At 45.1% G+C, this 72,089-nt stretch overlaps 2 protein-coding genes, 1 long non-coding RNA gene and 1 pseudogene across 3 annotated transcripts; 2 read left to right on the plus strand and 2 right to left on the minus strand.

Annotated features, from left to right (window-relative positions):
* Positions 1 to 8,670, plus strand: part of LOC123180510 (disease resistance protein RGA2-like) — an 8,759-nt pseudogene extending 89 nt beyond the window's left edge.
* Positions 8,671 to 12,809: 4,139 nt separating this feature from the next.
* Positions 12,810 to 16,002, minus strand: LOC123180509 (pyridoxal phosphate homeostasis protein). The gene is made up of 7 exons (XM_044592576.1): positions 15,642 to 16,002; positions 14,827 to 14,893; positions 14,274 to 14,320; positions 13,874 to 13,961; positions 13,504 to 13,637; positions 13,329 to 13,427; positions 12,810 to 13,233 (listed from the first exon to the last, which is right to left on the minus strand). The coding sequence occupies exons 1-7, from the start codon at positions 15,861 to 15,863 to the stop codon at positions 13,159 to 13,161; spliced, it is 732 nt and encodes a 243-aa protein (XP_044448511.1). The 5' UTR covers positions 15,864 to 16,002; the 3' UTR covers positions 12,810 to 13,158.
* Positions 16,003 to 18,652: 2,650 nt separating this feature from the next.
* Positions 18,653 to 21,337, minus strand: LOC123180507 (uncharacterized). Its single transcript, XM_044592575.1, has 2 exons — positions 21,061 to 21,337; positions 18,653 to 20,400 (listed from the first exon to the last, which is right to left on the minus strand). Exon 2 carries the CDS (start codon positions 19,567 to 19,569, stop codon positions 18,739 to 18,741), a length of 831 nt encoding a protein of 276 aa, XP_044448510.1. The 5' UTR covers positions 19,570 to 20,400; positions 21,061 to 21,337; the 3' UTR covers positions 18,653 to 18,738.
* Positions 21,338 to 21,361: 24 nt separating this feature from the next.
* Positions 21,362 to 23,018, plus strand: LOC123180511 (uncharacterized). Its single transcript, XR_006491085.1, has 3 exons — positions 21,362 to 21,777; positions 21,984 to 22,057; positions 22,785 to 23,018. It is a non-coding gene; the product is annotated as an uncharacterized lncRNA (long non-coding RNA).
* The last annotated feature ends 49,071 nt before the right edge of the window (positions 23,019 to 72,089 follow it).

Genomic DNA, 72,089 nt, shown 5'->3' on the forward strand with positions numbered 1-72,089 from the left:
CCATCCATAGCTAGTTTCATCACCTAAAAGAAATCTATAGCTAGTTAGGCATCCTCCAGGAGAAAAGAAAAAACAGAAGAAAAAAAAGTAGTTAGCCAGTCTCCGCCGATGGAGTCCGCCACCATCAGCGGGGCACGGTGGGTGCTGGGCAGGGCGCTGAGCTCGCTCTCCGACGGCCTGGTGGAGGCCTGGGTGGCCAGCTCGGGCCTCGGCCCCAACGTCGAGGCGCTCAAGACGGAGCTCCTCTACGCGCAGGCCATGCTCGACAACGCCCGCGACAGGGAGATCCGCAGCCACGCGCTCGTTCTGCTGCTGCAGAGGCTGCGCGCCCTGGCGTACGGCGCCGACGACGTGCTCGACGAGCTCGACTACTTCCGCATCCAGGACGAGCTCGACGGCACCTTCGAGACCGCCGACCACGACGACCGCGGGTGCGTCCATAACCTTGTCCGCGATGCTCGGCATACGGCCAAAGCTGCCGCCAAGCTGCTTGGGTGTGGCTCGTGCTCATCTGCTGCTGCAGGTGACACTTACAAACCTGATGAGTCATGCATGTGCGTGCGCCGGCTCGCTTCCCGTACTCGTACCACCGTGCACGACTTCGGTAATCGACTCCTCTGCTCTTCTTCTCTATCTGTTCATGAAGATGATGATAGTGACGATAGTGATGATAGCAAGCATGCCCCTAGAGTACCAAAGCTGAAATTTGATAGGGTGGACGTCTCTGTCAGAATGAAATGCATCGCGGACGAACTAAAGCCCCTGTGTGCTAAGGTCTCCACCATTCTTGGCCTAGAACTGTCGGGCTCTGTCAGTACCGAGCTACGATTACTGCGTTCTAGTGGTATTGGCAATGTTGCCTCTACAGGTAGACCCATAACCACCTCACAAGCTTTAGAGCCTACGTTGTATGGGAGGGAACCCCAGAAGAACACAATTATTGAGCATATTACAAACGATGAATACATTCATAAAAAACTCACGGTCATCCCTATAGTGGGTCCTGGGGGCATAGGAAAGACAACTCTAACTCAATACATATATAACAACAAAGAAGTGCAAGACCATTTCAAAATTCGAGTTTGGGTATGTGTATCTCTTGACTTTAGTGTGCATAAGTTGACACAAGAGATTGTGAGCTCCATCCCTAAAGCCGAAGACGAAAAAGAGAAAGCAGATAGTGAGGTGCATAACTTGGACCAACTTCAGAAATTAATTGAAAAAGACTCAAAAATAGAAGATTTTTACTTGTTTTGGATGATATATGGAAATATGGTAATGAAGACGACTGGAAAAGATTTTTAGTTCCCTTTCAGAAAGAGCAAGGAAACGGTGACACAATTCTGGTCACAACTAGATTCCTTGAGGTAGCTGAAATGGTAAAGCAAAGAGATAAACCAGTACATCTAGAAGGTTTGGAACCGAAAGAATATTGGACCCTTTTTCTAGCATGTGTTTTTGGTGACACTAATCAACGAAATAATGATGACAACTTAATTGAAATCGGGGAAAAAATTGTGGAAAAATTGAAGGGTTCTCCTCTTGCAGCAAAAACCGTGGGTAGATTGCTGAGAAATAACATATCTGTAGATCACTGGACAAGAGTTCTTGAAAGCAAAGAATGGGAATCACAGACCAATGAGCACGATATTATGCCTGCATTGAAAGTTAGCTATGACTACCTACCTTTTCACCTGCAACAATGCTTTTCCCCATGTGCATTATTTCCGGAAGATTACAAGTTTGATAGTGAGGAGCTGATTCACTTTTGGATAGGACTTGACATTATACATCCAGATAATAGAATCAAAAGAATTGAAGATATTGGGCGGAACAACTTGAATGACTTAGTTAATTATGGATTTTTCAAAATAGGAACAGGTGATTCAGGTAAACACTATGTTATTCATGACCTGCTGCATGATTTAGCATTGAAGGTTTCCTCACAAGAGTGTCTACATATATCTTCCTCTAGCCCAAGAGCTGTAGAAATTGCACCATCTGTTTACCACTTGTCCATTAGTATGAGTGATCCATCCAATAGTGAGGATGGAATTGTCAAAGAAAATTTTATGAAAGAACTGAATAAAACAAGAAAGATACTGAAAACTGAGAACCTACGCACTTTGATGTTGTTTGGAGATTACAATGCAAGCTTTGTTCGCATATTCAGTGATCTATTCAAAGATGCAAAATCTTTGCGTGTTGTCTATTTGTCAACAATGTTCTACCATGTGGAATTTCTATTGCACAACTTTTCGGATCTTGTCCATCTCCGCTACCTACGGCTTGTGTCAAAGTATTATAGTAAAAAACAGGTACCAAAGAGTATACCAAGATTTTATCAGTTAAGGGTGCTAGACATAAGTGACTGGGAGGGTGTTCATAGTTTGCACGAAGAAATGGGTAACCTTGTAAAATTGCGCCATTTCCTTGTCCCATCGTATGAATTCCATTCGAATATTTGTAATGTGGGAAAACTAGAGAACTTACAAGAGCTAAAGAGATTTAAAATTAAGCAAGAAAGTAATGGGTTTGAATTAATGGAGCTGGGGAAACTAGAAGAGATAGGAGGATCACTTCACATTTGCAATCTTGAAAATGCACTAGCAAATGAAGCGCATGAGGCAAAACTCTTACGCAAAAACTGCTTGCAGCGATTAACACTCAGTTGGAAGAAAGGCCGGTCAAATACGAGTCCTGACGAAGAAGATCAATTACTTGAGAGGCTACGGCCACATAGCAATCTTCATGAGCTATGCATTGATGGGCATGGAGGCTCTACTTGCCCTACATGGCTGGGCAAAAATCTGTTGACCAAAGGTCTGGAGGCTCTCTGCCTAGACAGCGTAGCTTGGAAACACCTTCCACCCCTTGGAGAGTTATATGTGATTGGTCAATCTGTAGAAGAGCGTGAGTCTGGAGAAGAGTTTTCCAGTTGCATCACAGGCCCATGCTTTCGTAACTTAAAAAGGCTAGAACTAATTGGGTTGCCAAGATTAAGAAGATGGGTAGCAAATGAAGTTTGCCCTTGGTACTTCTCACTTATAGAGGTACTCATTGTGAAGGATTGCCCTGAACTAACTGAGTTACCATTTTCATCTTATACTAGTTGTTACCCCTTGGAAACAGATTCATGTGTGACTTGGTTTCCTAGGCTAAATGAGCTTAAAATTGAGGATTGCCGAAACCTGTTGTCACTGCCTCCTATTCCTTATAGTGACGCTTTGTGCTCTGTTACACTGACACGTGTGGGAAGAGGTCTGGAGGAGTTACGTTATTCAAGCAAAACATATCACTCTTTGAGCATAGAAGGAAATGGTGATATGCATAGCTTAGATGAAACGGTTTTGGCATTCCATAATTTAACCCAACTACAAATACTGTGTATCAAAAATTGCCCACCTCTGGCTGAAAAACACCTTCAAATGCTAACCATGTTGGAGACCCTGGAAATAAATGGTTCTAGCAATTTATTCCTGCCGTTAGCAAGAAGTGACACCATATGGCAGCTTCCAGTTACCAGTTTAAAATTATGGAGGTGCAATTTTAGTGGGAAGGAAGTGACATGCCTACTCACTCATCTCCCTGAGCTCTTGGCTTGAATATATGGGGAAGTGAGAAGATAACACGGTTGAATGTGGAGGCCGAGCATCAACAAACGGCAACATCGCATTCACTGCCATCTTCTTCAGCTGCTATTGAATTGCAGGATACACATGGAACAGATGAGCAACTAGAAAGAGTGCAGGAGGTGGAGGAAGAGGGAGTAGCATCATTAGAGGAGGTTGTTGTAGAACAAGAAGAAGACGATGATGGGCTGCTGCTCCTACCGGCCCATCTCTCCCGCTCTCTCAGGGAGTTGATCTTGAAGGGCTGTCGAGAGCTTATTCTGGCTGCCAAGAACCACGAGACAGGAGTAGGAGGTCTGCAAGCCATGCACTCCCTCAAGAAAATAATAATAGAAGGTTGCCCCAAGTTCCTGTCCGATCTCTCTTCCTGTTGCCCTTTCCCATCCTCCCTGCAACGCCTCTTCCTTGAAGATCCTATGGGAAACATGGACACGCTAGTGCTTCTCTCGAACCTCGCCTCTGTCGAGAACTTATGCATTAATTGTTTGGGTGAGGATTTAAGATGTGAGGGCCTGTTGCATCTTCTTACACAGGGCCAGCTCACCGCATTACAAGTCCGCGGCACCCCCAAATTCTTTGCTGATTGGGATCCCGCACGGGAGCTGCAGGGCGAGCAGCTGCTTCCTTTCCCAAAACTGCAGGAACTCGAGACGGATGAAGTGGCAGGAGTCCTTACCGCGCCCATCTGCCGCCTCCTCTCTTCCTCCCTCACCAAATTATCTTTTGAACACAACAAAGAGGTGGAGTGCTTCACCAAGGAGCAAGAGGAGGCCCTTTCCCTCCTCAGGTCCCTCCAGGACCTCCAATTCCAGTGGTGTCCTAAGCTGCGGCGCCTCCCAGCAGGGCTAAACAAGCTCACCAACCTCAAGAAATTATTGATCTGGAGACCTGGAGCCATCCTGTCGCTGCCAAAGAATGGCCTCCCTGGCTCGCTGCAAGAGTTAGTTGTCGACGATTGCATCAAGCTGCGGTGTCTCCCAGCAGGGCTACACAAGCTCACCAACCTCAAGAGATTACAGAGCAGGCTGTGTCCAGCCATCAGGTCGCTGCCCGAGAATGGCCTCCCCGACTCGCTGCAAGAGTTAGATGTCAGATGTCTCCTCAACAAAAAGCTAACACAGGAATGAAGGCGGTTAATGGGGACCATCCCATTGATCAGGCTATAGACTAATCCAAGGTAACAGGCACTTCCTTGCTTTTCATGAAGACCACACACACAAGCCACTTTTATTTGTTAACAGTATGTGATTCTATTCGATCTACTGCGCAGGGTTTCTTGGGAGTTGTACATTCTTCTAGCCTTGTAGGATTCTCTCCATCCATGCATACTTTACATACGAGAAGGTCTCCGGGTGGTATCTTCTTCCTGTTCCAATATGGTAAGTACTCCCTCCGTCCAAAAAAACTTGTCATCAAAATGGATAAAAAAAGATGTATTTAGAACTAAAATACATCTAGATACATCTCCTTTTATTTATTTTGATGACAAGTATTTCCGGACGGAGGGAGTACAGCCCAACATGGAACTTTATCCCCACAAATAAATATTTAGGAAATCATGTAATCCTCAGTTTGTGGAATTACAGTGTTTGTTTGTCTTGTTGTATTCACCATTTATTTTTCCCTTTTTGTGCAGGTGATTTTTTTTGCTTGTTCTCTTAGCCTCTAGACTAGATACTTCGCATTTACTCTTCCTTCATGACTTCTGAAGACTTGGTGCTCTAGTTGTCAGGCTCGCATGCCAATTGCTGCTGATGTTACTGTAAGGTTCACACTCCTGCTTAGTATGTTACTGAACTGACCCTAATTTTGCTATGCTAGGACACTGCATGATTTTTAGCTTTCACATTTCATTTTTCATTTATATTTTCGAATCTTACTGATTTTCCTTTGCAGAAAATGCCATGCGGACTTGGTTATACTTTGTACTCCAACAGATGTGAATGCTAGTCTTGTTACCGGCTTTCCGCTTAGTAAGTTACGGAACTGACAAAAACTCCCATCACTATTAGTTGAATTTTATGATCCTAACATAATATATTCTCAGGTTTGGTTCATGCTTATCTAGCACTCCACAAGAAGCAACAAAGGTTATGGACCAGTCTGCAATGGATCTCAAGTTTGTTGACGCCTGCAAGGTAAGCTTTCTGCAAAGCACGTCTCTCATGATTTTATTTTGTATGCATTCCCTCAATAGTAGTGCCCTTTGGCAAGCTATTACTTTATTTTTCCTTATTTGCAGGCAAGCAAGCTGTAGGAATATGCCATTTGTCTTGAACCTGAGATTGTAAGAGCTGCATTGGCATTGGGTGATTGTCAGTTGGTGAATGCCAGAACAAGGATGCAATTTACTTGGAAGATATCTACCAAGATAATTCGCCACGCAGCAAATTAGCTCAACTATTTGCAGCAACGAAGCGAAGAAGCAATAAAAAGGCTTCCATTTCGCAAAAGAAGTGCTTTCCAACTATCAGCTGCCCTAAGGTAATCGCTCTTTCCGTCTTGTTGATCTGAAACAGGAGATGATTCTAGGAGAAAGTGTTAAAATAAAATTTAATGCTATTTCCTGGAGTCAGGTCTGGGTATCATGTACAAAATGCAAATTACTAAATCGCCAGAGATACTCATACTAAAATGCATATTATTTTGTACCAATGCAGGTTAGGAAATAACTGAAGAACAGAATGCGGAGATGAAGTTAGTAAAAGAATGCTGGGTCAAGGAATGGTACAACATTTTCTCACTTTATTCAAATGTGAGTTTACATTGGATCGTGCATATAATTTATTTGGTCACATTCTAGCCCTCACAGTTTCATTGCTTCGATGATATTTGGTGACCTAGGTTGCTATTTTTTTCAATGTCTCCTGATCAAAACCCCAAGAGTTGAGTGAAGTAAGTTGGTGTTACCTAGATTGATTTAGACTATTATTTTGTCCCACCAGAGCCATACATATAACAAAACTGAACCATCATTTGTGCAATCTAAATATTTGGTGAGCTTTGTTAACTCTGTATCCATCTAGTCAGAAGCTCTTGAAAGCCAGTCATTCTCCTTCTTTCCTTCCATTGCTACCCTCTCTGACACTTTTCATTGCAGTTCGTACAGTGCAATCTTGCATACTTTGTCTGTGTATCCGTTCACCTTGTATAAGCCACTTCTTCCTGATGTGTCATACTGCTCATTCACACAATTCTTTCGGAGAAAATAGTAATGGAAAAAAGGAAAAAAGAGTATTGGCAATATAGAGCCCAAAGAGAGAAAAAAAAAGGAAAAGAAGTGCTGGCAATCACGAGGAAAAAAATAAGAAAAAAGGAGTGCTGGCAATCAAAATTTAAGGGGCTCTGTTTTTCCATCGAGTGGGAGGAGTCAATTAGAGCATACTTCCATATCCTTCTGCAGTCATCAGCTGATGCCCGCTCTCGACGAGGTATCCATATCCGATAATAGTTCTAGAGCTCACCTTGTGCCGCTCAGAACATTCTCTTCCTTTTGATCAGCTGATGTCCACTCTCCATGTGGTATACAGATCACCTTCTGTTACTCGGATAATTCTTTTTACCTTTTCACGTCTTCTCAGCTATAACATCATTCTTCCTATGACTGGCATGACAAGGCTTCACTGTACTAGTTTCGGATACTTATTTAACTTTGCAATAACTGAAATTTAGATTTGCTTACTCCATTTACCCCACCAAACCACACATAAGCCTCCACATATGCATATAGTAGTATATTTTAGTGGTAGGGAGATCATGGCCAACGGCCAGTGAGGAGCCATAGACGTGTGATTGAGAGAGATTCTAGACCATGATGAGTAACTCCATACTGAAAAGCTCACTCTTGGGACAACTTTTAGCACTTGTGCTTAATAAAGGAGATCAAAGCCGGACAGCAACCTAGGTTTACCTTGTTCATAGTGCTGAAGTCAAGCAATCTACTGACTTTATTGTTAAACAAACTAAAGAGAAAAGTATGTTTTTGGTCCCTCAAGTTCCCACAAAGTATAGACTTGGTCCCTCAAGATTTTTTGGTATACATTTGGTCCCTCAAGTCTCAAAACCGGATAAGTTTGGTCCGAAACCAGATTTTGAGCACGTTGACCGGTTTTGACCGCCACAAAACCGCCTGATGAACAGTAATTTAAAAAGATCGAATATGCTTACATGCGCAAGATGGGAACAAAATTTCGGGCTCTTTCAGCACTCGAGGAGCTCGTGGCAAAAAAACAAAAATATCTGCCTAATGAATAATAAATTAAAAATATCAAAACAAAATCAAAAATTCTGAAATTTTTTGGGGTCCAATATGCTTACGTGCGCAAGGTGCGACCAAAATTTTGTCATGAAATGACATCGGACGGGCTCTAGTAAAATTTTGTCATTTTTTGAAGTTTTTTTTTTAATATAGTATTCATCGAGCGGTTTTGTGGCGGTCAAACCCGGTCAACGTGCTCAAAATCTGGTTTAGGATCAAACTTATCCGGTTTTGAGAATTGAGGGACCAAATGTATATCAAAAAATCTTAAGGGACCAAGTCTATACTTTGTGGAAACTTGAGGGACCAAAAACATACTTTTCTCCAAACTAAATGATGCACGGCTGTAAGGGCATTAGGATGCGACCATGTAAATTTGTGCATTATCTGTTGTAAGCTTGCAGATTTACAAAGCTCGAGAACAACCAAAGACTACCTTCCGTCGCCTGCTCCGCTTCGTCAAATCAGTTGCATCTTATGGAAAGTGTTAAAGTTTCACTTCACGATAGAGGAAGCCATACATCCAGAATCGTGGGAGAAGAATAATCGAACCATATTGATGAGAATTCCTCTTGCACCACCAGCTGGCAGCAGGTTAACCTGGGGCTTTGATTTAATGAGCTTGTTCTCTACTGCCAAGTCAGCAGCAGGCCCTGTAGTTTTAGTCGGTAATTTTTTTTTTAGAAAAGGAGGAATACCCCCGGCCTCTGCATCTGGACGATGCATACGGCCAATTTATTAATTATTAACACAAGACCTTACAAAGTCGTACAACAGCAAGACCAAAGCCATCATCTTCGCAACTTCTGTCGCTACTCCTATCTAACTGATGAAAGGGCGCTGATGGTCTGAGCCTAATAAACAGACCTCGCAGCCAAACCTAACATCTAAGACCTGAGGTCCCAACCAGGACGCCTGCCGGGTATGGGCACCCACCAGTCCGACGTGCTCCTCAACCAGGACGCCTGCCGGGTATGAGGCCGCCACAGCCACCTGCCACATATCCATCTTCAGAGCTGTACTGTTGCATCGGCCTTGCCCGGTCTCGCTGCTGCCGACGCCACCACGACGCCAGACAGCGTCGACCTCCTGCGCGTGTCTGTCACCACACATCTGACGCCAAGCCTCCGCTGCTCCATGCCGCCAAGAGCCGCCGCCAAGAATATATAGAAAGAAACACCGCTCCACCAAAAGGGAGGCAACACATCCCCACCCCTCACCTGCAGACCCTTCCATCCGATCCCAATGTCCTTGGCGTCGCCTCCAGGAAGGTTACGGGGCGCCGCCGACGCCCGATCCGCATCGGATCTTGGGCTTTCACCCGGACATGGGTCAGAGTGGAGAGATGGTGCCCTCAGCAGCGCCCCCAAGGAGGAAAGCGGCGCCAAAAAGCGGCGTCGCCACTGCCGGCCAGCCAAGGCGGCCAAGGTTTCCCCCGGACACCGATCTGCTCCACCAGAACACACCGGAGGTGGATCCGGCAAGATCCAAACCAAACCGGGGACTGGGAAGGGATGCATGGAAGGGAAGGGGGCAATACCTCCAGATCTGACACGCCTGCGGCTCGCCGTCCTCACGGCCGAACCCTCAGGCACGCTGCACGCCACGCCAGCAGGGGTCGCCGCCCTGGATCCGATGGCCTCCGTGAAGAAGAAGCACCGAAGACCCTGCCGCCACCTTCCCCGGCGCCCGCGCGGGCTTTCCCGACGGTCGTCTCCGGTGGCGGCGAGGGGGGTGGGGGAGGTGGGGGGAGGCGGCGGGGGGGAACCCTAGACTCCCCCGAGTCGCCCTAGGGGCGACGCGAGGGACGGGAGGGACGTGATTCAGCTAATAGCGGTTTTCTTTTTGCTAGTCTTAGTCGGTAATTTGAGTTATACAATCTTTCATCTTGTGTTGATTAGAGACCCGTCAAACTGCTATTTGTAATCGAACAGAGAATTTCACTATTTATCACATCTGTCTTCATAACCATAATGTGTTGCTAGTCTTGCTTAGATGATTTAGTGTTATTTTTTCCCCTCGTGACGAGACAAAAATCTGCCCAAGCAGCACCAACGGCGGCTGAGGGAGAATATCGACTCTCGTCAATAGTTTCGTTTCTAAGCATGGAAGATTTCACCTTGCAGTGGACCCGAGGAACACCTTCTCCATCCGGAGCCCTGGCCGTTGACATGGTTCAGTGATTACAGGGTTGGGGCTTCAGGGAGTGTGGCACTCAAGAGATCGAAGAGACCCCATGCTCCTGCCCTGCCTGTGATGACCTTGTAACACGTGGAATTTTTAACCTTGTATCAAGATTTCATTACCAAGGTGATGCCCTGCGTCATGGACACCTTACGGCTTGACATCTTACGAAAGGGTAGGAATGGGATAGTAGAAATTGGCAGATTAGCCGTGAGCAACAGCTTTTCTCCAAGTGTATGAAATTCTCCGTTCATGATTTGCTAGACGAATTGCTACGCTAAAGCAAGCACGAGCACGGGTTGAGTAAAAGATACGTCAAACAGATGCAAGGTCGAGCACTGCATTTGCTAATAATAGAACTACTGTTGTTCTTTCCCTGCTCCGCCACCTCCCGCGCCCACGCCAAGCCGGCAACCGCTGCCTCCTGAGCCGAGCCTTCAACTCGAGCATCAGCGAGGATCAGGCCGAGCTCCCCCCGCCACGGTGTCCAAAAGCCTTTTTTCTACAATAATGTGAAAATAATTTTTTTGTTTTTTTGCGAGTAAACTCTTGCATTACTCAAATTACACTGTCTGAACAATCAGCTTTGGCAAGCTTTAAAGAATCTATCGGCTCAGAACCAATCCAGGTCATTGTTCTGCCCTCTAATCTAGCAAATTTAGCTAAGCTATCGACAACCTTATTTTGAATGTAATTTCTATGAGTAACACAGGAATCACGAAGAGACATAAGGTGCCTAATCTCTAACTATAGAAGAATAAATCGATCTATCAAGATCCGAAGCTTGAATCAGCTTGACAGCGACGACAGAGTCCATTCAACTATAATTGGCAAGTCACTCCTCTGCATGGCAAAAGACAGTCCTTCCATGCAAGCACAAAGTTCAACTTCAAGTGCTTCCTGGCAAGAGAGGAGTTGTCTACACGTTGAGTAAATAATGTGACCTCTATCATCTCGCAGCACCATACCAGCTCCAGCCGTGCCATCCTCTGCAAATGACCCATCGGTATTCAGTTTCACCCATCATGGCGTTAGCGGACACCACACTAGAGGGGGAGCTGCATCCTTTATCAGATGTGGGATTTTCAAAGTTGTATCATATGTCACTAGCAATTTCTCTTTAATCGGATCAGAGGTGAGATCGATCTTCGGGCCTATCAAGGATTCAAATAACTTACCAAAAACCTTTTAGAAGCTTCCTTAGGAGGTGCAGGTTTATGGTGCACTACTTCATTGCGAATGTGCCCAATTCTCCAGAAGGTCATGAGAACCATGCAACGTCCAATTTCAGGCAGCGGATCAAGCATGTGCAGCAGCCATTATTTCCCACTGCTCCGAATGGAGGCAAGATCAGGGAGGTTCCGTACATCCGACATAGTTGCCCACAAGTCAAGAGCATAAGTACAACGACAAAGGGGGTGGAAATTGTCCTCGGCCTCCATGGCACAAATTGGGCATCTATCATCTATCACCAATCCCCTACTGTGCTTCTTTTGACGAGTTGGCAAGGCATTCGTCGCAGTTTTCCACGCAAAGTTTCGGACTGAGGGTGGGACATTGCTCGACCAGATCACTTTCCAACAAGGACATGACCCCTCCGGGCTCCGGCCTAGTACTTGATCCGGTGACAGTGTCCCTATGAGCCTCATCGAAAGCAAGTTGATATGCACTCTTCACTGTAAACAGTCCATCTTTCCCATGCCCCCATGCTAGCGTGTCATCCTCCAGTTGTGGTGAGGCTCGAATTTTCATAATCTCAGTAACATCAGCCGGAACAAAATATTCCTCTAGCAGTCTAGTATTCCAAGACCCGTTGTCATTCAGCAGATCAGACACAAACCTGATACGACATCTTCCCTGCAAGGTAATGGGCTTGTACGAATACGGACGGGGAATCCAATTATCCCTCCAGATTCGAATGCTTCTGTTGTTCCCAACTCTCCATACCAAGCCATTCTTCAAGAGCTCCAGCCCGGAGCTAATCGCCTGCCAAGATGATGATGCATTCCCGGTAAACATTGTATCTTCGAGCTTTCCCTCGGGGTAGTACCTCAACCCCGCAATCTCACCCATGGGCGGCCGCGCCCATGGGCACCCGACCCTAATGGGTAGGGTATGGGTCATTATATTAACCGATGGGTAAGCCCGATGGGTAACCCGATTAGTCATGGGTATGGTATGGGCACAAGGTTCTACCCGTGGGTCGCCCGATGGGTCACCAGATTAATACTATTGATTAAAATATTTTTATTTTATTTTATATGATGTGTAGACGTTTTGCTGAAGATGTGCTAATTAATTTAGTTAGAACAACCCAACACGCCAATGAACTTTCCGTTTACCTTTTGATGACCCCCAATAGAAACTCCGCAAACAGAGAAGGGTCGTTTAAACACACCCATAATGTATGTGGGTAATGCTTGCGCTACAGAAATAATGAGTCTCTCTACCAGGCTGGGCGAGGTGTCCATCTCCCCACTGTATAAGACGTTTTGTCAGGTACTGCTGTAAATTAATATAGTTGAAATTGATATTTCAGGGTCCGCTAGTTCACAGCAACCTAATACCCAGAATTTTCTTGGGGGGCACCCAATAAGCTGTTTTTGGGGGGCAAGTATACGGAATGTGATAGAGATGCTCTGAAGTGGCTTGGTACCTTTTCCTGGAACTACCAAATTCAAAGGTATGTGATGCCTTACCAAAATATGAGTTAAAAAAAAGTTAATATAATGATGGAAATAAAAGGATATGTTCATTACTTATAGGATACCAAGAAACATTACAAACAATACAATATCAGGATTTCTGACTGATCGCTGACATCGACTAACATAAGGGATTTTAATGTGGACATATAGGGAAGCTACTGATGAATCAGGTAGAAACAATAATAGAAGTTGGAACTCTAGTGCTCTCTGAATGTTTTATAACAGCAGGAGACACAGTGACAAAACAATATCCTTATTTATTTATGGCACATGTGTAGAACATCAAAGGGTAAATATCGGTGGAAATAGATACATATTTACCACCAATACTTCAGCTGTTAGATGCACGGTCTCACAGTAAAACCCTGTAATTGTCCTAGTTCTTCTTTGGGTATTCTCTAGCACCAAATATGGTTGATCCAACTCTGACATTTGTGCTGCCCATTTCAATCTGCATAAACGCACACAAAATAAAAGTACACATCATTAGGCATTATCATTCAGTTTGTACATCTCTGAGTTATCTTCTTGTAACGTGTTCCTTACCGCCTGCTCAAAATCAGCAGACATGCCCATTGACAGCTCACACTGCTCTTCTGGTATTCCGAGTTCATCACATACTTCCTTCCGGCAACTAGTCAATGCCTAAGCATTCAGCAAGGAGCATAAATTAGCCCTATCAAGCATATCAGTCCAATTAAATTTGTGCTTCAGAATATACCTTGAAATTCTCAGGAGTTGAGGAGTAATCAAGCATTCCAATTGTCATCAAACCAGAAAATACAAGATTTGGGCAGCTCAACTTGACATGTTTTGCTAATCCCACACACCCTGAGGGATCTACTCCAAATTTTGCTGCAAAATAGTAACAGGGTCTGAGGACCACATATCTTCAATCTAGCAATGCTCAGACAGGTATAATATGCCGTCATCTAGCAAAGCTCATTACTAATGAACACCTAACAGTAGCTACAAACAATGTGCTGCATACCAGTGTTTAGAACTAAAGACCACAGGTTCTCACATTGGGAAATTGTGTATCAAACCAACGTGTTCACAACTGTATTAAAGAAGAGAACTAGAGTACCCACATTCTTCTCCACTTGTGTTAACTTGGACCAAGACCTTAAGAGGCCTTCTCCCCAAATCAGCTACCACCCGATCAAGACGATTTGCGATCTGAAAAAAGAAACAAATATTAGAATCAACCTGTTACAGATGCACAGGTGAGAACCTGGTCTTGCAACAAGATGAATGGAGAGAGACAAGCTTTGCATTTTTCTTGAGAAAACAACCCAGAAAGATGCCAACACATTTCCAAGGCCTAGTGGCACAATAAAATATTATTATGCAAAATACGATAAGAATAAAGCTAAGCCTGGAAACATACTTTTTCTTGACTAGGCAAAAATATACCCTTAAGAAGACAACATAAACTAGAACAAAACTGCAGTCGAATAAACCACGAGACAACATAAATTGTTCATATACCTTCTCGTCGTCTACGCTCTCAACCATGTCAAGACTTGGTACACCAGCTGTAGGTTAAGAAGAAGAAGAATAAAATTAGCTCAATAGTGAGCAATAAAGCAGAGAAGATATCAGGTATGAACTTGTGTACAGAGGTGAACACATATATATTAAGTAAAAGAGGAATGTCTCTAATTTTTTATAGATGAAACATGAGCTCTGTCATTCATTAAAAGAGAAACAGTTTACAGACAGAGCTCGCACACCGCAATACAAAACCAAACCAGCCAATTATTCTAGAATAAAGTAACTAGTACTTAACCGTCTCTTGAGCCAAGACACCAGACTCAAGCATTTGTCAACACCAAGCCACATTGTGTAAATACTCCTAATTTATTGCATATGTTTGCTATCTAAAACCTTATTTAGGGCAAATCATACAGGGCAAGATAAAAATAAGTGTAGTGTGAGTAATATATAACTATTTAGGAGCGGCAAACCTAAGCAACTGAAAATCGAAAGTTGAGAAGACTTGTGTCTGCCAGAATATCCAAACAAGAATGAAGACACTAACCTAGCAGGGCTTTGGCTTTGTTGCTCTGCAGGTTCCCAATGAAGTGCCACTCAATATCCTCCGGAAGCTGCAACAAGAAGAACACTTGCTCAGACAACTAAATGACTGAAAAGAATTAGATCACTGATTTTACGGACTATGAAACATAGTTCAAGCCCTGCACCATGAAAGTATAGCAATTTAACTGTTTGGAACATTTCCGAAATCATTAAGAGTGGAAAATTGTCAATTGCTGGGAAAATATGGCCAAATCTTCGAATATTGGTTGGTTATATGAAGTAATGTCTGATGTTCCACCTCTACACAGGATATGTTTGTACCCTCTGGTGCGAACCAAGATTCCTGCGTAACATCGAGAGAGGATAGCAAACAAAGCGAACATGGACATTCAGATGGTCTTCATATATTTAGGGCCTATTTGAATCACAGGAATTTTGTAGGATTTCAACCCTTATAAATTCTCCTATAAAGATGGTTATTTTATTTTTTTAGAAGAACAGGGAGGCCTCTCCCCGGTTCCATTAACCAGAATGACCAATAGAATATCTACATTCAGTTTCACCTGTTGGTAAAAATTCCTATTGCTCGTCAATTCCAATATTTTCTGGCATGGCATAATTCATCTGCGGTATACAAGGCGTACGAATAATGAGCACCTATTGACCCCCCAGCCCAAATGCTAACTGTACATGGGTGATAACTCTGGAATGAGATCACTTAGCGACTTGTTCTCCATTCACGTTCCAAATCAGAAGTTCATTCACGCAGCCAGAAAGGGGGATAAAAATTTCGAGCCTCTTGGCTGGGGGTACAACCTGGGGGGCCTTGTCGATGAGCTCCTGGACGTAGTTCTCGCCGAAGCAGCGGTGGCCGGCGTCGTACACACCGCGGATGACGCCCACGGGCTTCGTCTTGCTCACCGCCACCACGCGCACCGACTCCGGCGCGCGGCCCGCCCGCGCCGCCGCCTGCTGCGCGCGCGACAGCACCGAACGGAGCGCCGCGGCCGCGCCCTCCACCGCCGCTACGGACGCCATCGCCGGCGCCGCTGATCCGCTGCCCTCCTCCGTGGCCGCTGCCGCCGTCGCCGTGGTTGGTGGGAGCCGCCTATATGTGTTACAGTCGTGTGTGGCTCCTCGTGTGGTTAACTTTTTTTCCCCCTGATCTATTTTCCGAGGAAATGAGAGCTCGATGTTGGAATTCTAGACGGTTCGCGGAATTGTAAAGCGACTTCATCATTTGGTTGAAGCTGAGGGATCTTTTACAACAACAATGTTTGCGTATTTGTTTGTTCTCCGATCCGAAACTTGAAATTGTGCTACTACTGGAATTTGATCAAAATTGGATAAGTTGGCAGTTTAGCCGTATTCTCAAGCACATACGTATTTTGTAAGTGCTCTAGTCTGTAAAGAAATATTTTGGAGTACATGTTTATAACAAAGGAAACTGAAGATTTTTCATTCCTTTTCTTTTGAAATTAATATTTACCAATTAATATATAAGTGCCTCGTAATTGTCCACTATTGCATGTATCACTGGATTGTCCGTAAGAAAATGGTGTAGCTCTAGGTGCTACGCAGATGCTGGGCAGTTAATTTTAATTAGTTTATTTATTTATATTCCCTTCGAAAAAAATATAAGAGCGTTTAGATCACTAAATACCAATTTGTACTAAGAATGATACGGTTTGAGATGCGAAGGGGAGAGAAATTCTACCAGTTGTTCATGTTTTGACCAGAATATTCATTCCACAAATTCTACGGAGTATAAACCAACAACCAACCGGGGCGGGAGCCCTTTTCTTCTAAAAAAACAACAACCACAGTTCCAAAACTCAAAATTTATGATTAATTGTACTCCCTTCGTTTGTTTTTATAAGACGTTTTGGACAACTGGCTTTGAACTGTATTAGGCAATGTCTGAATTGTCTAAAACATCTTATAAAAGTGAACAGAGGAGGAAGTACAAGGAATCAGTTGTGTGCAAAATCCCCAAAAAGCTACAGTTCAATTATTTTTGGCTGCTGCAGTATTAGATTGTCGTACGAGCTCTTTTTGGATTGTTATTCTGCAAGCCTAGAATCTGCTACACAATCCTGAAAAGAACTGGCCCTATAACTAAAAGAACAAGCACAATATATCGAACGGACAAAAGGTGTTCATCTACAATAAAATGGTGTTTTAAGCCGCAAAACACACCATAACATCCTGCTAATCTTTCACAAATACACTAAAAATACACAACCATTTGTAACATTTCATTCTGATATTCAAAATTAATATGATGCCTCTTAGACAAGATGTTGCGGTCAGAATATACATGGAAATACCGAATACTTGGTTTAGAAGATAAATTGGTAATTTTGTTTGAGATCATGTTACATAATTTTGCCATGATTAACCATCTTCTTTGTATCGTGCCAGAGAACCACAATAGAAAGTTCTATGTGAGAATCATTGCTGAGGTCCCACTTACAGAGGATCGTGGAACGCCAAAACTGGGTACCCAGCACTCATGATCTTTGGCATATTCTTCAGGAGTTCAGGACATTTACGTAACTGCGATAATTTGTACAATCTGAAAACAAATGATCTATGCAATGGTTGTCTAGAGATGTGCTGGTGAGAACTAAAATAAATTACGCACATCTATAAAAAAAATGTGTGAATCAAATGTGCAAAATAAATTGCAATTGTCCAGCAAAGTTTTTTGAAAAACAGAACTAAACATAAAAGGATGGCGTAAGATTCTCTGTAAAACATACTCCCTCTGTAACTTAAGTTAGAGAGGTTGTAGATATTAGGCATGCAATGCTACCTCCAAATAAAATGGAGAAACGTGAATGAGGCCTACATGTGTGCCAGAATTCCATTACATACCACCATTGCAACAAATAATCTGCACGAATCGGTCAACTTGTGTGGCAAATAACATTGCATATGTTTGACTTTTATTGTACAAGGAAAAGTACAAAACACATAAGTTTCTTCCAGTAAAGAAGAAACTTATTAAGACATGAATTATGATTAACTTGCACTTCTTTCAGAAAGTGATAAAATATAAAATTTTCCAAAGGGGAAAAATATTATCTTTAGATAGAGTGATACCTTCCATTCCAAACAACGTGGAGACGCGCACTGATCATGCTTACTCATGTGCAACATACGAACATGAGCTCATGTTAACCCAGGGTGAAAACTAGTTAGATATTCCCACAGGAAAAAACAAAAGCAAGAAACTCACACATCAATTTAGCAGAAGAAAAATAACTATTTACAAATCATGTGAGCCTCAGTCTTGCAAAAGGCACTAGAGATAATAGTGGACCAATTATTGCGCATAACATACATGACTATATGATTAGATAGATTTATGTTGGCTTTCTTAAAAGTAATAAAAGATAATTTATTCCAAAATATAAGTTTTTTCCAAAAGTCAAACTTTTATATGTTTGATCAAGTTCTTAGAAGAAAATATCGATATCCCAAATTAGTATCATTAGATCCATCATGAAATATTTTCTCGTATTTTATTTATTTGGTATTGTTGATGTTGATTTTTTTTCTATATAAACTTGGTCATACATATACATGTACACATTATACTTTTGAAAGGAGGAATAATAAGAAATCACAAATACCCCAGAATAATATCATATCAATGTCGTAATTGCAAATCATCACGGTTATTGAGCACACCCAGGCATGCTTGATAGATGACATGCCAACTTGGCCAGTTCTCGGCGAGGCTGTCCACGTGCATTTGCAAGTCTAACCGGCAGAGTAATAGTATGATCGATCTCCAGGTACACAAATGGCAGATGGTATGGAGAGATGGTGATAGTTTATTTTCTTTGGGACTAAAGTGGACATACATAAATCTGAATCCCACAGTCAATTTATGCCCAGGTGATTACTTGGGATTAACATAAGACTCGACAGTAAGGACAGTCTGTGCAATGGTGCAGAAAAGCACAATAACACCAGCGAACGCAGCGACCACCAGCCATGGATTGCTCAAATGGTTGTGCCTCAGCCATGCGACCCACCTGTGCAGACGGTTCTGATAATATACCTCCAGGGCTAAGCACAGGTGGTTAAGGTAATAGTTCCCGTAGAAATCGAAGACAACACCTTTTGTCAGCCTGGTAAAGAGCTGTGATACATCTCTGTCAGTACGCATATGGTGGGCAATGACCCCCTTTCGAGCCAGCAGCGCAACATCATCGGGCATGCTCATCAGCTTGGCCATGAAAACAGTGTAAGCCGTGACATAATTTCCAACTTGCGGACATGTTTGCTCCAGTGCTATCAAGTTTCTGAAGAAGACGATAGTTTCTTCATCCACAAACAAGAATGGGATTTCCAGGATACCGTCTCTGAGCTTTATATCCAAGAGGGAATGGGGGTTATGCTCAGAATACATTCTCATCCTAAACTGGATGCCAGCTTCATGATACTGTGTTGCTCGGCGCCATCGGTTTGGGAAATAGTGATGCTGCGAGGAACCTAAATAGCTGAGGTAATTTCGCCCCATTTGAAGGAACTGGTGAATATAGTGTTGCGATGTATGGCCATCGTGCTCATCCTGATTAGAACTAGGTCTGAAGTAGATATGACACAAGTGCAGCAAATGATCGAAATCTTTTGGGCGAGTGGACTCTCGTATTGCTGTTGGATAGAATGACACATACCTTTCTATATAACGAGCAAAACTTGATTTGCATGAAGCAGCCGGCGCCATCTTGTTAGAAATAGCTACCTCATATATTGCCTCGACTATGAAAAGCAGGAATAGGTCATGTAGACATAGACATCATACCACTGCCCAATCTGCTGAGCGTTGTCCGGGTAAAGGCATTGCCCTGTTTTATGGCCACTGATCTCCGGGCATAACTCAATCTCAAGCACTGAGTTTTCTTCCCTAGAATGATTGTGAGGCACGATGTCTTGTTCAATTACAGTGCTCTTCGTGGCATTCAGCTTCCTCGTGTTTATTTCTTGAATCTCATTTATCCCTGTCACTTTTGAATGCCCAGAAATCAAATCTTCCTCGTGTACTTCGGCATGTGATGAACTAGGCATACTACTGTGGAGTTCAGGCCTTATAAATTCATTAAATTTCCCAAGTGAAACAAGCACGAAACATCCATCAAGCAAGAGAGTCTGCAAAAAATCCTTTTTACTCATTTTAATATCTCCAGAATAGCACATCCTTGTTCTTTTCTCTAGTCTGTTTATGACGGTCAAGTAATCTTTCAGACCCTTCTCACAGTTTAACTTAAGGACATAGTCCAAGCGGTTCCATTTTTCTCTCTCCGTAGAAGAAAGTGCTGGAGATCCATTGTGATAGGGACCGATTGACAAAATTATTGGTTCATAAGAATATCTATCTATCGCACGGATGTGCTCGTGTATTCTTGGTATCAAGCAGAATCCAGATCCACTGTCATAAGGAATATCAGTTGAGAAACAGTTCTGCAGTTCATCCTTCATTGAGTGATATAGTTCATCTATCTCGACATCAGACATAATGTCTTCCGCTTCGGTCATTTCTGTTTTGCACTAAGCACAGCTGCATAGGCACATGCAAGGACAAACTAAACCAGTTATGACAATGTTGAAAAAAAAAGTAAATGGCATACATACATAAAGTCAATAGTGTAGTGGCGTGTTGAACATGGTTATTGTATGCTGCTAATCTGCCTAACTGAACGGCTCCAACCAAATCACTGTTATCTGAAACAAGAGTAATCTCGGCCTAGAAGTCAATGCTACCTCTATACCTCACCCGGCCCTTTCCAGCACATACAAAAACTTCTATTTGTAGGCTCAATTGTGGTTTCAACATGTACAACTTGACCCAAATGAAGCCAAGACAACTTTTTGCAATGCAGAAGCGTGGCATGTTTTTTCTTCCTCTTTGTCCTTTGCAAAATCAAAGTTTCTAGGAGGATTATTTCTATAGATGTACTCAATGCAGCAGGACTATATGTGTCCTGGGATGACGCCATTGCTTAGGACAACAAATATTTCTTGGGCGTGTAGTGTAATGTTCTTGAGAAATAAATGGGGTGTAAGACCATTGAACCTGGGTGTGCTCCGTAGATGCTGTGTGAGTGTTGCATGTGCTTTTGCTATGATTTTAGAATCAACTAATTTCACGCCAATTTTCAATTACATTTAAACTAATTTCATTCAATTGATAAGTAAATTACATCTGTTACGGTCTTACCTTTGATTTGATTTCAGAGTTGGGCATGGTCTTGGCCTTCCCGCAGGCCGCAGACGGCAGATCTCCTGTATACTGCAACGAGTGCCGACGCGCACTACCGCAACGTCGTTGCCTAAGCGCCCGACCGCCGCAGCATACGCCGGACTGACGGCGCCGCCGGCCGGCCGAGTCGCCCTCCACCCGCCGCGCAAGACTGCCCCAAGGCGTCGCCCCGCCCGATGCCCTGCGCGCGTCTCGGTCTGAGTCGACTCCTTTTTTTTTTTTTTGAGAGAGAGAGAATGGTCTGAGTCGAGTCAAGCAAAACGATCAGCACCGGCCAAGCTGGCCTGGTTAAGGCCCTTTTGTTTCGGGAAACACTTTATATCAGGCGTCTGAATTCTCTTCATCGTCAGACCCCTTTTTCTCAGTTGATTCACTTTTGATCTCACGGTCCAGATATCATTTGGAACAGCCCATCTTCCACGCAAAAACAATAGTAAACGGAGAAATCCTCACGATCCCTAAATCCCGCAGATTATCCTCGCACCCGTTTCCTTCCTCCACTCCCGTCGCCGCCGTTTCCTTATTCGTCGCCCGATTAGTGCTCGCCATTCTTCACCACGCCGTGGATGAGCTGCTCACCTCCCCTTCGTCCCTGGGCTTCTTGTGGAAGGCTGAGCTGTCGATCTGTCTGCAGCGGTAGCATATCCTCCCTCAGGCGGCCATGATGGCCTTCTTGTGAGCAGCTCGCCGATCTGTACCTGATTTTGCAACTCCGTCTCTCATTCGGTCATGAATAATGATGGTTCAATTTCTGCCACTACCCTCCCTACTGCTAATCACCTAATCTTTACGGCAAGGATTCTAATATTCACTTTTGGATTTGTATATATGCTTCCACTAGGCCACACGTGTTGTGCTTACAAGATTTGTTTTTGCTACAGAGATCGATGCTTCCTATAAATCCGCTACGTGCTTGTACTTGCGTATGGATTGGCAATACAAGCATGCTTCTCAGGTTCCACACTTCTTCCTGCTGTAACCACTACCCCCTTTTGCTTTTTTGAATGAATGTAGCATACTTCTGCTTCTTTAGAGTTTCCAGCATTTCAACCATGCTTCCATTTTTTATACTCTTGTTTTATGTTAGATAACATGAAATTGATGCTCGCAAATATCCATGCTCTGGAAGTATTGTACTTCAGTCAAGATAGATTGTATCAATAGTCCAGAATTAGGTTGACAAATTAGGGGTTTTTTTTGCATTGGAAACAATTTATTCTTATACATGTTTCCAGCTATATTGACACATACTATTTTAATATTATCTAGTCAATTGTATGCTCTTAACTTATTTGCGAAGCACAACTTTTCCTCATCCAATCATGCTAGCAATTAAAAAAAATCCATGCTTAGATTGTGCTTAATATATGTTTCGATATAATGAAGCCGATGCTTCCTACTTCTATTTCTTACATATATCTCTATGGTATAGCGAATTTTGCTTTAAGCATTGTAAGTGCATGCTTATTTTATCGTAAAATTATTTTCATGGAACCATTAGCAGAAATATGTGCTTCAACCACTGCCTGATGGAACCATTAGCAGAAATATGTGCTTCAACGATTGCCGGTGTTGTTTCTATTCGTAAAATTTTATTGTACATCTATTTTTGCACATTTTATTGTATCAACAACTATCAGTGTGTGCTTTCTTCTTTCTCACTGAATGCTTCTAATGTACAGACACATCCACCAGATTCCAAATGAGCTTCTTTGTTGTCCGCAAGATGGGATGCAATGACGTTGAATGTGCTATAACTGAGACAAATGAGTCACTGTTCTAAGTTGTCTGTTGTACTGGAACAACAGTTGTCCATGACCAGCTTGTGAAAAGTATTGCTGTAATAGGCTTCTGTTTAATTGCAAAGAGAATTGTAATATTTTCTGCTTACCATATCAAACAAATTCGAGGCTTAATCATTCTTGTTGTGCTTACTGATGATTTCTTTGTGAAGCAAATGTTTCCATTATACAAGAAAAATGCTTCCTTTACACGAAAATTTTGTTTTCATCTCCAAAAAATATAACATAGATTAAATCCTTCCATTGAACAATATTTTTCTGATGCACCACGAAGCATATGCACCCATCAGTTTGGAATGTTTCCATGGCACAAAAGTAATGTCATCTTTGCATAAAAATGCGTCTAGGAAAACACAGGCAGTGTACTAGACGCACATTATCTCCCGTGTGCTTCCAACAGTTAAAAGGAATGTTTCCATGGCAAAGATGCACATTATCTCCTATAAATATGGATAAAAAATTATTTTTGGGAGCACAATTCTCGGAAAAAGATGCACATTATCTCTTGCTAAATATGGATAACAAATTAATTTCGGCAGCAATCCTCAGAAGCACAATTCTCGGAAGCAGGAAACAGATCATAACCATAATTAGCATAATTCTCGGAAGCATAATTTTCGGTAGCAGGAAACAAATCCTAACAATAATTACTGGAAACTAACTACGACGAGGCCCATCCCCGGAAAAAAATACCGCCGGGCCGATGCACGCATAGCAGGTGCGATGCACCAGTCAATTAACGCTACAATCTGTCAATCATGCGTGGAAGTTTACTAGCTAATCGGACGACCAGCATGCATCTGATCCAATGGCTGTCGACTGGTCTGATAGATGCGAAGCATCAGTAGTCTGATGCCTAGTGGTCTCCGTTTGTTTCTGTGTTTGCAACCATAAAAACTTCTAAAAGGGGGCATTTTGCTTGGTACTAGTAAAATTGGTACCTATACAAATCATGGACCTATCTTTTAATAATCACATTTTAACGATTATAAAAAATGTGCGGTCTTTTGGCCCTTATCGGACGTGTTGGTGGCTGCTGTTTTTTGCCAGGTTGGAGGTGTTGGTTGAGCTGCGTTTCTCTCAGTTGTGCGGTCTTTTGGCGGTCATCGTCTTTGCAGCTACAACGGTGAGGTGATGTAGTGGCGGCGGTGCGAGGCTACTTGGGCGGTGCTACTGACCAATCCCCTCGAGGTGTGGTGAGGTGCGACAATCGGATGAAAATTGATGTCCACTACGCAACTTTATCCTTGTAGACGTTGTTGGGCCTCCAAGTGCATAGTTTTGTAGGACAGTAGCAAATTTCCCTCAAGTGGATGACCTAAGTTTTATCAATCCGTGGGAGAGAATGAAGATGGTCTCTCTCAAACAACCCTGCAACCAAATAACAAAGAGTCTCTTGTGTCCCCAACACATCCAATACAATGGTAAATTGTATAGGTGCACTAGTTCGGCGAAGAGATGGCGATACAAGTGTAATATGGATGGTAGATATAGGTTTTTTTAATCTAAAAATATAAAAACAGTAAGGTAACTAGTAACAAAAGTGAGCAAAAACGGTATTGCAATGCTTAGAAACAAGGCCTAGGGTTCATACTTTCACTAGTGCAAGTTCCCTCAACAATGATAACATAATTAAATCATATGGCAATCCCTCAACGTGCGACAAAAATCACTCCAAAGTTCCTATCACGGAGAACATAAGATGAAATTGCTTGTAGGATACGAAACCACCTCAAAGTTATTCTTTCTGATCAATCCATTGGGCTATTCCTATAAGTGTCACAAACAGCCCTAGAGTTCATAGTAAAATAACATCATATGACACACATCAATCAACCCTTAAGTCACCTAGATACTCCAATGTCACCACAAGTATCCGTGGGTCAATTATACGATATGCATCAAACAACTTCAGATTCATAATATTCAATCCAACACAAAGAACCTCAAAGAGTGCCCCAAGATTCCTACCGGAGAAACAAGGATGAAAACGTGCATCAACTGAGGGAGTCCTGGACTAAGGGGTCCTCGGGCGTCCGGCCTGTTAGCCATGGGCCGGACTGATGGGCTGTGAAGATACGAAGACCGAAGACTCTCACCCGTGTCCGAATGGGACTCTCCTTGGCATGGAGGGCAAGCTTGGTGTCCAAATATGAAGATTCCTTTCTCTGTAACCGGCCTTATGTAACCCTAAATCCTTCCGGTGTCTATATAAACTGGAGGGCTTAGTCCGGAGGATAGAGACTCATTATCATAGTCATACAGGCTAGACTTCTAGGGTTTAGCCATTACGGTCTCGTGGTAGATCAACTCTTGTAATACTCATATTCATCAAGATCAATCAAGCAGGAATTAGGGTATTACCTCCATAGAGTAGGCCCGAACCTGGGTAAACATTGTGTCCCCTGTCTCCTGTTACCATCGATCCTAGACGCACAGTTCGGGACCCCCTACCCAAGATCCGCCGGTTTTGACACCGACATTGGTGCTTTCATTGAGAGTTCCACTGTGCCGTCCCCAAAAGGTTTGATGGCTCCTTCGATCGTCTACAACAACGCTATCCAGGAGGAAACCTTCCTCCCCGGACAGATCTTCATGTTCGGCGGCTTCGCACTGCGGGCCAACTTGCTTGGCCATCTGGAGCAGATCGATAGCTACGCCCCTGGCCACCAGGTCAGATTTGGAAACTTGAACTACGTCGCGGACATCCGTGAAGACTTAATCTTCGACGGATTCGAAACCGCGGCGGCCACTCCCTGTCACCTCGATGAACATGACTTAAATCTGTTATCGGATCACATCCAAGAGATAGCTCCTGTAACTGCTCTGGCCTTAGATCTGGAGCAGATAGCGCCATCCGAGGACGGGAAGTTCAACCCCGCCACGGAGGCCACAGATTCCGCGGCATTGGAGCCGCACACAGGCTCAACCTCACGTGATATCCGTGTCACCGGAGCTCCGGACTCGTTTCCGGCTATAAGTTCCGAACCATGTGTGTCCGCGGACGCCGAGCTTGATCAGTCATCGATTTACCAATTCAGCGCCGCAGACATCTTCCGACACTCGCCTTTCGGCGATGCGCTAAACTCATTAAAAAAGTTGTCCCTAGCGGGGGACTCACAGCCGAATTATGTCCGGTTCGAACTGGAGGCTGTTGATGGAGAATTTCGCTTCCCACCCGCCACCCACTACATAGCCACTGTAGAGGACTTAACCGACATGCTTGATTACGGCTCTGAAGACATCGACGGTATGGACGACGATGCCGATGAGGGGCAGGGCCAAAACCCGCCATTTACTGGACGCTGGACGGCCACTTCTTCGTACGATGTGTACATGGTGGATACACCTAAAGAAACTAACGATGATGACAAAGAAGATCCAGTTGAGGATAAACCTCCTGAGACACAGCCCAAACGCCGGCGTCCTCGGTGCCGCTCTAAGTCACGTCGTTCAAAAGACAGCAATACTGGCACCGGAGAAAATAATACTCCGGACGATGCCGAAAACAATGAAGACCCCGTTGAGGCACCCTCCGAACAGGAGGAACGGGAGAACGGACAAGTTAGCCCTGATGAACAGGCCATACATGAAGACTCGGAGGACGATAATTATCTTCCGCTCTCCGAAGATGTGGTAAGCCTCGGCGACGAGGATTTCATCGTGCCCGAGGAACCTCTTGAGCAGGAGCGCTTCAAGCGCCGGCTAATAGCCACTGCAAGGAGCCTGAAAAAGAAACAGCAGCAGCTTCAAGCTGACCAAGATCTGCTCAATGACAGATGGACTGATGTCCTGGCAGCCGAAGAATATGACCTTAAACGCCCAGCCAAGAGTTACCCGAAGCGCAAACTGCTACGTCAGTTCGATGAAGAGGCACCAGAGCCCGCACCTCCCTCGCGCAATACGGCTGACCGGCCACCACGTGGTCGGGATAAAGCGGCAACTCAAGCCGAACAGCAGCCTGCACAACATGAGCGTAAAAACAAATATAAAATAGCTCGGGATTATACACATGACCTTCGGCAGGACCGGGACAATAGAGCAGGTCATACCAGATCGATCTACGGATCGCGAGGACGTACCTCGACACATGACGACGGCTATCTATTCAGACGTGACAAATCTAGTCACGCCCAGGCCGAAAACCGCAGACGGACTCCATCGGAGCTACGTCACGACGTGGCCCGATATAGAGGCGCCGCACACCCTCTTTGCTTCACTGATGAAGTAATGGATGACGAATTCCCAGAAGGGTTTAAACCCGTAAATATTGAATCATACGACGGAACAACAGATCCCGCGGTGTGGATCAAGGATTTTCTTCTCCATATCCATATGGCCCGCGGAGATGACCTTCATGCCATCAAATACCTCCCGCTAAAACTCAAAGGACCAGCTCGGCACCGGTTAAACAGTCTGCCTGCAAACTCTATTGGTAGCTGGGAGGATCTGGAAGACGCCTTCCGCGACAACTTCCAAGGTACATATGTCCGGCCACCAGATGCCGATGACTTAAGTCACATTGTCCAGCAGCCCGGAGAGTCCGCCAGGAAGCTCTGGACTAGGTTCTTAGTTAAAAAGAACCAAATTGTAGACTGTCCGGACGCAGAAGCCCTAGCGGCCTTCAAACACAGCGTCCGGGATGAGTGGCTTGCCCGCCACCTCGGTCAGGAAAAACCAAAATCCATGTCAGCCCTCACCGCTCTAATGGCCCGCTTTTGCGCGGGAGAAGACAGCTGGCTCGCTCCTAGAAGCAATAGCGCCAGCGATCTAGGCACTTCCGAAGTCCATGACGGCAACGGGAAGCCACGACGCAGTAGACATAAATGTCGTAATAATAATGAGGGAACGCATGACACAGCGGTCAATGCCGGATTCAGCGACCCCAAACCCGGCCAACGGAAAAAGCCATTCACGGCAAACAGAGACGAACCATCCAATTTAGACAAGATACTGGATAGGCCCTGCCAGATTCATGGCCACCCCAACAAACCAGCTAATCACACCAACAGAAGCTGTTGGGTCTTCAAACAGGCTGGCAAGTTAAATGCCGAGTACAAGGGGAAGAGGCCGCCCGGCGACAACGACGACGAAGAGTCTCACAAACCAAACACCGGGGGTCAGAAGCAGTTTCCCCCCGAAGTAAAAACAGTGAAAATGGTATATGCCACACACACCCCTATAGGGGAACGCATGGAACACTCCCTCCGTACAGAATACCATACTACGGCTACCTCAGCCGAAGTACATAGTAGCCTTATCACACCGCATACCTCATCGGCCATTAAGCCGTCGGTCTCCATTCAACATGACCGATCAATGTCCATACTGGACTAGCAATTCGGCTTCCGCTGTTCCCCTAATACGCCTGCGAAGTTGGTACTGCGCATACATAATTATGCCCTTAAAATACCCTGGGCATCGGCGGAAGCACAATACGGATGGGCCTGCGAGTACTCCCATAACCTCCCCTATATTTCTAACTACTTTTTCTTTTTTTTATTATCCCCTCTACAGGTGGCTCAAAGGCTGGTCATCCCAAGGACGCTATCGGAGTTCGGGTTCGTACGCTCATATAAAGGCTATTCCTGTCAAGGAGTCCCTTAAACGAGGACAGGCGGCGCAGACGTGCGACAGGAGGTCCAAAATAACTCTTTGTAGACCGCACTCAATATTTCGAGCCTGTAAAGTGCCTTTTTCCTCAGCCTTCGGCCCCTGGCATGTCAAATAGCCGGGGTTGCGGCTTTGTTATCTATATAATAACAATTGGCATATCACTCAGATCCCAGTAAAATAATCCGCGTCCAGTATTCGCCTTTTTATAAGAAACTGAATTTTGTTCCTATGGTTGTTTCAAACATACACCCCGGCATAACTTGCCAGGGGCTCGGTTTGGGAACAAATGAGTTGTCGATAAGTCCGAACAGCTTTATAGCACACTTCGGCGTCTCGAGTTTGGCCTTATATGCATCAGCTCCGAATCATGTCTTGGGTCAACAGTTGGGTTGCCCGGCTCCTGTGCTTGCTACCTTACGTTCCGCTCTATCGGCTAGGGTAGTAAAGGGAGAACTACTGCGATTGTGCTTCCGGTTCACCTGGTCAAGCACCTCAGTAGAGAAAGCCGAAAACTGACTGTCATGATGCGGCGAGAGCTGGTCAACCACTCGATGATTCTCCAGAATCTTTCGCGATTCCCTCTGTTTCGTACGAAGGACCTTTTTTCAGGTCAAATATGTACCGCATCGTATTGGAATAAGCCGGGCACATATCAGGGGCTATGTCGTAGACCCACCATAAAACTCCTATGGCTAAGTGAAAGTGTTAACGCCCTATAGTCTGGTTGCCTGGTTCGCCGCATTGACACCTCCTTCACGGACCAAGATGTTGGGTTAAGAGTGATCAAATGCTTTTCCGAACACCCTCGTATTTTCATACGAGGGGGCTGAAGCCGACGACTGGAAAACTTTCAGATTATATATAAATGGCCGCACAGGAAGAACAAAAGCCTTTAGGCAAAACTAAATAAGAAATAGATTGATTATAAAATTGTCTTTTACAATTTCCATAAACTTCACTCGAATATTACATCTTTTGAACATTGGCCCTCTATCAAGCGGGCAGCCTCTAAGACATCCTCGAAATAATACTCTGGTGCGTGATGGTCCTTGCCCTTGGGTGGACTCTTCGCTGCAACATCAATGGCCTTCATCTTCCCCCAGTATGTCTTGACACGGGCAAAGGCCATCCGTGCACCTTCAATGCACGCTGACCGCTTAACAGCGTCGATACGCGGCACCGCATCAGCAAGCCGCCGCACCAAACCGAAATAACTATTTGGAATTGTTGGAAATATGCCCTAGAGGCAATAATAAATAGGTTATTATTATATTTCCTTGTTCATGATAATCGTTTATTATCCATGCTAGAATTGTATTGATAGGAAACTCAGATGCATGTGTGGATACATAGACAACACCATGTCCCTGGTAAGCCTCTAGGAGACTAGCTCGTTGATCAATAGATGGTTATGGTTTCCTGACCATGGACATTGGATGTCGTTGATAACGGGATCACATCATTAGGAGAATGATGTGATGGACAAGACCCAATCCTAAGCCTAGCACAAGATCGTGTAGTTCATTTGCTCAGAGCTTTTCTAATGTCAAGCATCATTTCCTTAGACCATGAGATTGTGCAACTCCCGGATACCGTAGGAATGCTTTGGGTGCACCAAACGTCACAACGTAACTGGGTGACTATAAAGGTGCACTACAGGTATCTCCGAAAGTGTCTGTTGGGTTGGCACGAATCGAGACTGGGATTTGTCACTCCGTGTAAACGGAGAGGTATCTCTGGGCCCACTCGGTAGGACATCATCATAATGTGCACAATGTGACCAAGGGGTTGATCACGGGATGATGTGAGTTACGGAACGAGTAAAGAGACTTGCCGGTAACGAGATTGAACAAGGTATCGGGATACCGACGATCGAATCTCGGGCAAGTAACATACCGATGGACAAAGGGAATTGCATACGGGATTGATTGAATCCCCGACATCGTGGTTCATCCGATGAGATCACCGTGGAACATGTGGGAGCCAACATGGGTATCCAGATCCCGCTGTTGGTTATTGGCCGGAGAACGTCTCGGTCATGTCTGCATTGTTCCCGAACCCGTAGGGTCTACACACTTAAGGTTCGATGACGCTAGGGTTATAGGGAAAGTATGTACGTGGTTACCGAATGTTGTTCGGAGTCCCGGATGAGATCCCGGACGTCACGAGGAGTTCCGGAATGGTCCGGAGGTAAAGATTTATATATGGAAAGTTGTTGTTCGGGTTCCGGGAAAAGTTCGGGTTTTTTCGGTATTGTACCGGGAAGCTTCCAAAAGGTTCCGGAGTCCAGAAAATGTTCCACCACGTCCAATACAGCAGCATGGGCTGTAAGGGGGCGCCCTAGCCTTAATGGGCCAGGGGCACCAGCCCCCCCAAGGCCCATGCGCATGGGAGAGGGGAAACCCTAAGGGGGAGGGCCTCCACTTGACTTGGGAGGCACTCCTCCCCCCTTTGGCCGCCCCCCAAGCCCCATCTAGGGCTGGCCGCACCCCTTGAGGGGGAAACCCTAGATGGGGGGCGCAGCCCTTCCCCTCCCCTATATATATTGGGGTTTTGGGGCAGCCCAACACACGAGAACGTCTCTCTTTCGGCGCAGCCCTACCCCTCTCCCTCCTCCTCCTCTCCCGCGGTGCTTGGCGAAGCCCTGCGGGATTGCCACGCTCCTCCATCACCACCACGCCGTCGTGTTGCTGCTGGATGGAGTCTTCCCCAACCTCTCCCTCTCTCCTTGCTGGATCAAGGCGTGGGAGACGTCACCGGGCTGCACGTGTGTTGAACGCGGAGGCACCGTTCTTCGGTGCTTAGATCGGAATCAACCGCGATCTGAATCGCTTCGAGTACGACTCCCTCATCCGCGTTCTTGCAACGCTTCCGCACCGCGATCTACAAGGGTATGTAGATGCACTCCGCTTCCCCTCGTTGCTAGATTACTCCATAGATTGATCTTGGTGATGCGTAGAAAATTTTGAATTTCTGCTACGTTCCCCAACAGTGGTATCAGAGCTAGGTCCATGCGTAGTTTCTATGCACGAGTAGAACACAAAGTAGTTGTGGGCGTAGATGTTGCCAATTCTTCTTGCCGCTACTAGTCTTATCTTGTTTCGGCGGCATTGTGGGATGAAGCGGCCCGGACCGACCTTACACGTACGCTTACGTGAGACAGGTTCCACCGACTGACATGCACTAGATGCATAAGGTGGCTAGCGGGTGTCTGTCTCTCCCACTTTAGTCGGAACGGATTCGATGAAAAAGGGTCCTTATGAAGGGTAAATAGAAATTGGCATATCACGTTGTGGTTTTACGTAGGTAAGAAACGTTCTTGCTAGAAACCTATACAAGCCACGTAAAAACTTGCAACAACAATTAGAGGACATCTAACTTGTTTTTGCAGCATGTGCTATGTGATGTGATATGGCCAGAAGATGTGATGAATGATATATGTGATGTATGAGATTGATCATATTCTTGTAATAGGAATCATGACTTGCATGTCGATGAATATGACAACCGGCAGGAGCCATAGGAGTTGTCTTTATTTTTTGTATGACCTGCGTGTCATTGAATAACGCCATGTAAATTACTTTACTTTATTGCTAAGCGCGTTAGCCATAGAAGTAGAAGTAATCGTTGGCGTGACAACTTCATGAAGACACAATGATGGAGATCATGATGATGGAGATCATGGTGTCATGCCGGTGACAAAGATGATCATGGTGCCCCGAAGATGGAGATCAAAGGAGCAAAATGATATTGGCCATATCATGTCACTATTTGATTGCATGTGATGTTTATCATGTTATGCATCTTATTTCTTAGAACGACGGTAGCATAAATAAGATGATCCCTCACTAAAATTTCAAGAGACGTGTTCCCCCTAACTGTGCACCGTTGCGAAGGTTCGTTGTTTCGAAGCACCACATGATGATCGGGTGTGATAGATTCTAACGTTCGAATACAACGGGTGTTGACGAGCCTAGCATGTACAGACATGGCCTCGGAACACATGCAAAACACTTAGGTTGACTTGACGAGCCTAGCATGTACAGACATGGCCTCGGAACACAAGAGACCGAAAGGTCGAACATGAGTCGTATAGCAGATACGATCAACATGGAGATGTTCACCGATGATGACTAGTCCGTCTCACGTGATGATCGGACACGGCCTAGTTTGACTCGGATCATGTGTCACTTAGATGACTAGAGGGATGTCTATCTGAGTGGGAGTTCATTCAATAATCAGATGAACTTCATTATCATGAACACAGTCAATAGGTCTTTGCAAATTATGTCATACGCTTTGGTTCTACTATTTAAGATACGTTCCTAGAGAAAAAATTTAGTTGAAAGTTGGTAGTAGCAATTATGCGGACTGGGTCCGTAAACTGAGGATTATCCTCATTGCTGCACAGAAGGCTTATGTCCTTAATGCACCGCTCGGTGTGCTGAACCTCAGCGTCGTCTGTAGATGTTGCGGAACATCTGACATACACGTTTTGATGACTACGTGATAGTTCAGTGCGTAATGCTAACGGTTTAGAATTGTGGCACCAAAGACGTTTTTGAAACGTCGCAGAACATATGAGATGTTCCGAAAACTGAAATTGGGATTTCAGACTAGTGCCCACATCAAGAGGTATGAGACCTCTGACAAGTTTCTTAAGCCTACAAACTAAAGGGAGAAAAGCTCAACCTTTGAGCATGTGCTCAGATTGTCTGAGTACCACAATCACTTGAATCAAGTGGGAGTTAATCTCCCAGATGAGATAGTGATAGTTCTCCATGGTCACTGCCACCAAGCTAGTAGAGCTTCGTGATGAACTATAACATATCAGGGATAGTTATGATGATCCTTGAGCTATTCGCGATGTTTGACACCGCGAGAGTAGAAATCAAGAAGGAGCATCAATTGTTGATGGTTAGTAAAACCACTAGTCTAGAAGGGCAAGGGCAAAAGGGATACTTCATGAAACAGCAAGTCATTTGCTGCTCTAGTGAAGAATCCCAAGGTTGAACCCAAACCCGAGACTAAGTGCTTCTGTAATGAGGGGAACGGTCACTGAAGCGGAACTACCCTAGACACTTGGTAGATGAGAAGGCAGGCAAGGTCGACAGAAGTATATTGGATATACATTATATGAATGTGTACTTTACTAGTACTCCTAGCAGCACCAGGGTATTAGATACCGGTTCGGTTGCTAAGTGTTAGTAACTCGAAATAAAAGCTGTGGAATAAACGGAGACTAGCTAAAGGTGAGATGACGATATGTGTTGGAAATGTTTCCAAGGTTGATGTGATCAAGCATCGCATGCTCCCTCTACCATCGAGATTTGGTGTTTGCGTTGAGCATGATTGGATTATGTTTATCGGAATACGGTTATTCATTTAAGGAGAATAATGGTTACTCTGTTTATTTGAATAATACCTTCAATGGTCTTGCACCTAAAATGAATCTCGATCGTAGTGATACACATGTTCGTGCCAAAAGATATAAAATAGTAATGATAGTACCACATACTTGTGGCACTGCAATTTGAGTCATATTGGTATAGAACGCATGAAGAAGCTCCATGTAGATGGATCTTTGGACTCAGTCGTTTTTGAAAAGATTGAGACATGCGAACCATGTCTATTGGTATATATGCATGAAGAAACTCCATGCAGATGGATCGTTTGGACTCACTTGATTTTGAATCACTTGAGACATGCAAATCATACCACATGGGCAAGATGACTGAAAGGCCTCGTTTTCAGTAAGATGGAACAAGAGAGCAACTTATTGGAAGTAATACATTTTGATATATGCAGTCCAATGAGTGCTGAGGCATGCAGTGGATATCGTTATGTTCTTACTTCACAGATGGTTTGAGTAGATGCTGAGTGTATTTACTTGATGAAACACAAGTCTGAATTATTGAAAGGTTCAAGTAATTTCAGAGTGAAGTTGAAGATCGTCGTGACAAGAGGATAAAATGTCTGTGATATGATCATAGTGTTAGAAATATGCCCTAGAGGCAATAATAAATTGGTTATTATTATATTTCCTTGTTCATGATAATCGTTTATTATCCATGCTAGAATTGTATTGATAGGAAACTCAGATACATGTGTGGATACATAGACAACACCATGTCCCTAGTAAGCCTCTAGTTGACTAGCTCGTTGATCAATAGATGGTTATGGTTTCCTGACCATGGACATTGGATGTCATTGATAACGGGATCACATCATTAGGAGAATGATGTGATGGACAAGACCCAATCCTAAGCCTAGCACAAGATCGTGTAGTTCGTTTGCTCAGAGCTTTTCTAATGTCAAGTATCACTTCCTTAGACCATGAGATTGTGCAACTCCCGGATACCGTAGGAATGCTTTGGGTGTACCAAACGTCACAACGTAACTGGGTGGCTATAAAGGTGCACTACAGGTATCTCCGAAAGTGTCTGTTGGGTTGGCACGAATCGAGACTGGGATTTGTCACTCCGTATAAACGGAGAGGTATCTCTGGGCCCACTCGGTAGGACATCATCATAATGTGCACAGTGTGACCAAGGAGTTGATCACGGGATAATGTGAGTTACGGAACGAGTAAAGAGACTTGCCGGTAACGAGATTGAACAAGGTATAGGGATACCGACGATCGAATCTCGGGCAAGTAACATACCGATGGACAAAGGGAATTGTATACGGGATTGATTGAATCCCCGACTGTTGGAAATATGCCCTAGAGGAAATAATAAATGGTTATTATTATATTTCTATGTTCATGATAATAGTCTATTATTCGTGCTATAATTGTATTGTCCGGAAATCATAATACATGTGTGAATACATAGACCACAACCTGTCCCTAGTAAGCCTCTAGTTGACTAGCTCGTTGATCAACAGATAGTCATGGTTTCCTGACTATGGACATTGGATGTCATTGATAACGGGATCACATCATTAGGAGAATGATGTGATGGACAAGACCCAACCTAAGCATAGCATAAAAGATCGTGTAGTTTCGTTTGCTAGAGCTTTTCCAATGTCAAGTATCTTTTCCTTGGACCATGAGATCGTGCAACTCCCGGATACCGTAGGAGTGCTTTGGGTGTGCCAAACGTCACAACGTAACTGGGTGACTATAAAGGTGCATTACGGGTATCTCCGAAAGTGTCTGTTGGGTTGGCACGGATCGAGACTGGGATTTGTCACTCCGTGTGACGGAGAGGTATCTCTGGGCCCACTCGGTAATGCATCATCATAATGAGCTCAATGTGACTAAGGCGTTAGTCACGGGATCATGCATTGCGGTACGAGTAAAGAGACTTGCCGGTAACGAGATTGAACAAGGTATTGGGATACCGACGATCGAATCTCGGGCAAGTAACATACCGATTGACAAAGGGAATTGCATACGGATTGATTGAATCCTCGACACCGTGGTTCATCCGATGATATCATCGTGGAACATGTGGGAGCCAACATGGGTATCCAGATCCCGCTGTTGGTTATTGACCGGAGAGGCGTCTCGGTCATGTCTGCATGTCTCCCGAACCCGTAGGGTCTACACACTTAAGGTCCGGTGACGCTAGGGTTGTAGAGATATATGTATGCGGAAACCCGAAAGTTGTTCGGAGTCCCGGATGAGATCCCGGACGTCACGAGAGGTTCCGGAATGGTCCGGAGGTAAAGATTTATATATGGGAAGTCTTATTTTGGTCGCCGGAAAAGTTTCGCGCTTTATCGGTATTGTACCGGGAGTGCCGAAAGGGGTCCGGGGGTCCACCAAGGGGGTCCACCAGCCCCGGGGGGCCACATGGGCTGTAAGGGGTGCGCCTTGGCCTATATGGGCCAAGGGCACCAGCCCCAAGAGGCCCATGCGCAAGAGATAAGAAAGAAGGGAGAGTCCTAAAGGGGGAAGGCACCTCCGAGGTGCCTTGGGGGGGAAGGACTCCCCCCTGGCCGCACCCTTCCTTGAAGGAAGGGGCAAGGCTGCGCCCCCCCTCTCCCTTGGCCCTATATATAGTGGGGGGAAGGGAGGGCAGCAACATCTAAGCCTTGGGCGCCTCCCTCCTCCCCTGCAACACCTCTCTCTCTCTCGCAGAAGCTCGGCGAAGCCCTGCCGGAGACCCGCTACATCCACCACCACGCCGTCGTGCTGTTGGATCTCCATCAACCTCTCCTTCCCCCTTGCTGGATCAAGAAGGAGGAGACGTCGCTGCACCGTACGTGTGTTGAACGCGGAGGTGCCGTCCGTTCGGCACTCGGTCATCGGTGATTTGGATCACGGCGAGTACGACTCCGTCATCCACGTTCATTGGAACGCTTCCGCTCGCGATCTACAAGGGTATGTAGATCCACTCCTTTCCCCTCGTTGCTAGTAGACTCCATAGATGCATCTTGGTGAGCGTAGGAAAATTTTAAATTATGCTACGATTCCCAACAGTGGCATCATGAGCCAGGCCTATGCGTAGTTACTATGCACGAGTAGAACACAAAGAAGTTGTGGGCGTTGATGTTGCCAATTCTTCTTGCCGCTACTAGTCGTTTCTTGTTTCGGCGGCATTGTAGGATGAAGCGGCCCGGACCGACCTTACACGTACGCTTACGTGAGACAGGTTCCACCGACTGACATGCACTAGTTGCATAAGGTGGCTAGCGGGTGTCTGTCTCTCCTACTTTAGTCGGAACGGATTCGATGAAAAGGGTCCTTATGAAGGGTAAATAGAAATTGGCAAATCACGTTGTGGTCATACGTAGGTAAGAAAACGTTCTTGCTAGAAACCTACAAACCACGTAAAAACTTGCAACAACAATTAGAGGACGTCTAACTTGTTTTTGCAGCAAGTGATATGTGATATGATATGGCCAGAAGATGTGATGAATGATATATGTGATGTATGAGATTGATCATATTCTTGTAATAGGAATCACGACTTGCATGTCGATGAGTATGACAACCGGCAGGAGCCATAGGAGTTGTCTTTATTATTTTGCATGACCTGCGTGTCATTGAATAACGCCATGTAATTTACTTTACTTTGTTGCTAAACGGTTAGCCATAGAAGTAGAAGTAATCGTTGGCGTGACGACTTCATGAAGACACAATGATGGAGATCATGATGATGGAGATCATGGTGTCATGCCGGTGACGAAGATGATCATGGTGCCCCGAAGATGGAGATCAAAGGAGCATGATGATATTGGCCATATCATGTCACTATTTGATTGCATGTGATGTTTATCATGTTTTTGCATCTTATTTGCTTAGAACGACGGTAGCAAGTAGGATGATCCCTTATAATAATTTCAAGAAAGTGTTCACCCTAACTGTGCACCGTTGCGAAGGTTCGTTGTTTCGAAGCACCACGTGATGATCGGGTGTGATAGATTCTAACGTTCGAATACAACGGGTGTTGACGAGCCTAGCATGTACAGACATGGCCTCGGAACACACGCAATACACTTAGGTTGACTTGACGAGCCTAGCATGTACAGACATGGCCTCGGAACACGGAGGACCGAAAGGTCGAGCATGAGTCGTATAGAAGATACGATCAACATGGAGATGTTCACCGATCTTGACTAGTCCGTCTCACGTGATGATCGGACACGGCCTAGTTGAATTCGGATCATGTTTCACTTAGATGACTAGAGGGATGTCTATCTGAGTGGGAGTTCATTAAATAATTTGATTATATGAACTTAATTATCATGAACTTAGTCTAAAATCTTTACACTATGTATTGTAGATCAAATGGCCCACGTTGTCCTCAATTTCAACGCGTTCCTAGAGAAAACCAAGCTGAAAGATGATGGCAGCAACTATACGGACTGGGTCCGGAACCTGAGGATCATCCTCATAGTAGCCAAGAAAGATTATGTCTTAGAAGCACCGCTAGGTGAAGCACCAATCCCTGAGAACCAAGACGTTATGAACGCTTGGCAGCAGCGTGCTGATGATTACTCCCTCGTTCAGTGCGGCATGCTTTACAGCTTAGAACCGGGTCTCCAAAAGCGTTTTGAGAAACATGGAGCATATGAGATGTTCGAGGAGCTGAAACTGGTTTTTCAAGCTCATGCCCGGGTCGAGAGATATGATGTCTCCGACAAGTTCTTCAGCTGTAAAATGGAGGAGAACAGTTCTGTTAGTGAGCACATACTCAGAATGTCTGGGTTGCACAACCGCTTGTCTCAGCTGGGAGTTAATCTCCCGGATGACGCGGTCATTGACAGAATCCTCCAGTCGCTTCCACCAAGCTACAAGAGCTTTGTGATGAACTACAATATGCAGGGGATGGAAAAGACCATTCCCGAGGTATATTCAATGCTGAAATCAGCTGAGGTAGAGATCAGAAAAGAACATCAAGTGTTGATGGTGAATAAAACCACTAAGTTCAAGAAGGGCAAGGGTAAGAAGAACTTCAAGAAGGACGGCAAGGGAGTTGCCGCGCCCGGTAAGCCAGTTACCGGGAAGAAGTCAAAGAATGGACCCAAGCCCGAGACTGAGTGCTTTTATTGCAAGGGAAGTGGTCACTGGAAGCGGAACTGCCCCAAATATTTAGCGGACAAGAAGAAGGCCGGCAACACCCAAGGTATATGTGATATACAAGTAATTGATGTGTACCTTACCAGTACTCGTAGTAGCTCCTGGGTATTTGATACCGGTGCGGTTGCTCATATTTGTAACTCAAATCAGGAACTACGGAATAAACGGAGACTGGCAAAAGACGAGGTGACGATGCGCGTCGGGAATGGTTCCAAGGTCGATGTGATCGCCGTCGGCACGCTACCTCTGCATCTACCCACGGGATTAGTTATAAACCTCAATAATTGTTATTTAGTGCCAGCTTTGAGCATGAACATTGTATCTGGATCTCGTTTAATTCGAGATGGCTACTCATTTAAATCTGAGAATAATGGTTGTTCTATTTATTTGAGAGATATGTTTTATGGTCATGCCCCGCTGGTCAATGGTTTATTTTTGATGAATCTCGAACGTGATGCTACACATGTTCATAGTGTGAATACCAAAAGATGTAAAGTTGATAACGATAGTCCCACATACTTGTGGCACTGCCGCCTTGGTCACATTGGTGTCAAGCGCATGAAGAAGCTCCATGCAGATGGACTTTTGGAGTCTCTTGATTACGAATCATTTGACACGTGCGAACCATGCCTCATGGGTAAGATGACCAAGACTCCGTTCTCCGGAACAATGGAGCGAGCAACCAACTTATTGGAAATCATACATACCGATGTGTGCGGTCCAATGAGTGTTGAGGCTCGCGGAGGATATCGTTATGTTCTCACTCTCACTGATGATTTAAGTAGATATGGGTATGTCTACCTAATGAAACACAAGTCTGAAACCTTTGAAAAGTTCAAGGAATTTCAGAGTGAGGTTGAGAATCAACGTGACAGGAAAATAAAATTCTTACGATCAGATCGTGGTGGAGAATATTTAAGTCACGAATTTGGTACACACTTAAGGAAATGTGGAATAGTTTCACAACTCACGCCGCCTGGAACACCTCAGAGAAATGGTGTGTCCGAACGTCGTAATCGCACTCTATTGGATATGGTGCGATCTATGATGTCTCTTACCGATTTACCGCTCTCATTTTGGGGTTATGCTTTAGAGACTGCCGCATTCACTTTAAATAGGGCACCGTCTAAATCCGTTGAGACGACACCGTATGAATTATGGTTTGGGAAGAAACCTAAGCTGTCGTTTCTAAAAGTTTGGGGATGCGATGCTTATGTCAAGAAACTTCAACCTGAAAAGCTCGAACCCAAATCGGAAAAATGCGTCTTCATAGGATACCCTAAGGAAACTATTGGGTATACCTTCTACCTCAGATCCGAAGGCAAGATCTTCGTTGCCAAGAACGGGTCCTTTCTAGAGAAGGAGTTTCTCTCGAAAGAATTGAGTGGGAGGAAAGTGGAACTTGATGAGGTGATAGTCACCCCTTCCGAGTCGGAAAGTAGCGCAGCGCGGGAAAATGTTCCTGTGGTGCCTACACCGACGGGGGAGGAAGTTAATGATGATGATCATGAAGCTTCGGATCAAGTTGCCACTGAACTTCGTAGGTCCACAAGGACACGTTCCGCACCAGAGTGGTACGGCAACCCTGTCCTTGAAATCATGTTGTTAGACAACGGTGAACCTTCGAACTATGAAGAAGCGATGGCGGGCCCGGATTCCGACAAATGGCTAGAAGCCATGAAATCCGAGATAGAATCCATGTATGAAAACAAAGTATGGACTTTGACTGACTTGCCCGATGAGCGGCGAGCCATAGAAAACAAATGGATCTTTAAGAAGAAGACGGACGCAGATGGTAATGTGACCATCTACAAAGCTCGACTTGTCGCTAAGGGTTATCGACAAGTTCAAGGGGTTGACTACGATGAGACTTTCTCACCCGTAGCGAAGCTGAAGTCCGTCCGAATCATGTTAGCAATTGCCGCATACTATGATTATGAGATATGGCAGATGGACGTCAAAACGGCATTCCTTAACGGCTTCCTTAAGGAAGAGTTGTATATGATGCAGCCGGAAGGTTTTGTCGATCCTAAGAATGCTAACAAAGTATGCAAGCTCCAACGCTCAATCTATGGGCTGGTGCAAGCATCTCGGAGTTGGAACATTCGCTTTGATGAGATGATCAAAGCGTTTGGGTTTACACAGACTTATGGAGAAGCCTGTGTTTACAAGAAAGTGAGTGGGAGCTCTGTAGCATTTCTCATATTATATGTGGATGACATACTATTGATGGGAAATGATATAGAATTCTTGGAAAGTATAAAGGCCTATTTGAATAAGTGTTTTTCAATGAAGGACCTTGGAGAAGCTGCTTATATATTAGGCATCAAGATCTATAGAGATAGATCAAGACGCCTCATTGGTCTTTCACAGAGTACATACCTTGACAAGATATTGAAGAAGTTCAGTATGGATCAGTCCAAGAAGGGGTTCTTGCCTGTATTGCAAGGTGTGCAATTGAGCACGGCTCAATGCCCGACCACGGCAGAAGATATAGAAGAGATGAGTGTCATCCCCTATGCCTCGGCCATAGGGTCTATTATGTATGCCATGCTGTGTACCAGACCTGATGTAAACCTTGCCGTAAGTTTGGTAGGAAGGTACCAAAGTAATCCCGGCAAGGAACACTGGACAGCGGTCAAGAATATCCTGAAGTACCTGAAGAGGACTAAGGATATGTTTCTCGTTTATGGAGGTGACGAAGAGCTCGTCGTAAAGGGTTACGTCGACGCTAGCTTCGACACAGATCTGGATGACTCGAAGTCACAGACCGGATACGTGTATATTTTGAATAGAGGAGCAGTAAGCTGGTGCAGTTGCAAGCAAAGCGTCGTGGCGGGATCTACATGTGAAGCGGAGTACATGGCAGCCTCGGAGGCAGCACAGGAAGCAGTCTGGATGAAGGAGTTCATTACCGACCTAGGGGTGATTCCCAATGCGTCGGGCCCAATGACTCTCTTTGTGACAACACTGGAGCTATTGCCCTTGCGAAGGAGCCCAGGTTTCACAGGAAGACCAGGCATATCAAGCGTCGCTTCAACTCCATTCGTGAAAGTGTTCAAAATGGAGACATAGATATTTGTAAAGTGCACACGGACCTGAATGTAGCAGATCCGTTGACTAAACCTCTCCCTAGGGCAAAACATGATCAACACCAGGACGCAATGGGTGTTCGATTCATCACAATGTAACTAGATTATTGACTCTAGTGCAAGTGGGAGACTGTTGGAAATATGCCCTAGAGGCAATAATAAATGGTTATTATTATATTTCTGTGTTCATGATAATAGTCTATTATTCGTGCTATAATTGTATTGTCCGGAAATCATAATACATGTGTGAATACATAGACCACAACCTGTCCCTAGTAAGCCTCTAGTTGACTAGCTCGTTGATCAACAGATAGTCATGGTTTCCTGACTATGGACATTGGATGTCATTGATAACGGGATCACATCATTAGGAGAATGATGTGATGGACAAGACCCAACCTAAGCATAGCATAAAAGATCGTGTAGTTTCGTTTGCTAGAGCTTTTCCAATGTCAAGTATCTTTTCCTTAGACCATGAGATCGTGCAACTCCCGGATACCGTAGGAGTGCTTTGGGTGTGCCAAACGTCACAACGTAACTGGGTGACTATAAAGGTGCATTACGGGTATCTCCGAAAGTGTCTGTTGGGTTGGCACGGATCGAGACTGGGATTTGTCACTCCGTGTGAACGGAGAGGTATCTCTGGGCCCACTCGGTAATGCATCATCATAATGAGCTCAATGTGACTAAGGCGTTAGTCACGGGATCATGCATTGCGGTACGAGTAAAGAGACTTGCCGGTAACGAGATTGAACAAGGTATTGGGATACCGACGATCGAATCTCGGGCAAGTAACATACCGATTGACAAAGGGAATTGCATACGGATTGATTGAATCCTCGACACCGTGGTTCATCCGATGATATCATCGTGGAACATGTGGGAGCCAACATGGGTATCCAGATCCCGCTGTTGGTTATTGACCGGAGAGGCGTCTCGGTCATGTCTGCATGTCTCCCGAACCCGTAGGGTCTACACACTTAAGGTCCGGTGACGCTAGGGTTGTAGAGATATATGTATGCGGAAACCCGAAAGTTGTTCGGAGTCCCGGATGAGATCCCGGACGTCACGAGAGGTTCCGGAATGGTCCGGAGGTAAAGATTTATATATGGGAAGTCTTATTTTGGTCGCCGGAAAAGTTTCGCGCTTTATCGGTATTGTACCGGGAGTGCCGAAAGGGGTCCGGGGGTCCACCAAGGGGGTCCACCAGCCCCGGGGGGCCACATGGGCTGTAAGGGGTGCGCCTTGGCCTATATGGGCCAAGGGCACCAGCCCCAAGAGGCCCATGCGCAAGAGATAAGAAAGAAGGGAGAGTCCTAAAGGGGGAAGGCACCTCCGAGGTGCCTTGGGGGGGAAGGACTCCCCCCTGGCCGCACCCTTCCTTGAAGGAAGGGGCAAGGCTGCGCCCCCCCTCTCCCTTGGCCCTATATATAGTGGGGGGAAGGGAGGGCAGCAACATCTAAGCCTTGGGCGCCTCCCTCCTCCCCTGCAACACCTCTCTCTCTCTCGCAGAAGCTCGGCGAAGCCCTGCCGGAGACCCGCTACATCCACCACCACGCTGTCGTGCTGTTGGATCTCCATCAACCTCTCCTTCCCCCTTGCTGGATCAAGAAGGAGGAGACGTCGCTGCACCGTACGTGTGTTGAACGCGGAGGTGCCGTCCGTTCGGCACTCGGTCATCGGTGATTTGGATCACGGCGAGTACGACTCCGTCATCCACGTTCATTGGAACGCTTCCGCTCGCGATCTACAAGGGTATGTAGATCCACTCCTTTCCCTTCGTTGCTAGTAGACTCCATAGATGCATCTTGGTGAGCGTAGGAAAATTTTAAATTATGCTACGATTCCCAACACCGACATCATGGTTCATCCGATGAGATCATCGTGGAACATGTGGGAGCCAACATGGGTATCCAGATCCCCTGTTGGTTATTGACCGGAGAACGTCTCGGTCATGTCTGCATGGTTCCCGAACCGTAGGGTTACACGCTTAAAGTCGATGACGCTAGGCGTTATAGGGAAAGTATGTACGTGGTTAACAATTTTCGGAGTCCCGGATGAGATCCCGGACGTCACGAGGAGTTTCCAGAATTTCGGAGGGTAAAGATTTATATATGGAAGTCCTTTTGGTCACCGGAATGTTTCGGGTGAATCGGTAATGTACCGGACCACCGGAGGTCACCGGGGGTCCACCAAGTGGCGGCCACCAGCCCCAAGAAGCTGCGCTGGCCAAGTGTGGAGGGGACCAGCCCCATGTGGGCTGTGCGGCCCCCACCAAGGCCAGGCGCATGGAGAGTGGGAAGCGGGCAACCCACGGTCCAGATGGCCTTAGGGCCCATCTAGTGGGGCGCCCCCTCTCCTCCCCTTGGCCGCCCCCCTTGATGGGATCTAGGGCTGGCCGCCTCCTCTTGGGGGTGGAAACCCTAAGGGGGGTGCATCCCCCTCCCCCCTATATATAGTTGAGGTTTGGGCTGCCCAAGATACACGAGAACGTCTCTCTTTCGGTGCAGCCCTACCCCTCTCCCTCCTCCTCCTCTCCTGCGGTGCTTGGCGAAGCCCTGCGGGATTGCCATGCTCCTCCACCATCACCACGCCGTCGTGCTGCTGCTGGATGGAGTCTTCCCCAACCTCTCCCTCTCTCCTTGCTGGATCAAGGCGTGGGAGACGTCACCGGGCTGCACATGTGTTGAACGCGGAGGCACCGTTCTTCGGTGCTTAGATCGGAATCAACCGCGATCTGAATCGCTTCAAGTACGACTCCCTCATCCGCATTCTTGCAACGCTTCCGCACCGCGATCTACAAGGGTATGTAGATGCACTCCGCTTCCCCTCGTTGCTAGATTACTCCATAGATTGATCTTGGTGATGCGTAGAAAATTTTGAATTTCTGCTACGTTCCCCAACAGTGGTATCAGAGCTAGGTCCATGCGTAGTTTCTATGCACGAGTAGAACACAAAGTAGTTGTGGGCGTAGATGTTGCCAATTCTTCTTGCCGCTACTAGTCTTATCTTGTTTCGGCGGCATTGTGGGATGAAGCGGCCCGGACCGACCTTACACGTACGCTTACGTGAGACAGGTTCCACCGACTGCATGCACTAGATGCATAAGGTGGCTAGCGGGTGTCTGTCTCTCCCACTTTAGTCGGAACGGATTCGATGAAAAGGGTCCTTATGAAGGGTAAATAGAAATTGGCATATCACGTTGTGGTTTTACGTAGGTAAGAAACGTTCTTGCTAGAAACCTATACAAGCCACGTAAAAACTTGCAACAACAATTAGAGGACGTCTAACTTGTTTTTGCAGCATGTGCTATGTGATGTGATATGGCCAGAAGATGTGATGAATGATATATGTGATGTATGAGATTGATCATATTCTTGTAATAGGAATCATGACTTGCATGTCGATGAATATGACAACCGGCAGGAGCCATAGGAGTTGTCTTTATTTTTTGTATGACCTGCGTGTCATTGAATAACGCCATGTAAATTACTTTACTTTATTGCTAAGCGCGTTAGCCATAGAAGTAGAAGTAATCGTTGGCGTGACAACTTCATGAAGACACAATGATGGAGATCATGATGATGGAGATCATGGTGTCATGCCGGTGACAAAGATGATCATGGTGCCCCGAAGATGGAGATCAAAGGAGCAAAATGATACTGGCCATATCATGTCACTATTTGATTGCATGTGATGTTTATCATGTTATGCATCTTATTTGCTTAGAACGACGGTAGCATAAATAAGATGATCCCTCACTAAAATTTCAAGAGACGTGTTCCCCCTAACTGTGCACCGTTGCGAAGGTTCGTTGTTTCGAAGCACCACGTGATGATCGGGTGTGATAGATTCTAACGTTCGAATACAACGGGTGTTGACGAGCCTAGCATGTACAGACATGGCCTCGGAACACATGCAAAACACTTAGGTTGACTTGACGAGCCTAGCATGTACAGACATGGCCTCGGAACACAAGAGACCGAAAGGTCGAACATGAGTCATATAGCAGATACGATCAACATGGAGATGTTCACCGATGATGACTAGTCCGTCTCACGTGATGATCGGACACAGCCTAGTTTGACTCGGATCATGTGTCACTTAGATGACTAGAGGGATGTCTATCTGAGTGGGAGTTCATTCAATAATCAGATGAACTTCATTATCATGAACACAGTCAATAGGTCTTTGCAAATTATGTCATACGCTTTAGTTCTACTATTTAAGAGACGTTCCTAGAGAAAAAATTTAGTTGAAAGTTGGTAGTAGCAATTATGCGGACTGGGTCCGTAAACTGAGGATTATCCTCATTGCTGCACAGAAGGCTTATGTCCTTAATGCACCGCTCGGTGTGCTGAACCTCAGCGTCGTCTGTAGATGTTGCGGAACATCTGACATACACGTTTTGATGACTACGTGATAGTTCAGTGCGTAATGCTAACGGTTTAGAATTGTGGCACCAAAGACGTTTTTGAAACGTCGCAGAACATATGAGATGTTCCGAAAACTAAAATTGGGATTTCAGACTAGTGCCCACATCAAGAGGTATGAGACCTCTGACAAGTTTCTTAAGCCTACAAACTAAAGGGAGAAAAGCTCAACCGTTGAGCATGTGCTCAGATTGTCTGAGTACCACAATCGCTTGAATCAAGTGGGAGTTAATCTCCCAGATGAGATAGTGATAGTTCTCCATGGTCACTGCCACCAAGCTAGTAGAGCTTCGTGATGAACTATAACATATCAGGGATAGTTATGATGATCCTTGAGCTATTCGCGATGTTTGACACCGCGAAAGTAGAAATCAAGAAGGAGCATCAATTGTTGATGGTTAGTAAAACCACTAGTCTAGAAGGGCAAGGGCAAAAGGGATACTTCATGAAACAGCAAGTCATTTGCTGCTCTAGTGAAGAATCCCAAGGTTGAACCCAAACCCGAGACTAAGTGCTTCTGTAATGAGGGGAACGGTCACTGAAGCGGAACTACCCTAGACACTTGGTAGATGAGAAGGCAGGCAAGGTCGACAGAAGTATATTGGATATACATTATATGAATGTGTACTTTACTAGTACTCCTAGCAGCACCAGGGTATTAGATACCGGTTCGGTTGCTAAGTGTTAGTAACTCGAAATAAAAGCTGTGGAATAAACGGAGACTAGCTAAAGGTGAGATGACGATATGTGTTGGAACTGTTTCCAAGGTTGATGTGATCAAGCATCGCATGCTCCCTCTACCATCGAGATTTGGTGTTTGCGTTGAGCATGATTGGATTATGTTTATCGCAATACGGTTATTCATTTAAGGAGAATAATGGTTACTCTGTTTATTTGAATAATACCTTCAATGGTCTTGCACCTAAAATGAATCTCGATCGTAGTGATACACATGTTCGTGCCAAAAGATATAAAATAGTAATGATAGTACCACATACTTGTGGCACTTCAATTTGAGTCATATTGGTATAGAACGCATGAAGAAGCTCCATGTAGATGGATCTTTGGACTCAGTCGTTTTTGAAAAGATTGAGACATGCGAACCATGTCTATTGGTATATATGCATGAAGAAACTCCATGCAGATGGATCGTTTGGACTCACTTGATTTTGAATCACTTGAGACATGCAAATCATACCACATGGGCAAGATGACTGAAAGGCCTCGTTTTCAGTAAGATGGAACAAGAGAGCAACTTATTGGAAGTAATACATTTTGATATATGCAGTCCAATGAGTGCTGAGGCATGCAGTGGATATCGTTATGTTCTTACTTCACAGATGGTTTGAGTAGATGCTGAGTGTATTTACTTGATGAAACACAAGTCTGAATTATTGAAAGGTTCAAGTAATTTCAGAGTGAAGTTGAAGATCGTCGTGACAAGAGGATAAAATGTCTGTGATATGATCATAGTGTTAGAAATATGCCCTAGAGGCAATAATAAATTGGTTATTATTATATTTCCTTGTTCATGATAATCGTTTATTATCCATGCTAGAATTGTATTGATAGGAAACTCAGATACATGTGTGGATACATAGACAACACCATGTCCCTAGTAAGCCTCTAGTTGACTAGCTCGTTGATCAATAGATGGTTATGGTTTCCTGACCATGGACATTGGATGTCGTTGATAACGGGATCACATCATTAGGAGAATGATGTGATGGACAAGACCCAATCCTAAGCCTAGCACAAGATCGTGTAGTTCGTTTGCTCAGAGCTTTTCTAATGTCAAGTATCACTTCCTTAGACCATGAGATTGTGCAACTCCCGGATACCGTAGGAATGCTTTGGGTGTACCAAACGTCACAACGTAACTGGGTGGCTATAAAGGTGCACTACAGGTATCTCCGAAAGTGTCTGTTGGGTTGGCACGAATCGAGACTGGGATTTGTCACTCCGTATAAACGGAGAGGTATCTCTGGGCCCACTCGGTAGGACATCATCATAATGTGCACAGTGTGACCAAGGAGTTGATCACGGGATGATGTGAGTTACGGAACGAGTAAAGAGACTTGCCGGTAACGAGATTGAACAAGGTATAGGGATACCGACGATCGAATCTCGGGCAAGTAACATACCGATGGACAAAGGGAATTGTATACGGGATTGATTGAATCCCCGACATCGTGGTTCATCCGATGAGATCATCGTGGAACATGTGGGAGCCAACATGGGTATCCAGATCCCGCTGTTGGTTATTGACCGGAGAACGTCTCGGTCATGTCTGCATGGTTCCCGAACCCGTAGGGTCTACACGCTTAAGGTTCGATGACGCTAGGGTTATAGGGAAAGTATGTACGTGGTTACCGAATGTTGTTCGGAGTCCCGGATGAGATCCCGGACGTCACGAGGAGTTCCAGAATGGTCCGGAGGTAAAGATTTATATATGGGAAGTCCTGTTTTGGTCACCGGAAATGTTTCGGGTGAAATCGGTAATGTACCGGGACCACCGGGAGGGTCCCGGGGGTCCACCAAGTGGGGCCACCAGCCCCAGAAGGCTGCGTGGGCCAAGTGTGTGAGGGGACCAGCCCCAGGTGGGCTGGTGCGCCCCCCCACCAAGGCCCAAGGCGCATGGGAGAGTGGGAAGGGGCAAACCCTAGGTCCAGATGGGCCTTAGGGCCCATCTAGTGGGGCGCCCCCCCTCTCCTCCCCTTGGCCGCCCCCCTTGATGGGATCTAGGGCTGGCCGCCTCCTCTTGGGGGTGGAAACCCTAAGGGGGGTGCATCCCCCTCCCCCCTATATATAGTTGAGGTTTGGGCTGCCCAAGATACACGAGAACGTCTCTCTTTTGGTGCAGCCCTACCCCTCTCCCTCCTCCTCCTCTCCTGCGGTGCTTGGCGAAGCCCTGCGGGATTGCCACGCTCCTCCACCACCACCACGCCGTCGTGCTGCTGCTGGATGGAGTCTTCCCCAACCTCTCCCTCTCTCCTTGCTGGATCAAGGCGTGGGAGACGTCACCGGGCTGCACGTGTGTTGAACGCGGAGGCACCGTTCTTCGGTGCTTAGATCGGAATCAACCGCGATGTGAATCGCTTCGAGTACGACTCCATCATCCGCGTTCTTGCAACGCTTCCGCACCGCGATCTACAAGGGTATGTAGATGCACTCCGCTTCCCCTCGTTGCTAGATTACTCCATAGATTGATCTTGGTGATGCGTAGAAAATTTTGAATTTCTGCTACGTTCCCCAACAGTGGCATCATGAGCTAGGTCTATGCATAGTTTCTATGCACGAGTAGAACACAAAGTAGTTGTGGGCGTCGATGTTGTCAATTCTTCTTGCCGCTACTAGTCTTATCTTGTTTCGGCGGCATTGTGGGATGAAGCGGCCCGGACCGACCTTACACGTACGCTTACGTGAGACAGGTTCCACCGTCTGACATGCACTAGATGCATAAGGTGGCTAGCGGGTGTCTGTCTCTCCCACTTTAGTCGGAACGGATTCGATGAAAAGGGTCCTTATGAAGGGTAAATAGAAATTGGCAAATCACGTTGTGGTTTTACGTAGGTAAGAAACATTCTTGCTAGAAACCTATACAAGCCACGTAAAACTTGCAACAACAATTAGAGGACGTCTAACTTGTTTTTGCAGCATGTGCTATGTGATGTGATATGGCCAGAAGATGTGATGAATGATATATTGGATGTATGAGATTGATCATATTCTTGTAATAGGAATCATGACTTGCATGTCGATGAATATGACAACCGGCAGGAGCCATAGGAGTTGTCTTTATTTTTTGTATGACCTGCGTGTCATTGAATAATGCCATGTAAATTACTTTACTTTATTGCTAAGCGCGTTAGCCATAGAAGTAGAAGTAATCGTCGGCGTGACAACTTCATGAAGACACAATGATGGAGATCATGATGATGGAGATCATGGTGTCATGCCGGTGACAAAGATGATCATGGTGCCCCGAAGATGGAGATCAAAGGAGCAAAATGATATTGGCCATATCATGTCACTATTTGATTGCATGTGATGTTTATCATGTTATGCATCTTATTTGCTTAGAACGACGGTAGCATAAATAAGATGATCCCTCACTAAAATTTCAAGAGAAGTGTTCCCCCTAACTGTGCACCGTTGCGAAGGTTCGTTGTTTCGAAGCACCACGTGATGATCGGGTGTGATAGATTCTAACGTTCGAATACAACGGGTGTTGACGAGCCTAGCATGTACAGACATGGCCTCGGAACACATGCAAAACACTTAGGTTGACTTGACGAGCCTAGCATGTACAGACATGGCCTCGGAACACAAGAGACCGAAAGGTCGAACATGAGTCGTATAGCAGATACGATCAACATGGAGATGTTCACCGATGATGACTAGTCCGTCTCACGTGATGATCGGACACGGCCTAGTTTGACTCGGATCATGTATCACTTAGATGACTAGAGGGATGTCTATCTGAGTGGGAGTTCATTAATCAGATGAACTCAATTATCATGAACATAGTCAAAAGGTCTTTGCAAATTATGTCATACGCTTTAGTTCTACTATTTAAGATATGTTCCTAGAGAAAATTTAGTTGAAAGTTGGTAGTAGCAATTATGCGGACTGGGTCCGTGAACTGAGGATTGTCCTCATTGCTGCACAGAAGGCTTATGTCCTTAATGCACCGCTCGGTGTGCTGAACCTCAGCGTCGTCTGTAGATGTTGCGAAACATCTGACATACACGTTTTGATGACTACATGATAGTTCAGTGCGTAATGCTAACGGTTTAGAATTGTGGCACCAAAGACGGTTTTGAAACGTCGCAGAACATATGAGATGTTCCGAAGACTGAAATTGGGATTTCAGACTAGTGCCCACGTCAAGAGGTATGAGACCTCTGACAAGTTTCTTAAGCCAGCAGACTAAGGGAGAAAAGCTCAATCGTTGAGCATGTGCTCAGATTGTCTGAGTGCCACAATCGCTTGAATCGAGTGGGAGTTAATCTCCCAGATGAGATAGTGATAGTTCTCCATAGTCACTGCCACCAAGCTAGTAGAGCTTCGTGATGAACTATAACATATCACGGATAGTTATGATGATGCTTGAGCTATTCGCGATGTTTGACACCGCGAGAGTAGAAATCAAGAAGGAGCATCAATTGTTGATGGTTAGTAAAACCACTAGTTTAAGAAGGGCAAGGGCAAAAGGGATACTTCATGAAACAGCAAGTCGTTTGCTGCTCTAGTGAAGAATCCCAAGGTTGAACCCAAACCTGAGACTAAGTGCTTCTGTAATGAGAGGAACGGTCACTGAAGCAGTACTACCCTAGATACTTGGTAGATGAGAAGGCAGGCAAGGTCGACAGAAGTATATTGGATATACATTATATGAATGTGTACTTTACTAGTACTCCTAGCAGCACCAGGGTATTAGATACCGGTTCGGTTGCTAAGTGTTAGTAACTCGAAATAAAAGCTGCGGAATAAACGGAGACTAGCTAAAGGTGAGATGACGATATGTGTTGGAAATGTTTCCCAGGTTGATGTGATCAAGCATCGCATGCTCCCTCTACCATCGAGATTTGGTGTTTGCGTTGAGCATGATTGGATTATGTTTATCGCAATACGGTTATTCATTTAAGGAGAATAATGGTTACTCTGTTTATTTGAATAATACCTTCAATGGTCTTGCACCTAAAATGAATCTCGATCGTAGTGATACACATGTTCATGCCAAAAGTAATGATAGTATCACATACTTGTGGCACTGCTATTTGAGTCATATTGGGATAAAACGCATGAAGAAGCTCCATGTAGATGGATCTTTGGACTCACTCGTTTTTGAAAATATTGAGACATGCGAACCATGTCTATTGGTATATATGCATGAAGAAACTCCATGCAGATGGATCGTTTGGACTCACTTGATTTCGAATCACTTGAGACATGCAAATCATACCACATGGGCAAGATGACTGAAAGTCCTCGTTTTCAGTAAGATGGAACAAGAGAGCAACTTATTGGAAGTAATACATTTTGATGTATGCAGTCCAATGAGTGCTAAGGCATGCAGTGGATATCGTTATGTTCTTACTTCACAGATGATTTGAGTAGATGCTGAGTGTATTTACTTGATAAAACACAAGTCTGAATTATTGAAAGGTTCAAGTAATTTCAGAGTGAAGTTGAAGATCGTCGTGACAAGAGGATAAAATGTCTGTGATATGATCATAGAGATGAGTATCTGAGTTACAAGTTTGGCACACAATTGAGACATTGTGGAAAGTGTTTCACAATTAATACTGCCTGGAACACCATAGTGTGATGGTGTGTCCGGACATCATAGCTGCACCCTATTGGATATGGTGCATACCATGATGTTTCTTATCGAATTACCACTATCGTTTATGGGTTAGGCATTAGAGACAACCGCATTCACTTTAAAAGGGGCACCACGCAATTCCGTCGAGACGACACCGTTTAGAGAAACCTAAGTTGTCGTTTCTTAAAAGTTTGGGGCTGCGACGCTTATGTGAAAAATATTTCAGGCTGATAAGCTCGAACCCAAAGCGGATAAATGCATCTTCATAGAAAACCCAAAACAGTTGGGTATACCTCCTATTTCAGATCTGGAAGCAAAATTAATTGCTTCTAGAAACGAGTCCTTTCTCGAGGAAAAGTTTCTCTCGAAAGAATTGAGTGGGAGGATGGTGGAGACTTGATAAGGTTATTGAACCGTCACTTCAACTAGTGTGTAGCAGGGCACAGGAAGTTGTTTCTGTGGCACCTACACCAATTGAAGTGGAAGCTTATGATAGTGATCATGAAACTTCGGATCAAGTCACTACCAAACCTCGTAGGACGACGAGGATACGTGCTACTTCAGAGTGGTACGTGATCCTGTCTGAGATATCATGTTGTTGGACAATACTGAACCTACGAGCTATGGAGAAGCGATGGTGGGCCCATATTCCGACAAATGGTTAGAAACCATGAAATCCGATATAATAGGATCTTTAAGAAGAAGACGGACATGGACGGTAATGTTACCGTCTATGAAGCTCGACTTGTGGCAAAGAGTATTTCCACAAGTTCAAGGAGTTGACTACGATGAGATTTTCTCATCCGTAGCGATGCTTAAGTCCGTCGGAATCATGTTAGCATTAGCTGCATTTGTGAAATCTGGCAGATGGATGTCAAAACAAGTTTCCTTACCAGTTTTCGTAAGGAAAGGTTGTATGTGATACAATCAGAAAGGTTTTTGTCGATCCTAAGGATGCTGACAAGTATGCAAAGCTCTGGCAATCCTTCTAAGGACTGGAGTAAGCATCTCGGAGTTGGAATGTACACTTTGATGAGATGATCAAAGTTTTTGGGTTTATACAAAGTTTATGAGAAACTTGTATTTCCAAAAAGTGAGTGGGAGCGCTACAACATTTCTGATAAGTATATGTGAATGACATATTGTTGATCCGAAATGATGTAAAATTTCTGGAAAGCATAAAGGGTTGTTTGAAAGGAGTTTTTCAAAGGAAGACCTGGATAAAAGCTACTTACATATTGGGCATCAAGATCTATAGAGATAGATCAAGACGCCCGATGATACTTTCAAAGAACGCACACCTTGACATGATTTTGAAAGAGTTCAAAATGGATCAGCAAAGAAGGAGTTCTTGGCTGTGTTACAAGGTGTGAGTATTGAGTAAGACTCAAGACCTGACCACAGCAGAAGAGAGAGAAAGGACGAAGGTCGTCCCCTATGCTTTAGACGTAGGCTCTACAGTATGCTATGCTGTGTACCGCACATGAAGTGTGCCTTGCCATGAGTTGGTCAAGGGGTACAATAGTGATCCGGGAATGGATCACATGACAGCGGTCGAACTTATCCTTAGTACCTAGTGGACTAAGGAATTTTCTCGATTATGGAGGTGAAAAGGAGTTCGTCGTAAAGGGTTACGTCGATGCGAACTTTGACACTAATCCGGATGACTCTGAGTAGTAAACCGGATTCGTATAGTAGAACAATTATTTGAAATGGATCCAAATAGCGCGTGGTAGCATCCACAAGATGACATAGATATTCGTAAAGCACACACGGATCTGAAGGGTTCAGACCCGTTGACTAATAACCTCTCTCACAAGCATAACATGATCAAACCAAAACTCATTGAGTTTAATCACATAGTGATGTGAACTAGATTGCTGACTCTAGTGAACTCTTTGGATGTTGGTCACATGGTGATGTGACCTATGACTGTTAATCACATGGTGATGTGGACTAGATTATTGACTCTAGTGCAAGTGGGAGACTGTTAGAAATATGCCTAGAGGCAATAATAAATTGGTTATTATTATATTTCCTTGTTCATGATAATCGTTTATTATCCATGCTAGAATTGTATTGATAGGAAACTCAGATACATGTGTGGACACATAGACAACACCATGTCCCTAGTAAGCCTCTAGTTGACTAGCTCGTTGATCAATAGATGGTTACGGTTTCCTGACCATGGACATTGGATGTCGTTGATAACGGGATCACATCATTAGGAGAATGATGTGATGGACAAGACCCAATCCTAAGCCTAGCACAAGATCGTGTAGTTCGTTTGCTCAGAGCTTTTCTAATGTCAAGTATCACTTCCTTAGACCATGAGATTGTGCAACTCCCGGATACCGTAGGAATGCTTTGGGTGTACCAAACGTCACAACGTAACTGGGTGGCTATAAAGGTGTACTACAGGTATCTCCGAAAGTGTCTGTTGGGTTGGCACGAATCGAGACTAGGATTTGTCACTCCGTATAAACGGAGAGGTATCTCTGGGCCCACTCGGTAGGACATCATCATAATGTGCACAGTGTGACCAAGGAGTTGATCACGGGATGATGTGAGTTACGGAACGAGTAAAGAGACTTGCCGGTAACGAGATTGAACAAGGTATAGGGATACCGACGATCGAATCTCGGGCAAGTAACATACCGATGGACAAAGGGAATTGTATACGGGATTGATTGAATCCCCGACATCGTGGTTCATCCGATGAGATCATCGTGGAACATGTGGGAGCCAACATGGGTATCCAGATCCCGCTGTTGGTTATTGACCGGAGAACGTCTCGGTCATGTCTGCATGGTTCCCGAACCCGTAGGGTCTACACGCTTAAGGTTCGATGACGCTAGGGTTATAGGGAAAGTATGTACGTGGTTACCGAATGTTGTTCGGAGTCCCGGATGAGATCCCGGACGTCACGAGGAGTTCCAGAATGGTCCGGAGGTAAAGATTTATATATGGAAAGTTGTTGTTCGGGTTCCGGGAAAAGTTCGGGTTTTTTCGGTATTGTACCGGGAAGCTTCCAGAAGGTTCCGGAGGATTCCGGAGGGATCCGGAGGTCCGGAAAATGTTCCACCACGTCCAATACAGCAGCATGGGCTGTAAGGGGGCGCCCTAGCCTTAATGGGCCAGGGGCACCAGCCCCCCCAAGGCCCATGCGCATGGGAGAGGGGAAACCCTAAGGGGGAGGGCCTCCACTTGACTTGGGAGGCACTCCTCCCCCCTTTGGCCGCCCCCCAAGCCCCATCTAGGGCTGGCCGCACCCCTTGAGGGGGAAACCCTAGATGGGGGGCGCATCCCTTCCCCTCCCCTATATATATTGGGGTTTTGGGGCTGCCCAACACACGAGAACGTCTCTCTTTCGGCGCAGCCCTACCCCTCTCCCTCCTCCTCCTCTCCCGCGGTGCTTGGCGAAGCCCTGCGGGATTGCCACGCTCCTCCATCACCACCACGCCGTCGTGTTGCTGCTGGATGGAGTCTTCCCCAACCTCTCCCTCTCTCCTTGCTGGATCAAGGCGTGGGAGACGTCACCGGGCTGCACGTGTGTTGAACGCGGAGGCACCGTTCTTCGGTGCTTAGATCGGAATCAACCGCGATCTGAATCGCTTCGAGTACGAATCCCTCATCCGCGTTCTTGCAACGCTTCCGCATCGCGATCTACAAGGGTATGTAGATGCACTCCCCTTCCCCTCGTTGCTAGATTACTCCATAGATTGATCTTGGTGATGCGTAGAAAATTTTGAATTTCTGCTACGTTCCCCAACAGGAATAGGCTCGGTCGGCCACAGCCGGATTATGACGTTCTTCATGGCAGCGCCGGATATCCTGTGAAGCTCAGCCCATTGGGACATCTTCTCGTTCAGCAGCAGTGGGCGCTTTGATGCACCGAATTGTGACCAGAAAAGCTTCTCCGTTGCATACCCTTCTTGCGCTTGGTAAAATTGCGCCGCATCGGAAGAACTCTTCGGTAAGTCCAAAAACACGTCTGGAGAACTCCACACTTGATTAAGCTGAGCATAATTCGGATCGCCGAACTTAGTCTGCAATAAAAAGGGCTTACCAGCCGCAATCTCCCCAGCTTGCCGGATCTCCTCCCGGGCCGCTCTAGATTCGGACCGCGCTTCTTTCGCCTCTCGCAAGGCCTTGTCAAGATCAGCAGTTTTGGCTTTATTCTCCTTCTCGAGGAATTCACAGCGGCTAGCGACATATTTTAGTTCGCGCGCCATTGTGGATATTTTATCCTCGTCTTGGCGCCGAGCAGCCTGTTCGGCCTTCAACCCGGCCGATGCCTTTTCGACAGCCGCCTTACTAAAACGGGCCTGTTCCTTGGCCCGGGCCAGCTCCGCTCGAAGAATTTCAACTGCGGCGGCACCATCTGCAGCCATGCATATCCCAGTATACAATATTCAGCGTCACACTTATATCATAAGCACGTACATGTAATGACTGCTCCACATACATACCTTGCGACTCGTCAAGACGCCTATGGATAAGCGGAATATCATCCCCTGCCACATCAAGCTTCCGCTGCAGCTCGGTAACTTCGGTAGTCCGGGCAGTCGCCAGGGGGGAACAACCTGTATTCCAATTAATCAGATTATTCCCTAAGCATATCTTTTTGATCCTCTGATCGCCTCCCTTGAGAGCCAATCCGAGTCTCAGGGGCTACTATCTATACATAGGTGCATTCTGCGAATACAAAACAGTTGAAAATATTACATCACAAACCTCGAAGCATCCTAGCAGGCTCGTGAAGGCTTCATTCAATCCGCTTTTCGCGGACAGAACCCTTTCAACCACCGTACCCATCAAGGTACGGTGTTCCTCTGAGACGGACGCTTGTCGCAACATGTTCGTCAACACATCCGGCGCTTCCGGATCTTCGGAAATCGCTGTAGGAGCACGGACTTCCTTTGAAAGGAACTCGTATGCTCGTCCCTAGAAAATCATCTTCGGCTGTGAACCGGATAGTCCGGGACCTTCATTGTTGGCCCCCGAACCCTGGGCGACCGGGGGACCACCTTCGGGTAACGTCTTCTTCATCCCTCGCGCCGCTTGTTGATCGGGAGAGACCCTCCGGAAACACTTCGAAGTCGTCCGCCCTATTGGGCGAGGAGGCCGGGGAGGCATCTCGCTTTCCATCATCTCCGGGAGAAGATCTCCTGATACGTCCATTTTGCATCATGCTTTTATATCAATATTTATTGCATTATGGGCTGTTATTATGCATTATGTCACAATACTTATGCCTATTCTCTCTTATTTTACAAGGTTTACATAAAGAGGGAGAATGCCGGCAGCTGGAATTCTGGGCTGGAAAAGGAGCAAATATTAGAGACCTACTCTGCACAACTCCAAAAGTCCTGAAACTCCACGAAAGTTATTTCTGGAAATAATAAAAAATACTGAGCGAAGAACCAGAGGGGACCCACACCCTGGGAATGAGGGTGGGGGCGCGCCCCCTGCCTCGTGGGCCCCCTGGTGGCCCTCCGGTGCCCATCTTCTGCTATATGAAGTCTTTCGTCCGAAGAAAAATCATAAGCAAGCTTTCAGGACGAGACTCCGCCGCCACGAGGCAGAACCTTGACGGAACCAATCTAGGGCTCTGGCAGAGCTGTTCTGCTGGGGATACTTCCCGCCGGGAGGGGGAAATCATCGCCATCGTCATCACCAACGCTCCTCTCATCGGGAGGGGGCCAATCTCCATCAACATTTTCACCAGCACCATCTCCTCTCAAACCCTAGTTCATCTCTTGTATCCAATTCTTGTCTCTAAGTCTGAGATTGGTACTTGTAGGTTGCTAGTGGTGTTGATTACTCCTTGTAGTTGATGCTAGTTGGTTTATTTGGTGGAAGATCATATGTTCAGATCCTATATGCATATTAATACTCCTCTGATTATGAACATGAATATGCTTTGTGAGTAGTTACGTTTGTTCCTGAGGACATGGGAGAAGTCTTGCTATTAGTAGTCATGTGAATTTGGTATTCGTTTGATATTTTGATGAGATGTATGTTGTCTCTCCTCTAGTGGTGTCATGTGAACGTCGACTACATGACACTTCACCATTATTTGGGCCTAGAGGAAGGCATTGGGAAGTAATAAGTAGATGATGGGTTGCTAGAGTGACAGAAGCTTAAACCCTAGTTTATGCGTTGCTTCGTAAGGGGCTGATTTGGATCCATATGTTTCATGCTATGGTTAGGTTTACCTTAATACTTCTTTTGTAGTTGCGGATGCTTGCAATAGGAGTTAATCATAAGTGGGATGCTTGTCCAAGTAAGGACATCACCCAAGCACCGGTCCACCCACATATCAAATTATCAAAGTACCGAACGCGAATCATATGAACGTGATGAAAACTAGCTTGATGATAATTCCCATGTGTCCTCGGGAGCGCTTTTCTCTATATAAGAGTTTGTCTAGGCTTGTCCTTTGCTACAAAAAGGATTGGGCCATCTTTTTGCACTTTATTTACTTTTGTTACTTGTTGCTTGTTACAAATTATCTTATCACAAAACTATCTGTTACCTATAATTTCAGTGCTTGCAGAGAATACCTTGCTGAAAACCGCTTATCATTTCCTTCTGCTCCTCGTTGGGTTTGACACTCTTACTTATCGAAAGGACTACGATAGATCCCCTATACTTGTGGGTCATCGTCTCCCGAGGAAGTGGATTGTTGAGGAAAGCTGTGCGCCGAACTGCGAAGATATATATTGGATGTTACTTGGGTAGCAGGACAGGAAAAGGATATGTTTAAAGCACCCTGGTTCACTTACGATTTGGTTGAAGGCTTGTCCTCACGGTGGGACTGTGCGACGACGTCGCCTTCCAAGCCCGAGCCACCCGATGATGGCATCTTGCCTCTCTTGGGAGCCTTTTCCTCCCAACCTTCCGAGGCGGCCCTTTTCATGCTACGGGGAGAAGGGATGTTTGCTTCTCCTTCACCTTTGTCTTCGGACAAGGAAACTTCGATTTCCCCGGATGCGGTGTCTAATTTGCCTTCGGAATGAAGGCCACCTCTGGTCTTCCCGCTCTCTGCCCTGCCCTCCTTCGCAGGCACCTGGTACGGTGCCGGGGCTAGCAACCTTGTTAGCACGGGGTCCGCTGAGTCTTCGGGAAGGGGGCCGGACACCTAATTCGTTCCACTTTGTTTATCCAGCCCTGGAAAGAGATGGTTTGCTCAGTATCTTATTACAGGATACTTGACTAAAAGGTGTTCGGAGGTCGAGTGCTTACCGCGGTATCCGGATGGTTGCAGTCAAGGCCGATGTCTTTGGTGGTGTCCGCCACTGTTTTCGTGTCCCGAAAAATAATTTCCACATTCCTTTGTGCGTAGTGCCGAAGAAGTGTTGAAGAGTCCGTGGCCCTTCTGGATTAAACTTCCACATTTGGAGAGGCCGTCTCTGGCACTGCAGGGTCCGACGAACCAGCATTACCTGAATAACGTTGATAAGATTGATGTCCTTCTCAATGAGGCTCCGGATGCGGCTTTGCAGAGTCTGCACTTCATCAACTGATCCCCAGTCCAACCCCTTATTAATCCATGATGCAAGCTGAACTGGAGGACTGGATCGAAACGCAGGCGCAGCTGCCCACTTGGAACCACGGGGCTCGGTGATGTAGAACCACTCTTGCTGCCATAAGTCGGAAGATTCTGTGAAGGATCCTTTTAGCCAAAGAGCATTGGTAAGCTTGCTCACTATGGCACCACCGCACTCCGCCTGCTTCCCCTCTATCACCTGTGGCTTCACAAAGGTCTTGAGCCACAAGCCGAAGTGCGGAGGGATTCGGAGGAAGGCTTCGCACGTGACGATAAACGCCGAGATGAGAAGAACAGAGTTCGGGGCCAGATCGTGAAAATCTAGCCCATAATAGAACATGAGCCCACGGACAAAGGGATTAAGGGAGAACCCTAACCCTCGGAGGAAGTGGGAGACGAACACAACCCTCTCGCTGGATCTGGGGGTAGGGATAACCTGCCCTTCAGCGGGGAGCCGATGGAGGATTTCTGCGGTCAGATATCTTGCCGCCCGAAGCTTCGCAATATCCTCCTCTGTAATAGAAGAAGCCACCCACCGGCCTTGAAGGCTGGATCCGGACATGACTGAGGCTTGTGGCGATTGAAACCTGGGTGTTGGAACTCGAGGTAGCAAGGGTTGAGGAAGAAACGAGCGTGGGGGAGAAAGACGGGTCTGAACCCCTTTATAAAGGCTGTGAATATCGAACACCTCCTCTTGGGCCTTAAAACTTGCCTATTCCCAAGGAATTGTATCCAAGAGACGGTTGGGTTTCCCACGTCCGTGTTGATAAGAATCCCTTAATAAGGGGACACGATCTCTGCTTGGATAAGATGTGCCAATAAAACCGCGTCTCAAAACGTGGAGCGGCAGACGGAAAATGGTTCGAAATAATGACCGGGCAGATGTGATGTCATATTACAAAAAGTTGTCAGCAGATTGGACTCGTGGAATATTATACTTTCTGTGGTTGGGTGTGGTACTTATGTTGCAGAGCCGAACACGTTCGTCCGAAGACCATTGTGGAGTACTTGGAAAGGGGAACCCGCCTTGCAATGCCGAAGACAAATCTGCGCGCCGGACACCTCGTCATTGAAGCCAGGTTCAGGGGCTACTGAGGGAGTCCTGGACTAAGGGGTCCTTGGGCGTCCGGCCTGTTAGCCATGGGCCAGACTTATGGGCTGTGAAGATACGAAGACCGAAGACTCTCACCCGTGTCTGAATGGGACTCTCCTTGGCGTGGAGGGCAAGCTTGGTGTCCAAATATGAAGATTCCTTTCTCTGTAACCAGCCTTATGTAACCCTAGATCCTTCCGGTGTCTATATAAACCGGAGGGCTTAGTCCGGAGGACAGAGACTCATTATCATAGTCATACAGGCTAGACTTCTAGGGTTTAGCCATTACGATCTCGTGGTAGATCAACTCTTGTAATACTCATATTCATCAAGATCAATCAAGCAGGAAGTAGGGTATTACCTCCATAGAGAGGGCCCGAACCTGGGTAAACATTGTGTCCCTTGTCTCCTGTTACCATCAATCCTAGACGCACAGTTCGGGACCCCCTACCCGAGATCCGCCGGTTTTGACACCGCTATGCATAGATTACCCTAATGTCACCTCGGGAATCTGCGAGTTGAGTGCCAAAACATACATCAAGTGAATCAATAGAACACCCCATTATCACCACGGGTATCCCATGCAAAACATACATCAAGTGTTCTCAAATCCATAATAGTATTCAATCCGATAATAGTAAAACCTCAAAGGTAAAACTCAATTCATCACAAGAAGATAGAGGGGGAGAAACACCATATGATTCAACTATAGTAACAAAGCTTGTTGTACATCAAGATCGTGCCAAATCAAGAACACGAAAGAGAGAGAGAGAGAGAGAGAGATCAAACACATAGCTACTGGTAAATACCCTCAGCCCCGAGGGTGAACTACTCCCTCCTCGTCATGGAGACCGCGGGATGATGAAGATGGCCACCGATGATGATTTCCCCCTCCGACAGGGTGTCGGGACGGGCTCCCGATTGTTTTTTCGTGGCTACAGAGGCTTGCGGCGGCGGAACTCCCGACCTAGGTTTATTTCTGGGGGGTTTCTATATTTATAGGGATTTTTGGCATCGGTAACAAGTCAGGGGGGTCCATGAGGCGACGACAAGGCACGGGGGTGCACCCTAGGGGGGCGCCCTCCACCCTTGTGGATGCCTCGTGGCTCCTCTAGTCCATTTCCGATACTCCGTGGGTTTCTTTTGGTCCATAAAAAATCATCGTAAAGTTTCACCTCATTTGGACTCCGTTTGGTATTCCTTTTCTGGAAAACTCAAAAACAAGGAAAAAAACAGAAACTGGCAGTGGGCTCTAGGTTAATAGGTTAGTCCCAAAAGTCATATAAAATAGCATATAAATGCATATAAAGCATCCAAGATAGATAATATAATAGCATGGAACAATCAAAAATTATAGATACGTTGGAGACATATCAAGTATCCCCAAGCTTAATTCTTGCTCGTCCTCGAGTAGGTAAATGATAAAAACAGAATTTTTGATGTGGAATGCTACCTAACATATTCATCCATGTAATTTTTCTTTATTGTGGCATGAATGTTCAGATCCATAAGATTCAAAACAAAAGTTTAATGTTGACATAAAAACAATAATACTTCAAGCTGATAGGATCGATATAGTTGACTAGAGGGGGGGGGTGAATAGGCAACTAACAATTTTTAGCTTTTCTTTACCAATTTAAACTTTGCATCAAAGTAGGTTGTCTAGATATGCAACTAGGTGAGCAACCTATATGATGCAACAACAACAAGAGCACAAGCAAGCAAGGGATACAACACAAGATAAGCTTGCACAAGTAAAGGTACGAGATAACCAAGAGTGGAACCGGTGAAGACGAGGATGTGCTACCGAAGTTCCTTCCTTTTAAGGGGAAGTACGTCTCTGTTGGAGCGGTGTGGAGGTACAATGCTCCCCAAGAAGCCACTAGGGCCACCGTATTCTCCTCAAGCCCTCACACGATGCGAGATGCCGTGATTCCACTATTGGTGCCCTTGAAGGCGACGACCGGACCTTTACAAACAAGGTTGGGGCTCTCTCCACAACTTATTTGTAGGCTCCCAACGAAACCCCGGAGCTTCACCACAATGGCATGTGGCTCCGAAGTGACCTCTTCCGTCTAGGGCGCCCAAGCACCCAAGAGTAACAAAATCCACACAAGAAAGTATGGGGGAATCAAATATCCTTTGGTGGAAGTGTAGATCTAGGTCTCCTCCTTCAATCCCTAGCAAATCAACAAGTTTGAGTGGCTAGAGAGAGAGATCGGGCAAGAGAGCTTCAATGGCATTAATAGAGGAGAGAGGGAGGCAAGAGGTAGGTGGGAGAAGCACCTCCTTAAATAGGGTCCCCTCAGATCCAATCGTTATGTGCAGAAATGCATAGGAGCGGTACTTCCGTAATAGACACCGGTAGAACCGGTGAATGCGGGAAACCCCTGCTAGGGCACCAGGGCGGTACTTCTGGTGGCGCACCCGGTAGTACCGGTATATCAGAATAAACCGGAACTACCGCACCACCACTGCTCGACTACCGCATCACATCCAGAAAGTTTACACCTCAGGCCGGTAGTTACACTAGTAGAAAACAGGGCTTTGGTTCGGGCAGGGCAAACCCATTTCCTGGTTCAGTCATGAACCGGGACCCATGGGGGCATTCGTCCCGGTTCGTTAGCCCAGGGGGCCGGCCGGGGCCTCGTGGGCATTGGTCCCGGTTCGTGGGGACCCATTTGTACCGGTTCTAGGCACGAACCGGTACCAATGTGCCTGGCTCCTGGCCCACAACCATTGGTCCCGGTTCCAGCCACGAACCGGGACAAATGAGTTGCCTATATATACCCATCGCCATGGCAGAGCACTCCACAGTGCTCTGTTTTTTCTGGCCGGCGAGGGGAGGGCATTTGGGTGCTCTAGCTCACCTCCTATGCACATGAGGTGTTCGATGAAATGTCTGAGCCACACTAGTTAATCTTTCTCCTCTCGAAACTCGACCTCCGAGCTCCATTTTCCTCGAGATTTGTCTAGGTTTAGCGGTCCGTCCCGTCCCCGTCTTCACCGCCGTCGATCGCCCGCGCCGATCTCGTCGCCGGCACCACCGTGGTGAGCCTCTTGTTCTTATCTTCTTTCTGAAAGAAAAAATTTCTTAATTCAGATAGATACTTGTCTAATTTTCTTACTTTTATTATTCTTGTTATTATATAGTGCGATGGTTTTGGTATCCGCCCCCGTCGGCCCTCGTCCTGTCTATGATTCGGATGTGGTATATATTATATTTTTATAACTATTTGGTTCATTTATTGTTTATGACAATTATGCCGACCAATGTGACATAGATTTTATTTATCTTGGAGGTGGTTGAACCATAAATTTCAACCGACCCTATTGTCGAGAGGTTAAATTTAGTTGAAGAAGAAAACAATTACTTGAAGGAAAAAATAAAAAAATTGAGGAGGAGAAGATGATATTGGAGTTGCATGTTGCGGATGTCGTCGATGATCACAAGATCAAGATGGATGCAATGCGGTTGAAGATTAGAAAGATGAGAAAATATGCCATTCATACGGAGGCTTGGTATCATTATGTAGTTGGATCAGTTGTTACCTTGGTTGCGATTATGATTGCATTTGTTGTTGCATTGAAATGTTTTACATAATTTCAATGTATGGTTTAATTAGATGCTCTGGAGAGCTATATGTTGTTCAATGAGAACTATGTATGTACTTTGGTTTGAATGTGATGATGAACTTCTATTAATTTGGTCACTTATCTACTTAGAAAGAGATTGTCCGTTTTGTACACGAAGTGCATCCAGTTTTTGCCGTAACCCTCTCTACTTTCTTGCACATGCTATGTGGGTCAAATGATGATACCATGCCAACTTTCAACCTTTTCAGAGTTCATTTGAAATGCTTTTCAATTTCAGGGTCTTATAGCTCAAAATAATCAGTAAATGCATGAAAAATAACAAATGAAGTCAGAAAGGGTTGAAAATTGATGATGTGGCTTTGAATGGTGCATTTCGAACACAGAAAAACTCTGGAGTTCAAATAAGTTCAAAAAGAATGAAATCCCTTTGTAACAGACGAGTTTCCGTATGAAACCCTGATACTTCGAAAGAGATTGTCCGTTTTGTAGACGAAGTGCATCCAGTTTTTGTCGTAACCCTCTCTACTTTCTTGCACATGCTATGTGGGTCAAATGATGATACCATGCCAACTTTCAACCTTTTGAGAGTTCATTTGAAATGCTTTTCAATTTCAGGGTCTTATAGCTCAAAATAATCTGTAAATGCATGAAAAATAACAAATGAAGTCAGAAAGGGTTGAAAATTGATGATGTGGCTTTGAATGGTGCATTTTGAACACAGAAAAACTATGGACTTCAAATAAGTTTAAAAAATGAAATCCCTTTGTAACTAAAATCCTTTTATAAAACTCTAATAGCAAAAGGAATGAACTCAAAAGCTTTTATAAACCTCTAGTATTTTTTAAACTAAAATTATATAAAATTCATGCCACTGAAATTATCAAAGTATTTTCTGTTCAAAACATGAAAAGCAGAAAGAAACAAAATAAACTTTAATAAATAAGTAGAAACAAAATAAAATAAAATAAATAAGTATAAACAAAATAAAATTTAATAAATAAGTAGAAACAAAATAAAATAAATTAAAATTTAATACAATAAATAAGTAGAAACAAAATAAAATAAACTTTAATAAAATAAAGAAGTAGAAACAAAATAAACTTTATAAAAGTAAAATAAATAAACTTTAATACAATAAATAAAAATAGCAACAGTAAGTTTTTTGTTGTAAGTAGAAACGAAATAAAATAAATAAAGCAACAAAATAAAAATAAAAAAAGTCCCCCCTACTGGGCAACCACGGCCTGAATACGAGTGGAAACCCAACCATGGGCCAGGATTCAGGCCCGCAGGAGGCCCAGTAGGCCCACAAGCACATCGTGACAAATTAGGCCCGCAAGCCTGCAGTTGAGAGGAGCTCGAAAGGGTTGGCGCAGCAGCGCTTATAAACCACTCTCGAGCTCTCTCAGCTAGCGAGGTGGGACTAAAGTTTTGGCCGCGACGCGGGCAGCACAGGGCCTTTGGTCCCGGTTGGTGCCACCAACCGGGACTAAAGGGGTGCATTGGTACCGGTTCGTGACACCAACCGGTACCAATGCCCCCCTTTAGACCCGGTTGGTGACACCAACCGGGACCAAAGGCCGCTGATAACCCACAAGTGTAGGGGATCGCAAAAGTTTTCGAGGGTAGAGTATTCAACCCAAATTTATTGATTCGACACAACGGGGAGCCAAAGAATATTCTCAAGTATTAGCAGTTGAGTTGTCAATTCAACCACACCTGGATAACTTAGTATCTGCAACAAAGTGTTTAGTAGCAAAGCAATATGATAGTAGTGGTAACGGTAACAAAAGTAATATTTTTGGTGTTTTGTAGTGATTGTAACAGTAGCAACGGAAAAGTAAATAAGCGAAAAACAATATGTGAAAAGCTCGTAGGCATTGGATCGGTGATGGAGAATTATGCCGGATGTGGTTCATCATGTAGCAGTCATAACATAGGGTGACACAGAACTAGCTCCAATTCATCAATGTAATCTAGGCATGTATTCTGAATATAGTCATACGTGCTTATGGAAAAGAACTTGCATGACATCTTTTGTCCTACCCTCTCGTGGCAGCGGGGTCCTATTGGAAACTAAGGGATATTAAGGCCTCCTTTTAATAGAGTACCGGAATAAAGCATTAACACATAGTGAATACATGAACTTCTCAAACTACGGTCATCACCGGGAGTGGTCCCGATTATTGTCACTTCGGGGTTGCCGGATCATAACACATAGTAGGTGACTATAGACTTGCAAGATAGGATCAAGAACTCACATATATTCATGAAAACATAATAGGTTCAGATCTGAAATCATGGCACTCGGGCCCTAGTGACAAGCATTAAGCATAGCAAAGTCATAGCAACATCAATCTCAGAACATAGTGGATACTAGGGATCAAACCCTAACAAAACTAACTCGATTACATGATAGATCTCATCCAACCCATCACCGTCCAGGAAGCCTACGATGGAATTACTCACGCACGGCGGTGAGCATCATGAAATTGGTGATGACGACGGCGACGGATTCCCCTCTCCGGAGCCCCGAACGGACTCCAGATCAGCCCTCCCGAGAGGTTTTAGGGCTTGGCGGCGGCTCTGTATTGTAAAACGCGATGAATCCGTCTCTCTGATTTTTCTCTCCCCGAAAGTGAATATATGGAGTTGGAGTTGAGGTCGGTGGAGCGTCAGGGGGCCCACGAGGTAGGGTGCGCGCCCTGGGGGGGGGGGGGCAGGCGCGCCCCCCACCCTCGTGGACAGGGTGTGGGCCCCCTGACGTGGATTTTTCTTCCAGTATTTTTCTTATTTTCCAAATAGATGTTCCGTGGTGTTTCAGGTCATTCCGAGAACTTTTGTTTCTACACATAAATAACACCATGGAAAGTCTACTGAAAACAACTTCAGTCTGGGTTAGTTCCATTCAAATCATGCAAGTTAGAGTCCAAAACAAGGGCAAAAGTGTTTGGAAAAGTAGATACGACGGAGATGTATCAACTCCCCCAAGCTTAAACCTTTGCTTGTCCTCGAGCAATTCAGTTGATAAACTGAAAGTGATAAAGAAAAACTTTTACAAACTCTGTTTGCTCTTGTTGTTGTAAATATGTAAAGCCAACATTCAAGTTTTCAGGAAAGATTATGACTAACCACATTCGCAATAACTCTTAGGTCTCATGTTTACTCATATCAATGGCATAATCAACTAGCGAGCGATAATAATAAATCTCGGATGACAACACTTTCTCAAAACAATCATGATATGATATAACAGGATGGTATCTCGCTAGCCCTTTCTGAGACCGCAAAACATATATGCAGAGCACCTTTAAAAATCAAGGATTGACTAGACATTGTAATTCATGGTAAAAGAGATCTGGTCATAGTCATACCCAATATAAATTAATAGTAATGGATGCAAATGACAGCAGCGCTCTCCAGCTAGTGCTTTTTAATAAGAGGGTGATGACTCAACATAAAAGTAAATAGATAGGCCCTTCGCAGAGGGAAGCAGGGATTTGTAGAGGTGCCAGAGCTCGGTTTTAAAGCAGAGATAAATAATATTTTGAGCGGCATACTTTCATTGTCAACATAACAACCAAGAGATGGCGATATCTTCCATGCTACACGCATTATAGGCAGTTTCCAAACAGAATAGTAAAGTTTATACTCCCCCTCCACCAACAAGCATCAAGACATGGCTTGCTCAAAACAACGAGTGCCTCAACTAGCAACAGTCCCAGGGGGAGTTTTGTTTGCAATTATTTTGATTTAGTTTGCATAAAGCATGGGACTGGGCATCCCGGTGACCAGCCATTTTCTCGTGAGTGAGGAGCGGAGTCCACTCCTCTTGAAAATAACCCGCCTAGCATGGAAGATACGGACAGCCCTAGTTGATATATGAGCTATTCGAGCATACAAAACAGAATTTCATTTGAAGGTTTAGAGTTTGGCACATACAAATTCACTTGGAACGGCAGGTAGATACCGCATATAGGAAGGTATGGTGGACTCATATGGAATAACTTTAGGGTTTAAGGGATTGGATGCACAAGCAGTATTCCCACTTAGTACAAGTGAAGGCTAGCAGAAGACTGGGAAGCGACCAACTAGAGAGCGACAATAGTCATGAACATGCATTAAAATTAATAAACATTGAGTGCAAGCATGAGTAGGATATAATCCACCATGAACATGAATATCGTGAAGGCTATGTTGATTTTGTTTCAACTACATGCGTGAACATGTGCCAAGTCGAGTCACTTAAATCATTCAAAGGAGGATACCACCCCACTATACCACATCACAACCATTTTAATAGCATGTTGGCACGCAAGGTAAACCATTATAACTCATAGCTAATCAAGCATGGCACGAGCAACTATAATCTCTAATTGTCGTTGCAAACATGTTTATTCATAATAGGCCGAATCAAGAACGATGAACTAATCATATTTACAAAAACAAGAGAGGCCGAGTTCATTCCAGCTTCCTGATAACCCACAATTATAGGGGATCGCAACAGTTTTTGAGGGTAGAGTATTCAACCCAAATTTATTGATTCGACACAAGGGGAGCCAAAGAATATTCTCAAGTATTAGCAGTTGAGTTGTCAATTCAACCACACCTCGATAACTTAGTATCTGCAGCAAAGTATTTAGTAGCAAAGTAATATGGAAGTAACGGTAACGGTAGCAAAAGTAATATTTTTGGGTTTTGTAGTGATTGTAACAGTAGCAACGGAAAAGTTAATAAGCGAAGAACAATATGTGAAAAGCTCGTAGGCATTGGATCGGTGATGGAGAATTATGCCGGATGCGGTTCATCATGTAACAGTCATAACCTAGGGTGGCACGGAACTAGCTCCAATTCATCAATGTAATGTAGGCATGTATTCCGAATATAGTCATACGTGCTTATGGAAAAGAACTTGCATGACATCTTTTGTCCTACCCTCCCGTGGCAGCGGGGTCCTAATGGAAACTAAGGGATATTAAGGCCTCCTTTTAATAGAGTACCGGAATAAAGCATTAACACATAGTGAATACATGAACTCCTCAAACTACGGTCATCACCGGGAATGGTCCCGATTATTGTCACTTCGGGGTTGCCGGATCATAACACATAGTAGGTGACTATAGACTTGCAAGATAGGATCAAGAACTCACATATATTCATGAAAACATAATAGGTTTAGATCTGAAATCATGGCACTCGGGCCCTAGTGACAAGCATTAAGCATAGCAAAGTCATAGCAACATCAATCTCAGAACATAGTGGATACTAGGGATCAAACCCTAACAAAACTAACTCGATTACATGATAGATCTCATCCAACCCATCACCGTCCAGGAAGCCTACGATGGAATTACTCGCGCACGGCGGTGAGCATCATGAAATTGGTGATGGAGGATGGTTGATGATGACGATGGCGACAGATTCCCCTCTCCGGAGCCCCGAACAGACTCCAGATCAGCCCTCCCGAGAGGTTTTAGGGCTTGGCGGCGGCTCCATATCGTAAAACGCGATGAATCCTTCTCTCTGATTTTTTTCTCCCCGAAAGTGAATATATGGAGTTGGAGTTGAGGTCGGTGGAGCGTCAGGGGGCCCACGAGGTAGGGGGGCGCGCCCTGGGGGGCAGGCGCGCCCCCACCCTCGTGGACAGGGTGTGGGCCCCCTGACGTGGATTTTTCTTATAGTATTTTTCTTATTTTCCAAATAGATGTTCCGTGGAGTTTCAGGTCATTCTGAGAACTTTTGTTTCTGCACATAAATAACACCATGGAAAGTCTACTGAAAACAGCGTCAGTCCTGGTTAGTTCCATTCAAATCATGCAAGTTAGAGTCCAAAACAAGGGCAAAAGTGTTTGGAAAAGTAGATATGACGGAGACGTATCAACTACCCCAAGCTTAAACCTTTGCTTGTCCTCAAGCAATTCAGTTGATAAACTGAAAGTGATAAAGAAAAACTTTTACAAACTCTGTTTGCTCTTGTTGTTGTAAATATGTAAAGCCAGCATTCAAGTTTTCAGGAAAGATTATGACTAACCACATTCGCAATAACTCTTAGGTCTCATGGTTACTCATATCAATGGCATAATCAACTAGCGAGCGATAATAATAAATCTCGGATGACAACACTTTCTCAAAACAATCATGATATGATATAACAGGGTGGTATCTCGCTAGCCCTTTCTGAGACCGCAAAACATATATGCAGAGCACCTTTAAAAATCAAGGACTGACTAGACATTGTAATTCATGGTAAAAGAAATCCGGTCATAGTCATACCCAATATAAATTAATAGTAATGGATGCAAATGACAGCAGCGCTCTCCAGCTAGTGCTTTTTAATAAGAGGGTGATGACTCACATAAAAGTAAATAGATAGGCCCTTCGCAGAGGGAAGCAGGGATTTGTAGAGGTGCCAGAGCTTGGTTTTAAAGCAGAGATAAATAATATTTTGAGCGGCATACTTTCATTGTCAACATAACAGCCAAGAGATGGCGATATCTTCCATGCTACACACGTTATAGGCGGTTTCCAAACAGAATGGTAAAGTTTATACTCCCCCTCCACCAACAAGCATCAATCCATGGCTTGCTCGAAACAACGAGTGCCTCCAACTAGCAACAGTCCCAGGGGGAGTTTTGTTTGCAATTATTTTGATTTGATTTGCATAAAGCATGGGACTGGCATCCCGGTGACCAGCCATTTTCTCGTGAGTGAGGAGCGGAGTCCACTCCTCTTGAGAATAACCCGCCTAGCATGGAAGATATGGACAACCCTAGTTGATACATGAGCTATTCGAGTATACAAAACAGAATTTCATTTGAAGGTTTAGAGTTTGGCACATACAAATTCACTTGGAACGGGAGGTAGATACCGCATATAGGAAGGTATAGTGGACTCATATGGAATAACTTTGGGGTTTAAGGGATTGGATGCACAA

The sequence above is a fragment of the Triticum aestivum genome, chromosome 1D (assembly GCF_018294505.1).
Source record: "Triticum aestivum cultivar Chinese Spring chromosome 1D, IWGSC CS RefSeq v2.1, whole genome shotgun sequence".
In the NCBI taxonomy this organism is placed as follows: domain Eukaryota; kingdom Viridiplantae; phylum Streptophyta; class Magnoliopsida; order Poales; family Poaceae; genus Triticum; species Triticum aestivum.

Excerpts from the sequence above, each read along its gene's own strand:
- LOC123180509 (XM_044592576.1), bottom strand. The coding sequence starts at position 15,863 with ATGGCGTCCGTAGCGGCGGTGGAGGGCGCGGCCGCGGCGCTCCGTTCG. Across the intron at positions 14,894-15,641 it reads TCATCGACAAGGCCCCCCAG|CTTCCGGAGGATATTGAGTG; the intron begins GTTGTACCCCCA and ends TTCTTGTTGCAG. Across the intron at positions 13,234-13,328 it reads CTGCTGATTTTGAGCAGGCG|ATTGAAATGGGCAGCACAAA; the intron begins GTAAGGAACACG and ends GCGTTTATGCAG.
- LOC123180507 (XM_044592575.1), bottom strand. The coding sequence starts at position 19,569 with ATGGCGCCGGCTGCTTCATGCAAATCAAGTTTTGCTCGTTATATAGAA.